The 72,089-nt window shown below is 43.0% G+C and overlaps 1 protein-coding gene and 1 pseudogene across 1 annotated transcript; one reads left to right on the top strand and one right to left on the bottom strand.

The window, feature by feature from the left end:
* Positions 1–29,417: 29,417 nt before the first annotated feature.
* LOC109775025 (uncharacterized) lies at positions 29,418–40,127 on the bottom strand (annotated as a pseudogene).
* Positions 40,128–69,129: 29,002 nt separating this feature from the next.
* On the top strand, positions 69,130–71,038 carry LOC109775015 (uncharacterized). The gene is made up of 5 exons (XM_045230530.2): positions 69,130–69,409; positions 69,511–69,649; positions 69,745–70,205; positions 70,514–70,583; positions 70,766–71,038. The coding sequence occupies exons 1-3, from the start codon at positions 69,181–69,183 to the stop codon at positions 70,121–70,123; spliced, it is 747 nt and encodes a 248-aa protein (XP_045086465.1). The 5' UTR covers positions 69,130–69,180; the 3' UTR covers positions 70,124–70,205; positions 70,514–70,583; positions 70,766–71,038.
* Positions 71,039–72,089: the final 1,051 nt, after the last annotated feature.

Below are 72,089 nucleotides of genomic sequence, written 5' to 3'. Positions count from 1 at the left end.
ACTCAGGCCTATGAGAATGCCAAACTGTTTAAAGAAAAGGTTAAAAGATGGCATGACAAAAGGATAAAAAAGCGTGAGTTTAATGTAGGTGATTATGTTTTCCTATACAACTCGCGTTTAAGATTTTTTGCAGGAAAACTCCTCTCTAAATGGGAAGGTCCTACGTTATCGAGGAGGTCTATCGTTCCGGTGCCATAAAATCAACAACTTCGAAGGCACAAATCCGAAGGTGGTGAACTGTCAAAGAATCAAACATTATATCTCAGGTAATCCCATAAATGTTGAAACTAACGTTATTCAAACCGTAACCCTGGAGGAATACATGAGGGACACTTTCCAGAATGTTTTAGACTCCAAAAAGAAATAGGTATGTGGTACAGTATGTAAACCGACTCCAAAACAGTTCTGATAGCAATTTTTCTCCGTTTTGGAATATTTAAGAAAATAGGAAAATAAGAAGCTGTCGGGGAAGGACACGAGGCATCCACGAGGGTGGAGGGCGCGCCCTACCCCCTGGGCGCGCCCCCTGCCTCGTGGGCACCTCGTGTGCCCTCCGGACTCCGTTTTCTTGCACGATACGTCTTTAGGTCGGTAAAAATTCATTATATAATCTCCCGAAGGTTTTGACCACCGTACCACGCAAATATCCTCTATTTTTGTTTCGAGCTGTTTTCTGACAGATCGAGATCACCATGATGTCTCGAAGCGCCCCCAAGGACAAGTTCTTCGAGAAGGTCATCAACCCTTACCTCGCGGAGGTGCTGCAACACCCTCAAACCATCGAGATGCCTGAGGGGTTGCTGCACATCCGCGATGTTGAGGGACCAAGGAGGACCAGAAGCGTGGAGACAAGACACGAAGCAATGGAGCAACAAGTTTTCAAGTGCCAGGAGATGGTGGAACGTGGACTCGATGCCAACCACATAATGATCACGGAGTTCACCAACAACCACAAGCTAGATGCCAAGAACATTGGGGAGACCATCTTCAAGCTTCACGAGAAAATCGAGCATCTCCAAGCCCAAATCTATGACCTGCAAAACCAAAACTGTGAGTATGAATATAGATTCAAGAGGATGAGTTTGGCTGCAGATTTGAGGATCCCGGAGACTAGATCATCCTTCTATGATGGTGAGCCTAGGCCTTGGAAGATGGACAACAAGCCTACATCACCAACAACTCCATCATCACCACCTCCGAAGAAAGAGTCATAATCACTTGGGTATGGGCACTCCCCTTGGCAACTGCCAAGCTTGGGGGAGGTGCCCCGGTATCGTATCACCATCACACTCCTATCTTTACCGTTTTTCTTAGTTCGATCCTTTTGGTAATATCTTGATCTAGTAGAATAAATTTTTAGTATGATCTAGTTTTTAGTTTTGCTTTATGATCCTTCTATGTAATCGAGTCCGTGAGCTATATATAATAAAGATTAGTTTTGAGTCAAGGGCTTGATTATCTTGGTATGATCTTGAGGGAATAATAGTAAAAGGAAATAATTAAAGAATTAAAGAGATCATATTGATCTTATGGAGAGTAATGACTTCACATATAAAAGAGTGTGATGAATAAAAGTTGTTGAGAGTTGACAAACATAGTTTTGGTCATCGTTGCAACTAATAGGAAGTAATAAAGAAAGAGAGGTTCTCATATATAAATATACTATCTTGGACATCTTTTATGATTGTGAGCACTCATTAAAATATGACATGCTAAAAAGTTGATGTTGGACAAGGAAGACAACGTAATGGGTTATGTTTTCTTATATCCAAAATAAAGTATATTGTCATGGATCATCCAACATGTTGAGCTTGCCTTTCCCCCTCATGCTAGCCAAATTCTTTGCACCAAGTAGAGATACTACTTGTGCTTCCGAATATCCTTAAACCCAGTTTTGCTATGAGTGTCCACCTTACCTACCTATGGATTGAGTAAGTTCCTTCAAGTAAGTGGTGATTGTTGCATGCAATAAAATTGCTCTCTAGATATGTCTGATTTATTAGTGTGGAGAAAATAAGCTTTATACGATCTTGTGATATGGAAGAAATAAAAGCGACGGACTGCATAATAAAGGTCCTTATCACAAGTGGCAATATAAAGTGACGTTCTTTCGCATCAAGATTTTGTGCATCCAACCATAAAAGCACATGACAACCTCTGCTTCCCTCTGCGAAGGGCCTATCTTTTATTTTTATCTTATGCCTTATGCAAGAGTCATGGTGATCTTCACCTTTCCTTTTTACACTTTATCTTTTGGCAAGCACATTGTGTTGGAAAGATCCTTATATATATATATATATATATATATATATATATATATATATATATATATATATATATATATATATATATATCCAATTGGATGTAAGTTATCATAAACTATTATTGTTGACATTACCCTTGAGGTAGAAGGTTGGGAGGCAACACTATAAGCCCCTATCTTTCTCTGTGTCCGATTAAAACTCCATACCCATAAGTATTGCGTGAGTGTTAGCAATTGTGAAAAACTAAATGATAGTTGAGTATGTGGACTTGCTGAAAAGCTCTTATATTGACTCTTTCCGATGTTATGATAAATTGCAATTGCTTCAATGACCGAGATCATAGTTTGTTAGTTTTCAGTGAAGTTTCTAATTCATACTTGACATTGTGAATAAATTGTTACTTTAGCATAAGAAATCATATGACAATATATATATATATATATATATATATATATATATATATATATATATGTTGCTATTATAAGAATGATCATGATGCCCTCATGTCTGTATTTTATTTTATCGACACCTCTATCTCTAAACATGTGGACATATTTTTCGTTATCGGCTTCCGCTTGAGGACAAGCAAGGTCTAAGCTTGGGGGAGTTGATACGTTCATTTTGCATCATGTTTTTGTATCGATATTTATTGCATTGTGGGCTGTTATTACACATTATGTCACAATACTTATGCATATTCTCTCTTATTTTACAAGGTTTACACGAAGAGGGAGAATGCCGGCAGCTGGAATTCTGGGCTGGAAAAGGAGCAAATATTAGAGACCTATTCTGCACAACTCCAAAAGTCCTGAAACTCCACGAAAGTCAGTTTTGGAAATTATAAAAAATATTGGGCGATGAAAGCACCAGAGGGGGGGGGGCACCCACCATCCATGAGGGTGGGGGCATGCCCTACCCCCCTCGGCGCGCCCCCTGCCTCGTGGGCCCCCTGGCAGGCCTCCGGTGCCCATCTTTTGCTATATGAAGTCTTTCGCCCTGGAAAAAATCAGAATGAAGCTTTCGGGAAGAAGCGCCGCCGTCTCAAGGCGGAACCTGGCGAAACCAATCTAGGGCTCCGGCGGAGCTGTTCTGCCAGGCAAACATCCCTCCCGGAGGGGGAAATCATCACCATCATCATCACCATCGATCCTCTCAGCCGGAGGGGGTCAATCTCCATCAAGATCTTCACCAGCACCATCTCATCTCAAACCCTAGTTCATCTCTTGTATCCAATCTTTGTCTCAAAGCCTTAGATTGGTATCTATGGGTTGCTAGTAGTGTTGATTACTCCTTGTAGTTGATGCTAGTTGGTTTATTTGGTGGAATATCATATGTTCAGATCCTTTATGCATATTAATACCCCTCTGATTATGAACATGAATATGATTTGTGAGTAGTTACGTTTGTTCCTGAGGACATGGGAGAAGTCTTGCTATAAGTAGTCATGTGAATTTGGTATTTGTTCGATATTTTGATGAGATGTATGTTGTATTTCCTCTAGTGGTGTTAGGTGAACGTCGACTACATGACACTTCACCATTATTTGGGCCTAGGGGAAGGCATTGGGAAATAATAAGTAGATGATGGGTTGCTAGAGTGACTGAAGCTTAAACCCTAGTTTATGCGTTCCTTCGTAAGGGGCTGATTTGGATCCATATGTTTCATGCTATGGTTAGGTTTACCTTAATACTTCTTTTGTAGTTGCGGATGCTTGCAAGAGAGGTTAATCATAAGTGGGATGCTTGTCCAAGGAAGGGCAGTACCCAAGCACCGGTCCACCCACATATCAAATTATCAAAATAACGAACGTGAATCATATGAATGTGATGAAAACTAGCTTGACGATAATTCCCATGTGTCCTCGGGAGCGCTTTCCTTTATATAAGAGTTTGTCCAGGCTTGTCCTTTGCTACACAAAGGATTGGGCCACCTTGCTGCACCTTGTTTACTTTAGTTACTTGTTACCCGTTATAAATTACCTTATGACAAAACTATCTGTTACCGATAATTTCAGTGCTTGCAGAGAATACCTTACTGAAAACCGCTTGTCATTTCCTTCTGCTCCTCGTTGGGTTTGACACTCTGACTTATCAAAAGGACTACGATAGATCCCCTATACTTGTGGGTCATCAGTCTTGAGCACGGCTCGGGTAGTCTTGTGACTTTGCTTCCTCTTCTGTCCCGCCAAGCGCGGCTGCGGGTGCGTGGTTGCGACTGCCCGCGCACAAGTAAAGGGGTGCAAAAAGGACCCCTACTTTTGTACACCGACACCCAAGCTTGAGCTTTTGTGTCTCCTTAATTCCTTTTATACCATGGTTTCCCTAAATCTTAAAAACTTGATCCACACAAAACTCAACAAGAACTCGTGAGATAAGTTAGTATAAACCAATGCAAAACCTCATCATTCTCTACTGTAGCAAACCACTAAAATTATTATTCAACATTGCATACTAAATGCCTCTGCATATTTAATACTCCTATCCTCGAATAGAGTCATTAAACAAGAAAACATATGCAAACAATGCAAACATAACATCAATCTGCCAAAACAGTACATTCTGTAAAGAATGCAAGAGTATCAATACTTCTTTAACTCCAAAAATTATGAAAATTTACCACACTGTAGAGAATTTATCGGAGCTTATTTTGCAAAATGTTTCAACATTTTAGCACATTTTGACTTTTCTAGGGAATTTTTGCAACAGCGATAAGCTTTCTGTTTTGAAACAGCAACATGTAGACTTGCAAAATAAGCATGGTAAAGGCTATCCTTGACATTTTTATTGAAAAGAAAGATGCAAAACATTATTCTAAATAACAGCAAGCAAATCCTAACAAAATAAAATGACGCTCCAAGCAAAACACATATCATGTGATGAATAAAAATATAGCTCCAAGTGAGGTTACCAATAATGTTATAGACGAAAGAGGGGATGCCTTCCGGGGCATCCCCAAGCTTAGTTGGAAGGCATCCCCAAGCTTAGTTGCTTGGATATTCGTTGAATATTACCTTGGGGTGCCTTGGGCATTCCCAAGCTTAGGGTCTTGTCACTCCTTATTCTCCTCATATCGATATCTCACCCAAAACTTGAAAACATCAATCACACAAAACATAACGGAACTTCGTGAGATAGGTTAGTATGATGAAGAGCAAACCATTTCACTTTGGTACTGTCAAAGACAAGATTCATAATTGTTTTCACACAATGCCTACTTTAGCATATCATTTCCACAATTTATATTGAGCAATATAAGCCATAGAAACTAAGAAACAAGCAAACTATGCATTGAAAACAGAATCTGTCAAAAACAGAACAGTCTGTAGTAATATGTACTCCAACCATATTTCTTCTACTCCAAAAATTCTGAAAAATTAGGACAACGTAGAGAATTTGTATATCTATCACTTGTAAAAAACTTTCTGTTTTTGCACAGAATGAAGTCAACTATCGTCCACACTATCCCAAAGGCTTTACTTGGCACTTTATTGAAACAAAATTTATAAAACATGGTTACTACAGTAGCATAATCATGTGAACACACAAAAACATTAGGTAAAAGTGTTGGGTTGTCTCCCAACAAGCACTTTTCTTTAAAGCCTTTTTAGCTAGGCATGATGATTTCAATGATGCTCGCATAAAAGATAAGAATTGAAACATAAAGAGAGCATAATGAAACACATGGCAAGCACATTTAAGCCTAACCCGCTTCCTATGCATAGGGATTTTGTGAGCAAACAATTCATGGGACCAAGAATCAACTAGCATAGGAAGGCAAAACAAGTGCAACTTCAAAACTTTCAACATAAAGAAAGGAAACTTGATATTATTGCAATATGTAAGAGCATATGTTCCTCTCTCATAATAATTTTCAGTAGCATCATGAATGAAGTCAACAATATAGCTATCACATAAACCATTCTTTTCATGACACGAAAGCATAGAAACTTATTACTCTCCACATAAGCAAATTTCTTCTCATCAATAGTAGTGGGAGCAAACTCAACAAAATAACTATCATGAGAGTGAAAATTAAAATCATGATGACAAGTTTATGGTTATCATTATTCTTTATAGCATACATGTCATCACCATAATCATCATAGATAGCAACTTTGTTATCATAGTCAATTGAAGTCTCATCCAAAATGGTGGATTCATCACTAAATAAAGTCATGACCTCTCCAAATCCACTTTGATCATTATAATCATCATAAATATGAGGCATGCAATCATCTATTTATATATAAAAAGTGCTTTATGGGCTAACTAGAAAAAAGATAATTAGTCTACAAATTCTCAGAAAAATTAGAAACATCCGTCCCTTTATTTAATAGATAAAACATTTATAGCCATTAGATTAGTATTAAGTGAAATTACCACCGATGCCATTACAGTGGAATAACGTGGCCCTTCTTTATAGCTTGGAGCCCTAGAAGGCTAGACGTGCAATTAATCTGATGGCCATGCTACATGCATGCAAAGCATCAATGCATGATGCAATGAATCTGGTTCCTCACGTCCTGTTCCAATCTGGAGTGCTCGGTGCGGAGGGAAGATGGAGCACGTCATGTTCCGATCTGGAGTGCTACGTGCGCACAGAAGATGGAGCACACACCCATGGATCACGTCCTGTTCCGATCTAGAGTGCACCGTGGGGAGGAAGATAGAGCAGGCACCAATATAATGGATATGATCGTGGCAGGGCAGCGGCATTGACGACGACGGCAAGGACAAAAAGGCATTGGTTTGGGAGATCTCCTTCGGCTGTATAACTTCATGTGCACTACTTTGCTTCGTTCGTTCCCCATCAGGGCATGCCAAATTAAACTAACTCCAAACTGTAAGTCTGTTTGATCCTTGCATGTTTTGACGTTTTCAGTACATTGACCTTCGTTTGTACATCTGACTGATCCGTTCTCGCTATAGACATGTCCAACGATTTCGGCTCTCAGACATGAACGTGAAGAGAATACGAGAGATTTCCCTATCATTACCATGCAGGGAAAATAGACTCCACTGTGACAAGGTTTTCATGTGGGCACGTGATTTCTTTAGCTTGCTTTGTTTATTCGGCTTCCATTTTCTGTACCAAAAAGAAAATAAGACAAAACCTTTTGTCTTAGTACGTGCTGCTTAATTAGGCTGAGGATGGATGGATTGTCGATAGCCGATGGATCTGCGCTAAGTAGTTATATCAAATTTCAGTAAGCAACTATTTTGCATGGTATAGTACTGATAAGATGGCATTAGTTTGAAAAGGTTTTAGAACGCAAATTAAATTGTTCTCCATCAGGATGTCTCCCCAAAAATGAGCTAATGGCCTTCCAGTAAGTTATTCGTGATTGATATGTACGACTGTTTTTGTATACATCTATATATTCGTAGTGTTGTCATGGATAACATCATTCGACGAGTTCAAAGTGGGACGAGATATTTGTTCATCGTTGTGTTCCATTATTACCACATTTTTTTGTTACGTCACAGGTGGTTTGGCAGTGATATCAATCAAGGCTTTTTGGCACCGTTTCAGGTCAGAAAAAAGAGAGAAGTGGCTCATAAACAAAGTGTGCTCAACATCCGGCTTTAAGAGATTGGATGCAGGTGAGGAAATGAAATATTAAGATCACTGAATGGTGAATCCAGGACGAAAGGGTTATTCAACTTTTTTATACAATGAGAAGAAAATTTTCATGCAGTTCCAAATTACATGATGCTTAAGAGATAAACACAGTCTAAGATGGAGGTGTGATCTTTATCTTTTTTAAATGGTAGTATAAATAAATTAATGTTGAATTATTTTCACACGGAAAATCTGCTGGAACTATTTTGACATGGTCATCTTAGTAACCTCTTTGAATAATAATAATTAAAGTTTAAAAATGATTGAATGTCTGCAACAACTTAGTTTGTTTTGGAAGAGTAGAACTAACACCATAAGTTGTATTCAGTTTGATCCTTGCAGGTCTTACGTTTTCAGTATATGGACCTTTGTTTGTACATCTAAATGATCCGTCGTCCCAATAGACATGTTCAATGATTTCGGCTCTCGCAGATGAGCATGAAGAGAAGACGTGAGATTTCCCTATTATTACCATGCAGGGAAAAGAGCTTCCATTGTGACAAGGTTTTCAAGTGGGCACGTGATTTCTTTAGCTTTCTTTGTTTCTTCGGCTTCCATTTTTTGTGCCACAAAGAAAATAAGGCAAAAGATATTGCCTTGGTACGTGCTGCTTAATTAGTCGGAGGATGGATGGATTTATTGATGGCCGGTGGATCAGCACTAAGTAGTTATATTGAATTTAAAAAGGAAACTATTGTGCACGGTACAATACTGATAGCATGGCGTTAGTTCGGCAAGGTTTAAGAACGCAAATAAAATTTATCTCCATCAGGATGCCTCCCCAAAAATAAGCTAATTGCCTTCGAGTCAATTATTCATGATTGATATTTAGACTGTTTCTGCATACATCTATATATTCGCAGTGTTGGCATGGATAACATCATTCGACAAGTTCATAGTGGGACAGGATCTTAGTCCATCGTTATGTTCCATTATTACCACTTTATTTTGTTACCTCACAGGTGGTTTGGCAGTGATATTAAGCGAGTCTTTTTGGCACCGTTTCAGGTCAGAAAAAGAGAGAAGTGGCTCATAAACAATGTGTGCTCAATGTCTGGCTTCAAGAGATTGGATGCAGGTAAGCAAATGAAAGATGAAGATCACTTAATGGCGAATCCAGGACAAAAGGTTCTTCAACTTCTTTTACACACCCGTCAATAAGAAGAAACTTCTCATGCAGTTACAAATTACATGATGCTTAAGAGATAAACAGAGTCTAAGATGGAGGTGTTTTTTTATCATTTTTAAATGGTAGTGTAAATTAATTAATGTTGTATTATTTTGACATAGAAAATCAGCTGGTACTGTTTTGACATGGTCAATCTTAGTAACCTCTTTGAATAATAATAATTAAACTTTAAAACGAGTGAATTTCTCGAGCAACTTAATATGTTTTCGAACAATAGAAGTAACACTGTAAGTTGTATTCAGTTTAGTGAAAATTGTGAATGGATAATCACTTCGAATATCCCGAGGAAAAAATTAATTCTGAAAGAAAGTAAACTGACATGTGTTATTTCAGTTTGCATTTTCTATCTAATGTGCCTTCTACCACGTCCATTTTTCTATAATACTCCAATATCTTCTTCTTTTGATGGTATGTTTCATTTGGTACATTTTTGTTGTCTCTTCTAATGGTACCATTTACGTGTATATGGCACATATAAATTATTTCCATAAAAGATAAAAAGGCATTCGTCATGACATTTCTGGTAGTAGGCCACTGCTCAAAGGTTTGGACACTGTTCCGTCCTTAGCGATGAGCAGTCACCCATATTTACTTCTACCCCTAGAAGGGCATGTGGTCGAGGTCTGCTCTTAAAAACACATATCTAGGTTGATAATTTACATTTTAATGCAGTTTTTTTCTGCAACGGGTTGTCTATGTAGATATCTTAATTGTGAAAGATCTTATATTTGTGTGTTACAACTCATCAGGTGTCTCCAATTCCAGCCGAATATATGTCTCTACGTAAATGTAATATATGGATCAAATAGCATATACTATGCATATATGATCAATGGTAATATATGTTCTATTTCTTGAGTTGAATATGATGTATAATGGAACATGGCCGAAAATGGGAACATTGTTACACGCTTAAGCATATATGATCATCATTGTTATTCTTATCAATATATATAGGACATTAATATGCTAATACCAAGAAACAAACCATCCCTATTAACTTAAACTTACAACTTTAAGCATCCCAATTTTTGACATATTAGAAATCATGCAACTAATGTTAACCATCATATAACATGAGAAATGTTGCTAAATATCCAAAAAAAAGTAACTCTTGCTCAGATACATTATTTTTTTCGTTCATATCTACTGTATAAATTTTATTAAACATGAGTATCTATTTACAATGTTAAAAAAATTCAAGTTGTGCATGTCCTACTACAACAAAACGTACTATATCAATGGTGATAACTATCCAACTTTTTTTCCTTTCTAAGATCAATTCACTCATATTTGTTGTAAGAATTATTGAAACTTTAGTAAGAAATATTTATACTTGAGAGTAACTCAATTTTCAATGTTAAATCAATAAAGATCTTATATTTTTAATAGCTCAATATAAATTATAGATGTGCCAATGTTAATATAATGCCAGTAATAACATTTATGTTTCAAAATGAGAATATGGTGTCTGAAAAAGTGAATTTGTTCAGAATTTTAGAGAAAAAACTTATTTGCTTCTACTATCGATGTATAAATAGAAGTTGGGATTGGTCAAAAGAAACCAACTTGACTAGATTTTTGTTCAAAAATATTTCATCATTCCACAGAATATGTAAGTGTGAGCAATAATTCATACAATTGTCAATTTAGTATCTTCGATATTTTCATATAAGATATCTTGTATTTTCGAACAAAGTGATTAAATGACAGGCATGCATATGATATGTAAGATAAAAATATTCAATGGCCTAACTGTCAGTGCAGATGAAGTATTTTATCACACAAATCTAATATTGTGTACTCATGTAATTTAAAACACAAACTAACACCTCACGAGATCTGCACTTAGTTATGTGTACTAATATATTGCCACACACAACTCCAAATGCAATCCACATTATTACCTATGAAAACATAAAAAAAATTATTGTTTAAACATTTTTGCATGATAAAAATGATGTCCCCGCATTAAATGCAGCCTATGAGATTTTATATTCACATTTCAGTCTCAATTTTACTTTACACAAAACAAATAGTATGTTCTCAATATAAACTTTGTAAAGTCCTAGCCCGCGCATCGAGCAGGCCAATTTGCTAGTTATAACAAATTTGCACATCAAATCTTGGAGGACTAAAAATATCATCTTCATCAAACATAGCATCCCCAAGCTTATGGCTTTGCATATCATTAGCATCATGGATATTCAAAGAATTCATACTAACAACATTGGAATCATGCTCATCATTTATATCAAACATTCTATTGAATTCTTCTTCTATCAATTGAGCACAATTTTCATTTCCATCATTTTCACGAAATACATTATAAATATGAATAATATGATGCAACCTCAATTCCATTTTTTTTTGTAGTTTTCTTTGTATAAACCAAACTAGTGATAAACAAGAAACTAAAATATTCAATTGAAAGATCTAAGATATACCTTCATGCACTCACCTCCTCGGCAACGGCGCCAGAAAAGAGCTTAGTTGACGGGGTGTGAGTGCCGCTTACCTAGCTTCTCCGGCAACGGCGCCAAAAAAGAGCTTGATGTCTACTATGCAACTTTATTCTTTTAGACACGTATTGGGCCTCCAAGCGCAAAGTTTTGTAGGACAGTAGCAATTTTCCCTCAAGTGGATGACCTAAGGTTTATCAATCCGTCGGAGGCGTAGGATAAAGATAGTCTCTCTCAAACAACCCTGCAACCAAATATTAAAAAGTCTCTTGTGTACCCAACACACCAAATACAATGGTAATTTGTATAGGTGCACTAATTCGGCGAAGAGATGGTGATACAAGTGTAATATGGATAGTAGATATTGATTTTTGTAGTAGGAACAATAAAAAACAGCAAGGTAGCAATTGATAAAACGGAGCACAAACAGTATTGCAATGCTTGAAAATGAAGCCTAGGGTCCGTAATTTCACTAGTGCAATCTCCCAACAATGCTAATACAATTGGATCACATAACCATCCATCAACGTGCGATGAAGAATCACTCCAAAGTTCTAGCGGAGAACATAAGAAGAAATCGTTTGAAGGGTACAAAACCACCTCGAAGCTATTCTTTCCGATCGATCTATCAAGAGTTCGTACTAAAATAGCACCAAAAAATTTCAGATCATAATACTCAATCCAACACAAAGAACCTCAAAGAGTGCCCCAAGTTTTCTACCGGAGAAACAAAGACAAGAACATCAACTCCTATGCGTAGATTACCCCAATGTCACCTCAGGAATCCGCGAGTTGAATGCCAAAACATATATCAAGTGAATCAAAATAATACCCCATTGTCACCACGGGTATTCATATGTAAGACATATATCAAGTGCTCTCAAATCCATAAAAGTATTCAATCCGATAAAACGAAATCTCAAAGGGAAAACTCAATTCATCACAACAAGATAGAGAGGGGAAAACACCATATGATCTGACTATATTATCAAAGCCCGCGATTCATCAAGATCGTGAAACCTCAAGAACACGAGAGAGAGAGAGGGATTAAACACATAGCTATCGGTACAAACCGTTAGCCCTGAGGGTGGACTACTCCCTCCTCATCATAGTGGCCGTTGGGATGATGAAGATGGCCACCGGTGATGATTCCCCCCTCCGACAGGGTGCCGAAATGGGGTCAAGATTGGTTTCTCGTGCATACGGAGCCTTGCGGCGGCGGAATTTCTGATCTAGGGTTAACCCTGAGGGTTTTTGGAATATTTGATAATTTATAGGGCAAAGACGGGGTGCGGGACGCCACCAAGGTGGGCACAACCCACCTGGCGCACCTGGGCCCCCAGGCGCGCCCTGGTGGGTTGTGCCCCCTCGGGGCAGCCCCAGGTGCTTCTCTGGCCCACTGGATGTCTTTTGGTCCATAAAAATCCACAAAAACATCCGCGGTGTTTGGACTCCGTTTGATATTGATTTCCTACGATGTAAAAACAAGAAAAAAAACAGCAACTGGCACTGGGCACTGGGTCAATAGGTTAGTCACAAAAAATGATATAAAGTTGCTATAAAATAATTGTAAAACATCCAAGAATGATTATATAATAGAATGAATACTTTATAAATTATAGATACGTTGGAGATGTATCAAGAGCCCACGGGCCGGCATGCAGGTCTCTATAGTCTTTGATCTCGGCAAGAAACTCAATTTTCTCACGATCCAACTGCAGACCATAGACCCCAGTTAGCCACTAAACTTCACCCACCATTGGTTTTCACCAAGGTCGTGAGGGTGTTCTCCATCCTATGCACATTTGACAAGAATACCACAGTATGAATCCCAGACAAATAGTATGCCCCCACGTATTCCCATGGCTGGGAGATAAAGAAACATGTCAAGTCTATTGCCAAAGCACTCACGCACGAGTTGATCTGTTACAACCTCCACCTTGGTCTCTTGGAGACAAACAATGCTCTCACTCACCAAAGATAAGAGCTGGAAGACGGCACTTCGTCTAGCTGGGGCATTTAGACCTCTCACATTCCACACAACAAGTGCCACCAAGAATGGCATGCTACAAACCAACACACTGTCCCTCCAAGCCAGTAATCGAGCTAGGCTCGGGCTCCCATCCATACAGTGCATGTACAACCGCGATTTGTGTGGAGGAGAGAGGCTTGGAGAACATAAGCCTGAAGAGCCTCATCATCGATCTACTCTCCTAATGCGCCAAACCCAGCCTGGAAACAAGCACACGCTCATGTATTGGAATTCCCTCCTCCCCACGCTTGCACCGAGCTACGTGAGCATTGCGTCTAGGCGTGAACCCCATCGGGACGACGTTCCTCTTCTTGCAAGTGCAATTGTAAGGCCGCGGTAACACCGATGTGGTTTTTTTGTGCATGGAAAACCAAAAAAGCACCGTGCATGAATCCCCCACACCACGACTAGCACTGGAGGGGCCACCAGACAGTGGGACAGCAAAAGTTTGCAGTGGGAATCCACATGCATGAGGAGTAGATGGGCAGGACTCATTTGCATGAGAAAGCACGTCCGACGCGCGCTCGTCCTCTTCCGCGCAGCCACTCATGTGACCTTGGGCATCCTGGCCCACCATGACCTCGATGCGCGGGTTGTCATTTCCTCCCTCAGTCATCAACTCAGCTCGACATCCCATCCTCAACTCCGTTTGTTGCAAGCATACACGGTTGTTGTGACCACACATCATAGGATAAACTGCAATGAGAAAAATACAATACAAGTTTATTTTGCTAAGGAAATTTGAATATTTGTAGAGAAAATATTTTGGATATCTCGTCCTTCGTTTTCAGAAAAATCTTGAGACTACATATGTGTTCTTTGAAATGGTCTTGAAACTACATTTGCGACGAGTCGATGACCGTGACATGTATAAACTTTCAAAAAAATACACCAGCTACAGAAAAGTTCATAGGTACGCCGTCGTTGCTCACACTAGCCAGCTCATGCATGTTAGCATGTTATATAGGAACGTAAACCATTCAATTTCCCAAAGAAGATGATATCTCTTGAACTTGACTCTCTTTTGAAAAACACATTATGCATGTGCTCATACACATGCATATATATACTCACCCTATGAACACATACACACTCATCTTATCCTTTTGACCATCTTTGAATCATCTTGTTTTGTAGGCCAGCTACCTCTGATTCAGAGTCGGGATAAACCTAGCATGAGGAAACCAGCCGCCGCAACCAAAAAACCGCATCCTTTGGCTGCTTCTCTCCTCCCCACTGCCAGCAGCAGCCTCCTACCGGGCAGCCGATGGCAGCGGGGTCTCTAGGTCGTGTCCCATTCCTCTCTTGCCATCGCTCCCTTCCCATCAAGACTTCCGAGTCTCAGAACTTGGTGATGGTGGCTGCAGCGCACATCCCTGGAGCTGACCGTGCAATGTTGTAGTACACCTGCTGCTAGCCGATGTCACATAACATATGGAACTCATGCTTCGCCTTGCTTTCGTGCCCCATCTCCAGGAACTGAAGGTATGACATTGCAACACTTCCCTTGCTGGCCAGCAGCATATGACAGTTGCATGGTAAATGGACTACGGTTGTCCCGCCTTAGGCTATAGGTTGTTGCTCATTGCTTGCCTCATGCTAATCCAAGTAAGCTTGGAAGCGCCTCGCTGTGGTGCGGTGGCCACTGAAAGTTGTTCGTGAGGGTTCCTCCCTTCAGATCTGATGGTTGACTTCAGTGTTGAGATGCAAAAGATGAACAACGGCTGGACATGGAGGGATGGGTGTGCGGTGGCGGGGATCACATCTCATGCACTTGCTGGTTGTGGAAAAATGGTGGTGACAACACATGACTGGCAACAATGGTGGTGCTACTCGAGCTCCAGGGTGAAATCCTAGGTCTGACCCAAGGTGATTATATCTGGTAATGGAGATGTTTTTACATCCTTACCTTATTGAAGGCGTTGCTCAGATTGGTTCTTTAGGGTAAAAAATTAGATTCTGGCCTTGGGTGGTTGGATCTAGTGGCGGTGGCACTTGAACTTTGCTCCCTTCCTGAAGGGGTTGTTGTTGAAAAAACCCGTCTTCTATATGGTGTCATGAGATGGTTGGTGTGGATATGGCCATTGTTGTAGTTTGTTAATCGTGGATCTGATCACTTTGGTGTTTTTTTCATTTTCCTTTTCTCGCCCCTATGCATAATTTTGGCCTTATACGACATTGCTATTTGCTGCTGTATTTTTTATATGTGTGCGTGATACGTCCAATTTGCATCATGTTTTTCTACTGTTATTTATAGTGTTTTTAATCAATATAACACTTTGTGGAGCAATTCTAATGTCTTTCCTCTCTTAATTTGCAAGATTTACATGAAGAGGGAGACTGCCGACAACTGGAATTCTGGACCTGAAAAAGCTATGTCAGAGATACCTATTTTGCACATCTCCAAATGAGCTGAAATTTCACGGAGAATTATTTTGGAATAAATTAAAATACTGTAAGAAAGAAATACCAGAGGGGGCACCCAGGTGCCCACGAGGCATGAGGGCGCCCCCTGGTGGCTCGTGGGGCCCCTGGACAGCCTCCGGTGTCCATCTTCTGGTATATAAGCCCATTTGCCCTAGAAAAAAAAATAAGGAGATGACTTTTGGGACGGAGCACCGCCGTCTCAAGGCGGGACTTGGGCAGGAGCACTTTTGCTCTCTGACCGAGCGATTCCGCCGGGGATACTTCACTCCGGGAGGGCAAGATCGAAGCCATCGTCATCATCAACAACCCTCTCATCGTGGGAGGATCAATCTTCATCAACATATTCACCAGCACCTTCTCATCTCAAACCCTAGTTCATCTCTTGTATCTTTGTATAAAAACCTTGGATTGGTACCTGTAGGTTGCTAGTAGTGTTGTTTACATCTTGTAGTTGATGCTAGTTGGTTTATTTGGTGGAAGATTATATGTTCAGATCCATTATAATATTCAATACCCCTCTGATCTCGGACATGAATATGATTTCTGAGTAGTTACTTTTGTTCTTGAGGGCATGGGAGAAGTCTTGTCATAACTAATCGTGTGAATTTGGTATTTGTTCGATTTTTTGATGATATGTATGTTGTTGTTTCCTTTAGTGGTGTTATGTGAACATCGAGTACATGACACTTCACCATCTTTGGGCCTAAGGGAATATGGATTGTGGAGTAGTTATTAGAGTGATAGAAGCTTAAACCCTAGTTTATGCCCTATTCCGTAAGGGGCTGATTTGGATCCATATGTTCCATGCTATGGTTAGATTTATCTTAATTCTTCTTTCATAGTTGCGGATGCTTGCGAGAGGGTATAAGTGGGAGGCTTTTTAATTAAAGTAAGAACAACACCGAAGCACCGGTCCACCCACATATCAAATTATCAAAGTAGCAAACGCGAATCAAACAAACATGATGAAAGTGACTAGCCATGTGTCATCAAGAACGCTTTGCTTATTATAAGAGATTGTTTTGGCCTGCCCTTTTCTACAAAAAGGATTGGGCTACCTTGCTGCAGTTTTTGTTACCGTTACTACTTATTGCTCGTTACAACTTATCTTGCTATCAAACTACTCGTTACCGATAATTTCAGTGCTTGCAGAAAATACCTTGCTGAAAACCGCTTATCATTTCCTTCTGCTCCTCGTTGGGTTCGACACTCTTACTTATCAAAAGGACTACAATGGATCCCCTATACTTGTGAGTCATCAGTGCGTTGTTGTAGGTTGTGTGCATCCCAGCTATGCAGAGACCGAGTGTGTATTCACTATGTTTGAATCCTCTTAATGATTCATTTTGAGCTAATAAAATCTGGTCTTTGTTGAAAAATGAGTAGCTCTAAGTGACTAAGCCAACAACTCTGAGATTGAAAAAAATATCACCACATGCATCTCAAATATTCCGTTTATATGAGACACATATATATCAAAACTGGGTTTGATCTCTGTTGAAACTAGATGATACCCCACACGCTGTTGCAAAAATCGCTTACAATGTATTTCAATGAGATTTAGTTATACAAACATGAATATTTAAACAAATAACTTAATACTTCCTCCCCTCCGTTCCGAAATAATGTCAGACTGAAACCACGACACCTATTTTGGAACGGAGGTAGTAACTAAGACTGAAATACATCTATTCTAAAATATTTATTGAGTAGAGGTAGCATAATGTAATTAAAAATATTGAATTTTTTTGCATGTGTGGTTGCATGTGAGGTAGGCCTTGTCCTATACATGTTGAGGTAACATAGTTGCATGCTAACATAAATATGTTAGTGGGGATCTACTTAGTTATAGTAGATGAGGGTACAATCACCCTTCTAACTATTCATCTATGATTGATTATCGCTCCTGATCCCCACTTGTACTTTGCAATTGAAAACATATCAGATCTAGATTTTTACACGCAGATGTGTTGGACTATTGAAAAATAAAGATACCTATACCTAATAATAAAGGAAGGTGTGTTTCTCCTTTTTTTGGTCCATTCACCTATATTAATATTTTTGTCACATTTTTTGTGTATGTCTCTTTGCTAGAGTAAGACACATTTTTCCAGATCATTTTTGTTTCTAATAAATTATTACTCTTGTATAATTATAGTTGACTGAATTCCCATTTCATAGGAGCGAATGGGTGAAAAGCTCTCGACCTTATCCTATTAGTTTAAACTTGAGACAATTAAAACATATTAAAGAGTGATGAGTACATGGATGCTGATTGTTTTAATATGGTTGTGCGGATAATAGCATGCCACGACGTCCAGCTTGCTAGAGACGTCCCAGTACACTATATGGATCTACGATTCTGTGTAAGTTATTATAATCACATATTACGTTTTGCCTCGTTCTACTAATGGTTTATTATATTATGTCTATATCCCACTATGCACGAGTCCCATGTCATTGTGACGGTACGGACATTGCTATGTTGGCACAACTATTTGATAGCTAGTCTGATAGTAATGAGTATCATATCTCAGAATGTGATAAGGTAAGATTTGAATTCAAAATCATTGTTTATTTGGTCTTAATGAATGATAATCATCGATGTATTTCTAAATGTATGCATCATCGCAGATTTTATTGCCTTGTGATATTCTTGCACTACAGGAATCAGCTACTTTGCCGTCTGCCACGGCGGACGGCAAAGGCAAGGATGGCGGACGGCAAAGGCCTTTGCCGTCTGCCGCGGACGGCAAAAGGCTCCGGCAAAGTAGGCTACGGTAAAGAGCTTCTTTGCCGTCTGCTTTCTGAAGCGGACGACAAAGGGGCCTTTGCCATCAGCAGCTGACAGCAAAGAAAGCCGACGGCAATAAATGTGATGTTAGTCTGTTAGGCGGCTAACGGCAACCTTTGCCGTCCGCCGCTGACGGCAAAGAGCATCCGGCCTTTGCCGTCCGCCGAATGACGTCAGCTGGACGTCACTTTGGGATAAGCCTTTGCCGTCTGCCACTCTAGGCAAAGCCTTTGCCGTCCGCCGCTGCGTGGCTTCTTTGCCGTCCGCGGCAGACGGCAAAGGCGCATTTGCCATCAGCGGCTGACGGCAAAGGTGCCTCTTTTTTCTGTTTTTTTAAATCCAGCAATTTTCACAGCAAATATATGACATATATATATTTCACAGGGCTATTTAACAGCAAACATATGACATATCTAGCAAATAAGTTTCATCGTGCATGCATATATAGTTCCATCCATTCATACATAGCAAGTTGCACATACACATTGTTCCATCCATACATATTACAATGCAAAGTTTCATCAAGATAGCAAGTTCCATCATAGCAAGCTAGAAGAATACTAGAGGAGAATGAAAGAAAAAACAAGCACTCCATCATAGCAAGCTAGCTTCCGTGAAGTGAATGAAATCTGCAAAAAGGCAAATAAGAAAGTTAGAAAAAGGTGACTAGAAGAAGAAGTATATGCCATTTATGAGCTAACTTAGGTGAAATGGATCATTTATGAGCTAACTTAGTTGAAATGGATCGTTTATGAGCTAACCTAGGCGAAATAGATCGTTTATGAGCTAACTTAGGTATAATGCATCATTTTAGAGCTAACCTAGGTAAGATGGGTCATTTTGGAGCTAACCTAGGTGAAATGGATCGTTTTTTAGCTAAGTTAGGTGAAATGGATCGTTTATGAGCTAACCTAGATGAAATAGATCATTTATGAGCTAACTTAGGTAAAATGCATCATTTTAGAGCTAACCTAGGTGTGATGGGTCATTTTGGAGCTAAACTAGGTAAAATGGATCGTTTATGAGCTAACCTAGGTGAAATGGATCGTTTATGAGCTAATCTAGGTAAAATGGGTCATTTTAGAGCTAACTTGGGTAAAATGCATCATTTTGGAGCTAACCTAGGTAAGATGGGTCATTTTGGAGCTAACCTAGGTAAAATGGGTCATTTTAGAGCTAACATAGGTAAAATGGATCATTTTGGAGTTAGTCTAGGTAAAATGGGTCATTTTAGAGCTAACTTGGGTAAAATGGATCATTTATGAACTAACTAAGGTATAATGGGTCATTTTAGAGCTAACTTGTAAAATGGATTGTTTATGAGCTAACTAAGCTAATTATGCCATTTTTGACATAAGTAAGCTAAGTACATGTCATTATTGAGCAAACCTAGTTAACTAAGCATACTAGAGCTAACTTCGGTCATTTTGGAGGAAACAAAGCTAAGTATAGATCGTTTTAGAGCTAACTTAGGTAAAATGGATGTTTTTGGAGGTCAGTAAGCTTATTAAGTCATTTTGGAGGAAAAGAAGCTAACTCTAGGTCATTGTGGTAAGCATATTGGAGGAAATAAGGCTAAGTCTAGGTCTTTATACATTTGTTAAGCAAAACACTAGAAGAAACTTACCAGCACCCACCATCTTTCAACACCTGCCATGACAAAGAGTAAACAAAATTAGTACAACATAAAAAAAATACCGACATGAATAATAATATGTATATCACTTAAGTGTATCATCATCAAGTACAACATAAAAAAATTGAATACCCGACACTACTAATAATCTCGATCACTATCATCAATAAATGCATAATCATCATCATCACTATAATCAATGACGGGCTCATAGGGTTCAGTGGCATCAACATGTGGAAGGCCACCTTGACGTAATCGGTCAAGCATTGACAGGTCATCCGCAGTAGTAACCTCTTCTTGTTCCTCCTCTGGGTTGATGTCGGATTCACTGTCGCTGTCTACTTCAATGTTTTGGGGTGAAGTATAGCGGTTCTTGAAATGCTTTTTGGAAAGACGTGTCTCTTGGAAGAATTCTCCTTCATACGTGTCTGGGTTAATGTGAGGTTCATAATCCTCTTCCTTTGGGGGAGATAGTCTAGCACGTGGCGGCACTTCATAAACAACATCCCAACCTTTCAGATTTGGATTAGTTTGGCAGGCCCACGGTAGATAGAATACTTGGGTCGCCTGTTGAGCCATAATATAGACATCAGGAACATCTAAATGGGTGCTTTGTTTGATTTCAACTAGCCCTATATGTTCATGAGTCCTTCTAGTCTCCTTCGGCTGAAACCAATAACATTTGAAGAGTACGACATTCGGTGGGTTGTCACCATACAATAGAAGTTCATAAATAGCTTCAACTCTCCCATAATACTCGGTACCTCCTTCGCCGATAGCAGATACACAACAATTTGTAGACTTTCGGTCGGGCATAGATAGCTCTTTGCCATAGGTACAAAAGCGATACTCGTTGATGTCGTATTTGTCAAATGAACGGACCTTATAGTCAAAACCATTAGCGACTTGTCTCAATTCAGCGTCCATAGACTCTGAATTAGCATACAAGTTTAATACGAAAGGATTGTTGCATTAGGCAGAAATTAGCGAATGAAATGAAATGGTCTAATAGATATTACCGTTTGTTTGAACCAAGAGATGAAACCGGGATAGCCGCCTCCTTGCTTTGCGAGAAGCTCATACTCTTCGACGGAATCCTTTTGGATCACCGCTCCATACGAGAATATGGCGACGTATTGACTGTATGAAATATCCAGGAATAAGAGCAGTTCAAAGAAAATAGAAGCTGCGAAACAATGTACCGAGAACTTACTCGATGTACGGCCGCACTTCTGTCAGGTTGTTGAAGATATACAACGTAATGGTCCGCCATTCTTCATTATCCAAAGATACTGGTTTCGAACCACTGGCTGATGCAAGATTCCCTTTGAATAGGCTGAGGTTGGATCCACCCTTTTGAGGTTCGTCAGCATTGTACCGAGGCTTCGAATTATGCAAATGACGATTTTTGGCTTCGTAGTGTGCTGTCATGAAGGTTGCCGCCTCCTCGGTGATGAATGCCTCAGCCATCGATGCTTCAATTCTACGTTTATTTTTACATTTTTGTCGAAGCGTCTTCTGCATCCTCTCAGTTGGGTAGCACCAACGATTTTGCACGCCCCCCCCAATCTTGCCTCAGTTGGGAGATGCAAAATCAAATGCTGCATTGGATTAAAGAAGCCCGGTGGAAATATCTTCTCTAACTTGCAGATCAACTCCGGCGCCAACTCTTCCATTTCTTCTAGCACGCCAGGCGATAGTTCTTTCGCACAAAGAACACGGAAGAAATAGCTGAGTTCTGCCAGTACTAGCCATTCATCCTCAGGGATGAAGCCACGCAACATCACCGGCATTACCCGCTCAATCCATATGTGCCAATCATGACTCTTGAGACCAAATATCTTCAATTTATCAAGACTCGCTCCCCTCTTTAGATTCGCTGCATACCCATCGGGGAACATCAACTACATTTTCACCCACAAGATAATTTCCCTCATAGCTGGCCTTCCATGATTGAACCATGCCTTTGGCTTCGTCCAGTTCTGCTTTCCTTTCGGTTCTTTCATGTTTTGTAACGGCCTATCACATAGCGCCTCCAGATCGACTCTAGCCTTAGTATTATCCTTTGACTTCCCATCTATTCCGAACAATGTACCAAAAAGTGCCTCGGCGATATTCTTCTCAGTGTGCATCACGTCGATGTTGTGTGGGCAAAGGAGGTCTTTGAAGTAAGGCAGATCCCATAAGCATGTCTTGTGAGTCCAGGCGTGCTTAGAATTATACCCCTCGAAGTACCCTGGACGCTCTGGATCTGGCTCGAGAGCGTTTAACTGATCCAGGGTCTGTTGTCCTGTCAACGCAGGTGGTGCAGAGTTTTTGACAACTCTACCCCTGATGAAGTTCTTCTTGTCTTTCCTGAACTTATGGCGAGGATCCAGGAACTGTCTATGCATGTCGAAGCAAGAAAACTTGCGACCGGCCTGAAGCCAACGAAACTCAAGAGCTCCCTTGCATGTGGGGCACGGGAACCTTCCATGCACACACCAGCCAACGAATAGCGCATACGCCGGCAAGTCATGCGTCGATTACATGTACCAGACACGCGTGTCTTGAACCCAATATCCCAGGCTTCTTACAATTCGTCCTTAAGCGGCTGCATGTACACATTCATATTTTTCCCCAGATAGTTGGGCCCTCGAATTATCAACGTTAGGAAAATGTTCTTTCTTTACATAATCTGTCCGGGGGGAGATTGAGTGGAAAGACAAATACAGGCCAACAACTGTATTGGGTTGTCGTCAGACCAAACACACTGAACCCATCCGTGCTGACGCCGACTCGAGGATGCATCGGATCTGCCGCTTTGTCATCATGTAATTCATCAAACTTCTTCCACGCAACACCATCCGATGTGTGTACCATCATCAGATTCCCATCTGCATCTAGTTCAGTTCTTTTGCCCGTTTTGTGCCATGTCATCTGTCTGGCCGTCTCTTCAACCATGAAAAGACGTTGTAGTCTTGGTACGATTGGCATATACCGAAGAACACTAACGGGGATGTTGGTCTGCGTCTTCTCACCCATACCGTTGTCTACCACAACATACCTGGAAGACTTGCAAATGGGACAATAGTTCAAGTCCACATATTCAAGCCTAAATAAGGCACATCCTTTCTCACATGCATGTATCTTCTCATAGGGCATCTTCAGGGCACTGAGGATTTTGTCCGACTGGTACAGGTTTGCAGGCATTACATGGCCTTTGGGTAGAAAGCGTCCAAATACTGTCATAATTGCGTCGTAGCATTCTCTGCCCAAGTTGAACTGAGCCTTCAGAGCCATTACTTGTGAGATGGCATCCAACTGACAAAGCTCAGTGTGCTTGTGGAGCGGACGTTTGAAGACTCCAACATTTCATTGAAGGCCTTTGCAGATTCCTCCATCTCCTTGTCCGAATCCCGAGGATCATCCAAGTCTTGCACCATGTTTTCCATCCCGGTACCATGCTCGTCGGTGCAACGACGAACCACCTCAGCTCGGTCACGTTGGGCAGACTCACCATGAAATGTCCACACCGTATAATTGGGCGTAAAACCACTCTTCTGCAGGTGTTTGCCCATTTCAGCCTCTGTCCTCTTTTCCCAATTGTCGCACCGGGAACAGGGGCACCAGGTTTTCCTCTGGCCATTTGCAAATGCGGCTTGCACAAACGCCTTGGTTTTTGTGAACCATTCAGTGCTCCATTTGTTCTGACCAGTGTGACCGGTGTACATCCACCCACGATCACTCATCTTGACTTTCAGAGCTACTGGACACACAACAAATATATATATATGTATATATATATATATATAATTCACCATGTATATATTCATCAGTTGATCTAGTTTGTCAATTTTATTACGTCCATGCAACCTACACTCTAATAGGTAATGATAGGTCCTAATCCCACCAGAGCATGTGTAGATTGGGTTCCTTTTCCCATGCTATGCTCCGGATCCAACACAAAATTTCGGCAGCACCTCCCCGCTGTTCTCCTGATACACGTCTCTGCAATAAACAGAGAGGATGTGTACCCGGAGAACAATAGGGGAGACACTGACGAAATTTATGCGTCAGATCCGGAACAAAGCATATGGGAAAACGAACCCAATCTACACATACTCGGGCTGTCCATGGATAGCGTTGGACAATTCAAAAGAATCACGGTTATAAATATGCAAATGCATGCATATTTATAGATGTAACCCTTTCAAATGGGAGACGCATAGTGGTTACGCATACTGATGATTGACACCTATAGCTAGCAAGTTTCATCGGCACGAAGACCGGAACAGAGCACATGAAGGGGGGAGGAGGAGATGTCATTTGTGCTCACCAACGAACGCAGGCGCGGAGCTCGTCGAACGCACGGGGAGGTCGTCAAACACCACACCCTCGCAGCGACGAAACAACTGCACATTTGAATCCACCCGATAAACACAAATATGTATGATGTTTTGCATAACAAAATCGAAAAATATACGACCTAACTCATAATTCACAAATATATGACCCCGCCGGCCTCTGGAAGGCCAAAGAGCACCTTCTACATATTCTTCTTTTCTTCTTCTTCTTCTTCTTCTTCTTCTTCTTCTTCTTCTTCTTCTTCTTCTTCTTCTTCTCCTACACTTTCTTCTTCTTCTTCTCCCCTCCTCTTCTTCTCCTACACTTTCTTCTTCTTCTTCTCCCCTCCACTTCTTCTCCTACACTTTCTTCTTCTTCTACTTCTCCCCTCCTCCTCTCCTTCTTCTTCTTCTTCTTCTTCTTCTTCTTCCCCTTCTACATATTCTTCTTTTCTTCTTCTTTTTTCATCTTTTTTCTACTTCTTTTAATTATATGACTAATTATCTAAAACCCATGCACTAAATCTAACACTAACACATATATATCTAGCACTAAACCTAACACTAACAATTAAACAGCAAAAAAAGAAAAAAAGAAAAATAACTCACCAGACCCGACGGGGGCCGGGGCTTCGCAACGGAAGGGTGGCGGTGGCGACGGGGGCCGCAGGGCTCCGGCCGGGGTGGTGGAGCTCATCATGGGGGAGGGGCGGTGGAGCTCATCGGGGGGAGGGGCGGTGAGCGGCGGCCCCGAGCCGGCAGGGAGGCGGGGGCGATGGGGCCGCGGTGGCGGGTGGCGGGGGCGGCGGCGATGCCGGGGCGCCGGGGCGGCGGGGTGGTGGGGCGACGACACGGGGTGGGGGCGGCGGCGGGTGGCGGGGGGCAGCGGCAGGTGGTGGGGGCAGCGGCTGGCGGCGGGGGCGGCGGCGTGGTGGCTCGGGTCGAGGAGAGAGGAGAGAAACAGAAAGATGGATCCAGGGCGGGGTGGGTCTCGCCGTTAGTTAGGTTAGTTCTTTGCCGTCCGCCAAACCTTTGCCGTCAGCTTTTTTTCTCTTTGTCGTCCGCTAGCTGACGGCAAAGAGGGGGGCCGTTAAGTTTTTTTAATCAGCTCATTAGTGGGGACCACCACTCTCTTTGCCGTCTGCTAGCTGACGGCAAAGATTCTTTGCCGTCCGCTAGTTGACGGCAAAGAGTAGGCTGATGGCAAAGACCGTTCTTTGCCATCAGCCAGTTCATTGCCGTCCGTTTTTTGTAAGCGGACGGCAAAGACCTTCTTTGCCGTCAGCCAGCGGACGACAAAGACTTGACTGACGGCAAATTAGCTAATTCCAGTAGTGTTGGGCTTTTTTATTGTTTGTCTTGGACCAACATAAAAAAGTTGTCTCTATTTTGGATCCGCTTTCAATACCTACTTTCGAAAAGCATATACTTGAAACTATGGTCAATGATCTAAACCTTACACTCCAAGTTGCAAACCCTGCCTTCAAGGGCGACATCTTGATATGGGGATGCAAAGTTCCCGCTGTTCCCACAAAATCATACAGGTAAGAATCTTGTCAATACATCACAATCTTAATTGATTCATTCAACTCGCATGTAACATTTCATACATGCAGTCCCCTCTCTGGTAGAGGATCAAATAATGCACCTCCTACTCGTGAATGATCGTCATTCGCCAAATGAGCAGACGAGTTTCATCGTTTAATTAGGAAATGCTGATTACAAGAACCATATGTGAGATCTAAACAGTGAAAAAAACATTGCAAAGAAATGCGCCTGTGCGAGGAATCGAACCATCCACCATAGACAAGTCAGCGCTCGCCGTTCACCACACAATCTGACGACCTTGGATGTTTAATTATGATACGCAATCTATAAAAACTAGGAGCCATTGCTAGATCTAAAACATTGTCTAGAATTTTGAAATGCGATTTTTTTTGTTTGTTTCTTTCTTGGTTTATCTTTCCTCTTTCTATTTTTATTTTTTCTAAATGAAATTTTAAAAATTGCTGCAATTTTGATAAAATGTTTGAAATTTAAAAATTCATTCAGATTTGCAAACATTTTTTTCCTTTTTCAATAGTCAGTTTACAATGTGAAAAATAATTCGCATTTAAAAAAAATGTTAGGGAATTCCAAATTTCTTCAGATATCCAACAAATGTTTGAAATTTCCAACAAAAAGTTTCCAGAAGTTCCTTCTAATTTTCAACAACAAACACCATTTTCCAGTAATTGTGCGCATTTTAAATACAAATTGTTTTTGAAAAACCCAATCAATTTTCAAATGTGAACATTTATTCAAATTACTAACAAAAATTGAACAGCTGCACAATTTTAGAAAGAACACTAACCTTTTTTGAAAAACATAAAAAAATATATAAATTATAATATTTTATAAGTTTATGAACAAAGTTTAAGGAATCCGAAAATTCTTGAAAAACACAGATATTTTTTAAACCCTTTTCTCAAAATGAAAACTTTTTTGGATTTATGAACAAAATTTGGAAAACCCAAACAAATCTTGAAAAACACAAACATTTTTCTAAAACCTGATTTTCCTAAAATTATGAATATAATTTGGTTCTACCCATTGCTCATGCTCGAATGTTTTGCGTGAGCGTCTGGCCCATAATTTTATGCAAACAGCATCAAACACGATTTTAAGGAGAGAAGGGCCACATCCCAGTTGCTCGCCTGTGCTTCAAGCTTTGCCCAAAAAAGCTTGGCACCAAGTCACAAGAACGGGCTTTTGCTTGGGCTGAGTCCATCCATCTCCAGTAGCATTTTGTTTTTCAAAAATTATTTTCATTTTCAAATGTTGCTTCCATATTTCCTTAAAACCCATTTTACGAAAAATGTGTGCATTTAAAAAATTGTTCACAGTTAAAAAAAATCGGTTTTTAACTTTTTCTAGAAATGTTTAAATAGGAACATTTGTTGACATTCTAAATAATTTATAAAAAACAGGAAAATTTTACTAAAAACCTGAAAGATTTTTGAAAATGCAAATATTTTTTGAATTTATGAATAAAATTAAAAAACCCGAACTCTTCTTAAAAACACTTTAGAAAACAAAAAATTATTGGAATACATGTACAATTTCTTAAAAACTTTTTTTAATGGGAATATCTTTTGAATTTATGAACAAAATTGGAAAAAACCAAAGAATTATTAAGAAACAAGAACATTTTTTTAAGAAACCACATGTTTGGGTAGGCCCTATGCCGTTAGCGCTAGAAATAGGCCGGCCCATTTTACCACAACTAGCCAGCTGTTTTCCTGGTTCTTTGCTTCCCTGAACCGGTTCTTTGTTTATTTTTTTCTTGGTTTCGCTGTTTGTTTTCTTTTTTTTCTGTTCTATTTCTTTTTCTTCTTTCTTTTTTTTTCGTTTTATGTTTCATTTTTTCTTCTTTTCCTTTTTTCCTTTTTAAGGTTATTTATCTTTTTAAAGCTAGGTTCATGTTCAAAAATTGTTCTTATATTTCAAAAAATCATCTTGCTTTTAATAATCATTCAAATTTCAAAAAAATGTGTGTCTTTTCATATATTGTTCATAAATTCGAAAAATGTTATGGAACTTCAAATAAATGTTCTTGTTTTTCAAAAATTGTTCTGAATGCTTTTGTTTAGAAGTTTCACACCTTTTAAAAGGTGTTCGGCCGTTTCAAAAAAAATGTTCCCATTTTCCTAAATTTCAAATAATGTGCACTTTTTCGTTTTTTTTGACGAGTTTTAAATTTTGTTTGAATTTTTTTAAATAATTCTTGTTTTCAAATTTTTTCGGAAGTTTTGAAATATCTTTGCGTTTCCATTTTTTGGAATTTCAAAAACTATTCCTTATTTTTGAAAATATTTCAGTTTTAAGTTTTGATCGCGAATTCGGAAATAGTTTTCATTTCACAGATCACTTTGATTTTTTTTCAAAAAAAAATGCTTTTGAAATTCCAGAAATAATTCAGATCTGTGGTACGGGTTCTTTATGTTTGGCGCTGCTATTAAGCTAGTAACGACCGCTAGATCAGCCGGTAGTACCACATCATGTATAGCATGAGGGTGTGGTTTTGAATTCCCGGGAAGGTTGCTTTTTGTTTGAGGTACATCGCGCTGTCGTTCGCCATATTGATGGGTCGGCCCAGTTTCAGACCCGCATGTGCGAAATAGTGACTATTTGCTGCACAGAGCGGCACATACACTAATGTAGAAAAGCCTAGCTATGGCGTGCCAAAAACAACCTTCCTGACGTAAAAGCTCCACACCACCAATATGGCGCCATTGTTAAAAAATAATGATGGCGCTGGAGGTTACGCCAATATTATTATACATGTTGTTGGCGTGCGATGTTTGCAACGCCACCACTATATTCACTCACCTAGCGGCGTTCAATGTAATTTAAACACCATGAACGTTTCATGCACAAAAAAATGGTTTTCCACACCATGTAATATTTAGCATTTTACATTAAAACTTAGTACATACTATATAACATCACACGGTAGAACAGTGCCAGATAATAGAACATTACGAGTTAATATTTAAGTGGCTGCTAGCTAGATCTCACAAACATTACCAGTTAATAAAAACATTACGAGCTAAAACAGTACTAGTATATAGTGCTAATACATAAGCAGTTAATTTAGTATCTACTGCCCCGCCATGACATAGTTCTAAATAAGGTTGATGATCATCATCATCCTCAAGCCATGGCGCCGGGTATTTCTGATGATGACTAAGATGGCCTGTCCAACCTGGAGATTTTTTCCAGCAAGGAAGTTGTCCCATCCCGTGGCGCTGAACACAGTGCGACCGCCCGTGTCCACTGCGTAAGCACAATTCGTGATGGAGCCCCTTGCGGTAAGGCGTAGTCCAGCAATGCCTGCTTCATCCGGCTCCATGCCACAGCTCTCACTTAGCCTATTAGGTAATTTCTGAAGAAAAAACAAATATGATAAATGAGCATGTCACATTACTACACACTAAGAGCATATCGTCACGTTCTACACTAAGCATATCACATTACTACACACTAAGCATATCCTCAAATTCTACACTAAGCATATATGCATCACAACACATTAGTACACTAAGCATATCACATTACTACGCACTAAGCATATCACAACATTAGTACACTAATTAAGCATATCACATTACTACGCACTAAGCATATCAAAACTATTATGATAACACCCCTTAAGACCTTATTCTGCTAACACCCGACGCCCACCCCCGAAGCTACAAACTAACCACCGAACCGCGGCGATAAAAAATACCCCGCCCACCTTATCCTGTTCGGCACCAACTACCCTCTCTTCCCGTGCCCCTTCCCCACTCCCCACGACCTCCACCTCCCCTCCACCCTCTCCCCGATCCCCACCACTGTCTCCCCCGACTCCCACCCACCCTACGCCGCTGCCTCTCACCGCGTCGCCCACCGCCCGGCCAACACCTTCCACCGTGCCGCCCATCGCACCGCCCACAGCGCTAGCCACCGGACGGTCGCCACCTCCCACCGCACCGCCCGCCCACCACCACGCAGTGCGCCGCGCGGCCAAATCTACCACGGCCGCCCCTCCCAAAACCACTGCGCACCGCCTCTTCCCAGGTCGCCGCCGCGCCGCCCATCCCCAGGTCGCCGCCACGCACCTGCCCGCGAGCACCATGGGCGTCGACCACTGATATGTCTCCAACGTATCTATAATTTTTGAGTGTTCCATGTTGTTATATTATCAATCTTGAATGTTTTATAATCATTTTATATCTTTTTTGGTACTAACCTATTGACATAGTGCCAAGTGCTAGTTGCTGTTTTCTACATGTTTTTTACATCGCAGGAAATCAATATCAGACGGAGTCCAAATGCCACGAAACTCCATGATGATTTTTTATGGGACAGAAGGAACACAACGGGCCCTGGCTGCGCCTGGGGGTGCCCCGAAGGGGGCACAACCCACCAGGGCGCGCCAGGAGGCTCAGGCGCGCCCTGGTGGGTTGTGCCCACCTCGGGTGCCCCCGGACCGCCTCTTTGCTCTATAAATACCCCAATATTCCAGAAACCCTAAAAACATCGACGAAATATTCATCCAGCCGCCACAGACTCCAGAACCACCAGATCCAATCTAGACACCATCTCGGATGGGGTTCACCAACTCCATTGGTGCCTCTCTGATGATGCGTGAGTAGTTCTTTGTAGACCTTCGGGTCCGTAGTTAGTAGCTAGATGGTTTTCTCTCTCTCGCCGAATTCTGAATACAATGGTCTCTTGGAGATCCATATGATGTAACTCTTTTGCGGTGTGTTTGTTCGGATCTGATGAACTTCGAGTTTATGATCAGTTATACATTTTTGTATCCATGAAATTTATTTGAGTTTCTTTGATATCTTATATGCATGATTACTTATAGCCTCATATTTCTTCTCTGATATTTAGGTTTTGTTTGGACAACTTGATCTATTTATCTTGCAATGGGAAGTGGTGCTTTGTAGTGGGTTCGATCTTACGGTGCTTGATCCCAGTGATAGAAAGGGAACCGACACGTATGTATCGTTGCTACTAAGGATAAAACGATGGGGTCTATCTCTACATAGATAGATCTTGTCTACATCATGTCATCGTTCTTATTGCATTACTCCGTTTCTCCATGAACTTAATACACTAGATGCATGCTGGATTGCGGTTGATGTGTGGAGTAATAGTAGTAGAAGCAGGCAGGAGTTGGTCTACTAATCTTGGACGTGATGCCTATATAATTATCATTGACTGGATATCGTCATGATTATTTGAAGTTCTATCAATTGCCCAACAGTAATTTCTTTACCCAGCGTTTGCTATTTTTTTTTTCTCGAGAGAAGCCACTAGTGAAACCTACGGCCCCCGGGTCTTCTTTCTCATATATTTGCCTTTGCGATCTATTTTTTCCTTGCATTTATTTTCAGATCTATTAAACCAAAAATACAAAAATACCTTGCTGCATTTTATTTCTATTTATTTTATTTGGCGTTCGATCTATCAATCTACTATAATTTATCTCACTTCCGTTTGCCTATCTTGAGGTGCCGTACCTCGGAAGGGATTGATAACCCCTTTAACACGTCGGGTTGCGAGGATTTGTTATCTTTGTGCAGGGGCTGTTTATGTTGTGTTGCTTGGTTCTCCTACTCGTTCTATAACCTTGGTTTCATATCTGAGGGAAATACCTACCGCCACTGTGCTGCATCATCCCTTCCTCTTTGGGGAAATACTGATGTAGCTTCAAGCGACATCAAAAGGAATTTTTGACCCCGTTGCTGGGAGGATCTTCAATATATACCAGGTTCTTAATCACAAATCTCATCTCCTTGCAATTTACATTATTTGCCATTTGCCTCTCGTTTTGCTGTCCCCCACTTCACAAAAATTTGCCGTTTTATTCGCCTCTCTTTTTTGTTCGTCGTTTTCTTGCCAGATCTATTTTTGTGTGCAACCTTGTTTGTCGTTACTATGCATAGTTCTCCCCCTATTGCTTGCACTCCCGAGAACGAGGTTCTCAACTTTAAACAAAGGGGAGGAGAAAGTTTAAAAGATGTTTGGTATAGAATTTGCAATGCTCATAATAGATCTATTTGTAAGCAATCTACCGTTGTTCTTCTTCGCTGTTTTTATGTTGGCATCACCACTTGGTATAGACTCGTCCTTGATACGATTACCACTGGAAATTTCTTGATGTGTCCCTCTCTTGATGCTTTTAGTGCTATGGGAAATTTAGTGGGATCACCACCTCTCATGATTAATGAAACCACTTTGACTCTTGAGCATGTTATGGAAAGACTAGATGCTATTGAAAAGAAAATACTCACTGAAGATCATACGGAAATTCTAGATAAAAAGATGCATAATTTTGCCACTAATATTGGGTCAAAAGCGGGAGATATTTTTAAGTTGTTAAAAGAGAAGGGTACCATAATCCATGAAAGAATAGAAGAAAGTCTATCTCGGATTGATAAATTGGAATAAATCTTTAGTAATCTAAGAACGGCTTTTATTTCCGCTAAAACTATCAAGAAAACTCCCGTAAAGAGTGGTAGAGCCACCAGGAACAAGGGTGCAACTTCTAGTGATAGCAATAAAGGAGATCTTAAGATGATTAGTATTCACCCGGATTTTGTTGAAGTGATAAGAGATCCTTTTTGCAAGAATGAAATCTTTAAATTTACTCCTAGAAGTATTGCTATTGAAGGTCTTTATGCTAAATCTTTGAAGGGTTCTAAGTGTTTGATTGAAGAGTTGGACAAGGATGACAAAACTTAGATCCTTTCTTTATGCCTAGCTAAGGGCGTAAAACTATAGCGCTCGTTGGGAGGCAACCCAACGAATAAATTTTATTTTTGCTTTTTTGCTTTCTGTTCTTGAGTGTTTGCACAATTATGCTACTGTTATGATTGTGTTTTGTGTGTTTTAATTAGTGTTTGTGCCAAGTAGAACCGATAGGATCTTCTTGGGTGATAATTGTCTGATCTTGCTGAAAAAGAAACTTTGCGCTCACGAAAATAATTGTTAAAAATAATCAGAATGTGATAAAATGCCAATTCGTTTTGCAGAAGATTAATATACAAATTACCAAGTCGTCCTAGTTTTTCAGAATTTTTTTGGAGTTACGTAAGTATTCGAACTAATCCTATAGACTGTTCTGTTTTGACAGATTCTGTTTTCTTTATGTTGTGTGCTTATTTTGATGGCTCTGTTTTTTTATGAGTTTTTGCCATAGAAAAGTTGGAATACAGTAGATATAATAAAAAAAATGAATTGGTTTGATATAGCACTTATAATAGTGATTTATTTTTCTTATACTAACGGATCTCACGAAGGTTTTGTTGAGTTTTGTGTGATTGAAGTTTTCAAGTTTTGGGTTATCTTACGATGGATGAAGGAAGGATAGAAGAGCCTAAGCTTGGGGATGCCCCAGCATCCCAAGCTATTATCCAAAAATAAGCAACCAACTAAGCCTGGGGATGCCCCCGAGTGGCATCCCCGCTTTCTTCCAATGACTATCGGTATTTTACTCAAAACTATTTTTTTATTCGTCACATGATATGTGTTTTGCTTGGAGCGTCTTGTATGATATGAGTCTTTGTTTGTTTTATTTTGTGTTTTAAGTCATCAATCCTTGCTGGACACACCTATTTGAGAGAGCCAAAATTATGTCATGACTTGTTAGAATTGCTCTCTATGCTTCACTTAAATCTTTTATGAGCTATGGACTTGCTCTAGTGCTTCACTTATATCTTTTTGAGCACGGTGTGCTTCGTATTTTTTGAAGAAATGCTCTCTTGTTTCACTTAGGTTTATTTGAGAGTTAGTGAAATTTTCAAGAAATTCTCTCTTGCTTCAGTTAAATTATTTTGAGAGAAAGAAAGAAAAATTATGCTCTTGATCTTCACTTATATTTGTTTGAGATTATGAAAATCAACACATGAAAATTAGTCCCAAAGTGATAGATATCCAAGAAGGATATGATAAAAACTTTCATGAAGATCACTGGACAAAATAAACTTGTTTCTTAGTAATAGTTTTGAGATATGATGATGTGATATGTGAGTTATGTTGATGAGTAATTATGCTTTAGTAAGAATATTGGTGTTAAGGTTTGTAATTCCCTATGAATGTACGAAAGTCAATAGTCATGCAATGAAATTACATCCTACTTATGGTGCATTATTCGGTGTTAATTATGCTTAATGCTTGCTTATGAGATTATTCGTTTCTTGGTTGGTCGCTTCTCAATCTTTTTGCTAGCCTTCATTTTGCACCAAGTATGATCTCTACTTGTACATCCAAATCCTTTAAACTAGTTTTGCAACATGAGTCCACTATATCTACCTATATGTGGTATTCTTTTGCCGTTCTAAGAAAATTTGCATGTGCCATCTCTAATTTTCAAAATAAACTTCTCTTTTGTGTGTTTGTTTCGCTCGCGGAGTGGTGAGGGGTAGCTAATATTTTCCATGCTGGATGTGTTATTCTCACGATGAGTGTTTATTCACTTGTCATTGCACGAGAGTAAGGCAAAGGTTTTAGGGATGCTCAGTCCCGAAATGCAAAAATGAATTTACTTTATGTTGTCAAATAATAAATTCCTTGGAAACTGTTGGTATGGAGGGCACCCGTGGATACGGTTAGCCATGGAAAGTGAAAGTATGGTGGAAAAAGGAATAAACTTTATTTTCTGTTTGGAAACCGGCTATGGCATATCTACCATGGAAAGTGTTGGGAACTAAGTCGTTTTCGTTGGTGGGATGGATACACCTCTCAAAATGTTTTTATCTCTAATTTTTTCGGTTTGAGCTCTGGCACCTCTACAAATCCCTACTTCCCTCTGCGAAGGGCCTATCTTTACTTTATGCAATTTTTGATTTTGAATTTGAGTCTCCATCTTCTCTTACAAAAGCACCAACTAGGAGGCAATATGATCGTACTTAAGTATTGGGTGTAGTTAATATTCGAGTGTGTTTCATGAATGGATCAATGGTTGAGCATGATGGGCTAGTTATAACTTATTTTAGCGTTGATATTTTGAAAGGCATGGTTGCTTGTTGATATGCTTGAATATCTAAATTATTATGTCAAAACTAGACTATTGATTTGAATCACATAAAAGTCCAGTTGTCCATGCTATAAAGAAACGAATATGATATGACATGTTAGGCAGCATTCCACATCAAAAATTCTGTTTTTATCACTTACCTACTCGAGGACCAGTAGGAGTTAAGCTTGGGGATGCTGATACGTCTCCAACATATCTATAATTTTTTATTGTTCCATGCTATTATATTATCAATATTGGATGTTTTATAATCATTTTATAGTCATCTTATACAATTTTTTGGTACTAACCTATTGACATAGTGCCAAGTGCCAGTTGTTGTTTTCTGCATGTTTTTTACATCACAGGAAATCAATATCAGACGGAGTCCAAATGCCACGAAACTCCATGATGATTCTTTATGGGCTAGAAGGAACACAACAGGCCCTGGCTGCGCCTGGGGGCTGCCCCGAGGGGGGCACAACCCACCAGGGCGCGCCAGGAGGCCCAGTCGCGCCCTGGTGGGTTGTGCCCACCTCGGGTGCCCCCGGACCGCCTCTTTGCTCTATAAATACCCCAATATTCCATAAACCCTAAAAGCATCGATGAAATATTCATCCAGCTTCCGCAGAGTCCGGAACCACCAGATCCAATCTAGACACCATCTCGGATGGGGTTCACCACCTCCATTGGTGCCTCTCCGATGATGTGTGAGTAGTTCTTTGTAGACCTTCGGGTCCGTAGTTAGTAGCTAGATGGTTTCTCTCTCTCGCTGAATTCTCAATACAATGGTCTCTTGGAGATCCATATGATGTAACTCTTTTGCAGTGTGTTTGTTGGGATCTGATGAACTTTCAGTTTATGATCTGTTATATCTTTTTATGTCCATGAAAGTTATTTGAGTTTCTTTGATCTCTTATATGCATGATTACTTATAGCCTCGTATTTCTTCTCCGATATTTGGGTTTTGTTTGGCCAACTTGATCTATTTATCTTGCAATGGGAAGAGGTGCTTTGTAGTGGGTTCGATCTTACGATGCTTGATCCCAGTGACAGAAAAGGGAACCGGCACGTATGTATCGTTGCTACTAAGGATAAAACGATGGGGTCTATCTCTACATAGATAGATCTTGTCTACATCATGTCATCGCTCTTATTACATTACTCCGTTTCTCCATGAACTTAATACACTAGATGCATGCTGGATAGCGGTCGATGTGTGGAGTAATAGTAGTAGATGCAGGCAGGAGTCGGCCTACTAATCTTGGACGTGATGCCTATATAATGATCACTGCCTGGATATCGTCATGATTATTTGAAGTTCTATCAATTGGCCAATAGTAATTTGTTTACCCACCGTTTGCTATTTTCTCTCGAAGAAGCCACTAGTGAAACCTACGACCCCCGGGTCTTCTTTCTTATACATTTGCCTTTGCGATCTACTTTTTCCTTGCATTTATTTTCAGATCTATTAAACCAAAAATACAAAAATACCTTGCTGCGTTATATTTATATTTATTTTATTTGGTGTTCGATCTATCAATCTACTACAATTTATCTCATATCCGTTTGCCTATCTTGAGGCGCCGTACCCCGGAAGGGATTGACAACCCCTTTAACACGTCGGGTTGCGAGGATTTGTTATCGGTGTGCAGGGGTTGTTTACGTTGTGTTGCTTGGTTCTCCTACTGGTTCGATAACCTTGGTTTCATATCTGAGGGAAATACCTACCGCCGCTGTGCTGCATCATCACTTCCTCTTGACCGACGTTGCTTCAAGAGACATCAACCACATCTGCCCTCCGCCACCTCGTGACCTCCTTGTGCGCTGCGGTGGCCGGATCCACAACCCCCCAGCCCTGGAGACCTCCTGCTGCGCCGCCGCGGCCGGATCCAGTTGTCCTCCTGCTGGTACCCCCCATCCCGACCCAGCACCGCCCATCCCTCCAGCACCTTGGGTCTACGCCGTTTTCGCCGCTGAGGGCGCCACCACCCCTCCCCCGAGTTGAGGTCACCGTGGCCCTCTCCTCCCCGGATCCGGCAAGCCCCCCGTGGCTCTCTCCTCCCCAGCTCCTTTCTAGATCGCCTTATGGCCCCTCGTGGTTTCTGGCGAGTGTGGTGCAGTGCGGGGCGCGCATGCGTGCAGTCCGGGGCGCGTGCCATGCAGCTCGCCGGTTCCACAACTTGCGGCTCACCGGCTGCAGTCCGGGGGCGCGTGACGTGCAGCTCGCCGGTTCCACAACTTGCGGTTCGCCAGCTGTAGTCCGAGGGCGCGTGTCGTGCAGGTCGCCAGTTCACAACTTGCGGTTCACCGGTTGCATCGCCACCCCACCACCAGATCCACCCGGGGGAAGGAAGCCCCTCTGCCGCTCTCTGTCTCCACCGGATGCAGATATTCTCCACATCTAGACTGGCAACAATGGAACTGATGGCATCTTGCTTCCAGAAAGAGGTAATAATACAAGTTCTTTGGACCGTGTAGTGTTGTCACCTGAGAAAGGGATGGGAGTTTGGACTGAAGATAACACGATTGGTACTTTGCTTAGTCTCACAATGATGCGGCACCCAAGCCCATATAGAAGTTACGTGCATACACTGCTAGACTACTAGCCACTTGGACCTGTGGAGTTTCTCAAAAAAATGAACTTGACTTGTGGAGCCATGGGCTGGGCGTGCGAATGCGTTGGACAACTACTTCGTGGCCAAACCACTATCTTTCTCTTTAGACTAAGCACACTCTTCTTTGATAAATATTGTATTCCTTCTTTGAAAGTTGATGATATTGTATTGTCGTGAGCACTTACTACAGTTCATTCCAAACTGCTCGGTCTGTGCTACTCAATGAAGGCCCTGAATTGAAGTTTGCCGAGGTATGGCGTGCGGTTCCGTAATGCAGCATTGCAGTTTGTGACTTGGCGGAGACAATCGCACACCAGCAACTGTTTTGTTCAATTTGCAGCTCACTACTCCCATCCGGGAGGCTCACTGCAAGTTTGTTCTATTTTGAGGGGAGAATGCAGTCCCCTCTCATTGTTGTCTTTTTGTTTTGTTTCTACTAGGGGAGAATGGGAGAATCTCATGGATGCACTGTGGGATTTACTTTATTTTGTTATGTTTCCTACAGAATGCGAGGAACAAAAAAAACATTGAACGCAGTTCGCTCGCCTTGTCCTTCCATCATTGTGCGTGTTTGTTCAGTTCATCTAGGTGGTTCACTTTGTAAAAAAAGAGAGAAATTCCCATGAGAGGTTCACTTCTTTGTCTAATGCACTTTGTGAGACTAAGGAGATGTGGGCGTGTGCAATTTGTGTAGCAGCTCCTTATCCCTCTGCATGAGGTACAATTTGTTTTCGTGTGTCTCAAAATTCAGTCGAACTATATCAATGCTTGCAATGTGTTTGGTCCTCAGGTGTGGTTCACTTTTAAGAGTGATGCTGTTCACTTGCGCCTAACAAGAAAAGTGCGAAAAATTTAGCGAAACAACAAGATAGTAATGTCGTTCACTTCAATATATGCCGCGATTCACTTGCCCTCGTCTCTTTGGTCCACTCTCGTTCATAAAAAAATTGAAAGAAAGACAACAAAAAACTTGTTCGGGAAAATTTATGACAGACAAAAAATAAATCAAGAAGTTCACTTGATTGTCTGATGCAGTGCGATTTTCGACCGAAGCAGTGCGGTTTTCTGTCGGATGAAGTTTACTCGTCGATTTTGGTGCTGTGAAAAACAGAGTATCCGTATTTCGCTAATTTTAAAATTGCTCTTAAACTGTAAGGAATTAGAGAGAGTGTTCTAAATGAAAAAGTTGTGTCTCGTCGATATATCTTTCCCACGGCGTATCATTTGAATCATTTCGACAAGCGGTTTGTAAAAATTTCACCAAAAATGACCGCTGCCACTCGTCGTCGACCGCACCATTTTCAAAATTAACTTCAAATCGTAAGGAATCTTAAAACCATTTCTACATATGAAAGTTGCGCCTCGTCCATAGCTTTCCAACGATGTATTGCACTCCTCATTTCGGCAAACGATTCAAAAACTAGAGCGAATATTAAAAAGATGCGCCTCGATGATATCTTTCCAACGGCGTATCATTTGCATTATTCCCATGAGCGGTTTAGAAAAAATCGTGAAAATACGCTCGCTGCCACTCGTCGTCCGCCGCATCATTTTTGAAACTGCTCTTAAACCGCGAGGAATATCGAAAAATGTTCAACATGGTGAAGTTGCGCCTAATCCATAGCTTCCCAACGGTATATTATATGCCTCGTTCCGATAAACGGATAAAAAGTAGAGCGAAAACAGTACCGAAAAAACACTGCGTGCAGTTTTTTCCGACACGAAGTTCACTAATCTGTATATATATATATATATATATATATGAGCATCAAATTTCAACACTAAGCACATCAAATTTCTACACTAATTAATAAGTAACATACCATGACATGGCGGTTAACATTTGTCCTTGTCAGGCGGGTCATGAATGGCATCCGACGTAGTCATCACGTGGAGGAAGTATGTACCAAAGGTTGCCCGATTCGTCCTCTCTTAGCCTGATTCCTTTGCCATAGAGGGCTTCATCAAGTGGGTCATCATCTTCGTCCTCCAAATTGATGTAGATAACAGCCAGCCTTGGAGGTTCTCTTCTGAAGGAGAAGCTGATAAGTTCACCCACAGTGAGATGCATGTGGGAGATGAAACGATTCCATTCATCTCCTCCAATCTGGGATATTTTTCGTCCCTTGTGGACCTCGGTAGTGTAGGGCTGATAACCCACAAGTATAGGGGATCGCAACAGTTTTCGAGGGTAGAGTATTCAACCCAAATTTATTGATTCAACACAAGGGGAGCCAAAGAATATTCTCAAGTATTCACAGTTGAGTTGTTAATTCAACCACACCTGGATAACAATATCTGCAGCAAAGTATTTAGTAGCAAAGTAGTATGGAAGTAACGATAACGGTAGCAAAAGTAATATTTTTGGCTTTTGTAGTAATTGTAACAATAGCAACGGAAAAGTAAATAAGCGAAGAACAATATGTGAAAAGCTCGTAGGCATTGGATCGGTGATGGAGAATTATACCGGATGCGGTTCATCATGTAACAGTCATAACATAGGGTGACACAGAACTAACTCCAATTCATCAATGTAATGTAGGCATGTATTCCGAATATAGTTACGTGCTTATGGAAAAGAACTCGCATGACATCTTTTGTCCTACCCTCCCGTGGCAACGGGGTCCTAATGGAAACTAAGGGATATTAAGGCCTCCTTTTAATAGAGTACCGGACCAAAGCATTAACACATAGTGAATACATGAACTCCTCAAACTATGTTCATCACCGGGAGTGGCCCCGATTATTGTCACTTCGGGGTTGCCGGATCATAACACATAGTAGGTGACTATAGACTTGCAAGATAGGATCAAGAACTCACATATATTCATGAAAACATAATAGGTTCAGATCTGAAATCATGGCACTCGGGCCCTAGTGACAAGCATTAAGCATAGCAAAGTCATAGCAGCATCAATCTCAGAACATAGTGGATACTAGGGATCAAACCCTAACAAAACTAACTCGATTACATGATAAATCTCATCCAACCCATCACCGTCCAGAAAGCCTACGATGGAATTACTCACGCACGACGGTGAGCATCATGAAATTGGTGATGGAGGATGGTTGATGATGATGACGGCGATGGATTCTCCTCTCCGAAGCCCCGAACGGACTCCAGATCAGCCCTCCCGAGAGGTTTTAGGGCTTGGCGGTGGCTCCGTATCGTAAAACGTGATGAATCCTTCTCTCTGATTTTTTTCTCCCCGAACACGAATATATGGAGTTGGAGTTGAGGTCGGTGGAGCAACAGGGGGCCCATGAGGTAGGGGGCGCGCCCCCACCCTCGTGGACAGGTGGAGGCCCCCCTGACGTGGATTCTTCTTCCAGTATTTTTAATATTTTCCAAAAATAAGTTCCATCGAGTTTCAGGTCATTCCGAGAACTTTTGTTTGTGCACATAAATAACACCATGGCAATTCTGCTGAAAACAACGTCAGTCCAGGTTAGTTCCATTCAAATCATGCAAGTTAGAGTCCAAAACAAGGGCAAAAGTGTTTGGAAAAGTAGATACGACGGAGACGTATCAACTCCCCCAAGCTTAAACCTTTGCTTGTCCTCAAGCAATTCAGTTGATAAACTGAAAGTGATAAAGAAAAACTTTTACAAACTCTGTTTGCTCCTCTTGTTGTAAATATGTAAAGCCGGCATTCAAGTTTTCAGCAAAGATTATAACTAACCATATTCACAATAACATTTAGGTCTCATGTTTACTCATGTCAATGGCATAATCAACTAGCGAGCAATAATAATAAATCTCGGATGACAACGCTTTCTGAAAACAATCATGATATAATATAACAAGATGGTATCTCGCTAGCCCTTTCTGAGACCGCAAAACATAAATGCAGAGCACCTTTAAAGATCAAGGACTGACTAGACATTGTAATTCATGGTAAAAGAGATCCAGTCATAGGCATACCCAATATAAATTAATAGTAATGGATGCAAATGAAAGCAGCGCTCTCCAGCTAGTGCTTTTAATAAGAGGGTGATGACTCAAAATAAAAGTAAATAGATAGACCCTTCGCAGAGGGAAGCAGGGATTTGTAGAGGTGCGAGAGCTCGATTTTAAAGCAGAGATAAATAATATTTTGAGCGGCATACTTTCATTGTCAACATAACAACCAAGAGATGGCGATATCTTCCATGCTACACACATTATAGGCGGTTCCCAAATAGAATGGTAAAGTTTATACTCCCCCTCCACCAACAAGCATCAATCCATGGCTTGCTCGAAACAACGAGTGCCTCCAACTAACAACAGTCCCAGGGGGAGTTTTGTTTGCAATTATTTTGATTTAGTTTGCATAAAGCATGGGACTGGGCATCCCGGTGACCAGCCATTTTCTCGTGAGTGAGGAGCGGAGTCCACTCCTCTTGAGAATAACCCGCCTAACATGGAAGATAGGGACAACCCTAGTTGATACATGAGCTATTCAAGCATACAAAACAGAATTTCATTTGAAGGTTTAGAGTTTGGCACATACAAATTTACTTGGAACGGCAGGTAGATACTGCATATAGGAAGGTATAGTGGACTCATATGGCATAACTTTGGGGTTTAAGGGATTGGATGCACAAGCAGTATTCCCGCTTAGTACAAGTGAAGGCTAGCAAAAGACTGGGAACCGACCAACTAGAGAGCGATAACAGTCATGAACATGCATTAAAATTAATATACATTAAATGCAAGCATGAGTAGGATATAATCCACCATGAACATAAATATCGTGAAGGCTATGTTGATTTGTTTCAACTACATGTGTGAACATGTGCCAAGTTGAGTCACTTAAATAATTCAAAGGAGGATACCACCCCACTATACCACATCACAACCATTTTAATAGCATGTTGGCACGCAAGGTAGACCATTATAAACTCCTAGCTAATTAAGCATGGCACGAGCAACTATGATCTCTAATTGTCATTGCAAACATGTTTATTCATAATAGGCTGAATCAGGAACGATGAACTAATCATATTTACAAAAACAAGAGAGGTCGAGTTCATACCAGCTTCTCTCATCTCAATCAGTCCATCATATATCGTCATAATTGCCTTTCACTTGCACGACCAAATGATGTGAATAATAATAATAGTGCACGTGCATTGGACTAAGCTGGAATCTACAGGCATTCAATAAACAGGAGAAGACAAGGCAATATGGGCTCTTGGTTAAATCAACAATAATGCATATAGGAGCCACTTCAACAATTTCATTATGGTCTTCTCCTATCGACCCCCAAAGAAATAAAACTATTTACACGGGAAAGCTCCCAACAAGCAAAACAAGAACAGAAAATCTTTTTGGGTTTTCTTTTAATTATTACTACAGCAAGAAAAGTGAACTAACTAAAAGCTACAACTATTTGTTTTTGGTTTTTCTTAACGTTTATTAAACACACAAAAAAAGCATAAAAAGAAAATAAACTAGCATGGATATTAGAGTGAAAAACTATGAGCACCAACATCTAGCAATGAGTGTGTGAACATGAATGTAATGTCGGTGAGAAATACGTACTCCCCCAAGCTTAGGCTTTTGGCCTAAGTTGGTTTATTGCCACGGATGGCCTGGCGGATATCCATAGTTATAGCCGGGGTCGTACTGAGATGCAGCGGCTATTGCATCGTGGGCTGCAGCTTGGAGGCGAGCTGCCCTCGTCCTCCTTTCCTACTCATTTGCCTCCTCTCTGGTTATAAAATGTCTTCCCTTTTCCTGAAAGTCAAAGAGAGCAGGAGCAGGGAGGACAATATTGACAGCGTGACGCTAGTCAAAGATTAGTCGATACTGCAGAGGTGGTTCATTCCTCTCGACAAACTGATGGTGAACCATATCATTAAAGTCTAGATAAGTAGGAGGCAATTCAATATCATCATCACGTATGGTTACACCAAGAAAATCAGCTAAGCGGGTTGCATAAATTCCACCAAAGAAATCTCCATTAAATCTATTGTGATGCAACCTACGCGCAACAATGGCTCCCAAATTATAAGATTTGTCTCCTAACATAGCACTCCTAAGAATACTGAGGTCAGGGACACACATATGACATGCTTCATCTTTACCATTTATGCACCTACCTATAAAGAGAGCAAAATAATGTATAGCAGGAAAATGAATGCTCCCTATGGTAGCTTGTGCTATATCTCTAGATTCCCCCACAGTTATACTAGCAAGAAAATCTCTAAATTCAGATTTGCGAGGTTCACTAGCACTACCCCATTGTGGAAGTTTGCAAGCAGTGGCAAAATCCTCTAAGTCCATCGTATAAGATTTTTCATAAAGATCAAACAGGACAGTTTGAGAATTGCGTGAAGATGAAAATTCAAACCTCCTCACAAAGGAACTAGTGAGATAGTGGTACTGGCGGCACTTTTGCTCCTCGAAGCTCACAAGATCAGTGTTACGCAAATATGCGTTAAATTCTTCCTTGATTCCCGCTCGATCCATAAAGTCCTCTAAAGGCCATTCACAAGGCCGCACTGGAGCGTTCCTTCGTGGCTCATCGTCAGCATCACGCATTGCAAGCCTGGGTCCTTGCTTCCTTGAAGAACCACCTTGGTACATTTTCCTAAGCATATTTCTTCCTCTGAAAAAATTTCTGAATTTTTTTAGTAACTTCAAATAAAAGTGAACCAAACACAACAAAATTGGTAGAAACTACTCCCACAAGTGCCTAGAGACTATATCATGAATTAGAACTACTTGGAACCATATAAATTTGACATGCAAGCTCAAGAACATGGTCACCTAGGCAGCACAAATTTGCAATGAATAAAGCACTAGAACAAAAACTAATTGGACCAATGGAGGAGTCACATACCAAGGAACAATCTCCCAAAGCAGTTTTATGAGAGGTGCTTTGAACAAGGAGATCGAAAATCGCAGCAAAATGAGCTAGAACTCGTGCTTGAGCTGGATGGTGAATTTTTTGGGAGGAAGAAGAAGTGTGTGGGTGCAGGAATAAGTGGAGGAGAGCCACCATGGGCCCACGAGGCAGGGGGCGCCCCCTTTAGGGGTGGGCGCGCCCTGGACCCTCATGGCTAGGTGCTTGCTCCCCCTGCTGTGTTCTCAGTGCCAGATATTCTCAAATATTCCAGAAAAAATCATATTAAATTGGCAGGGCATTTGGTGAACTTTTATTTTCGGGGTATTTTTATATTGCACGGATAATTCAGAAAACAGACAGGAAAATACTATTTTTGCTTCATTTCAACTAAATAACAGAAGGTAAAAGGAGGGTACAGAAGGTTGTGCCTTCTAGTTTCATCCATCTCATGCTCATCAAACGGAATCCACTAACAAGGTTGATCAAGTCTTGTTAACAAACTCATTCCGAATAACATGGAACCGGAGAAATTTCGAATAACACTATGTTACCTCAACGGGGATATGCACATCCCTAATAATAAGAATATCATATTTCTTCTTGATAGTAGGAAGAGGAAATTCAAAACGTCCAAAAATAATCGATGGAATTTTTCTAATAGAATTGATACTGTAGACTTGAGGTTGTTTCCTCGAAAAGTGTACCATATGCTCATTACCATTAACATTAAAAGTGACATTGCCTTTGTTGCAATCAATAACAGCCCCTGCAGTATTCAAGAAAGGTCTTCCAAGAATAATAGACATACTATCGTCCTCGAGAATATCAAGAATAACAAAGTCCGTTAAAATAATAATGTTTGCAACTACAACAGGCACATCCTCACAAATACCAACAGGTATAGCAGTTGATTTATCAGCCATTTGCAAAGATATTTCAGTAGGTGTCAACTTATTCAAGTCAAGTCTACGATATAAAGAGAGAGGCATAACACTAACACCGGCTCCAAGGTCACATAAAGCAGTTTTAACATAGTTTCTTTTAATGGAGCATGGTATAGTTGGTACTCCTGGATCTCCTAGTTTCTTAGGTATTCCACCCTTAAAAGTGTAATTAGCAAGCATGGTGGAAATTTCAGCTTCCGGTATCTTTCTTTTATTAGTGACAATTTCTTTCATATACTTAGCATAAGGATTCATTTGGAGCATATCAGTTAATCGCATACGCAAAAAGATAGGTCTAATCGTTTCAGCAAAGCGCTCAAAATCCTCATCATCCTTTTTCTTGGATGGTTTGGGAGGAAAAGGCATGGGTTTCTAAACCCAAGGTTCTCTTTCCTTACCGTGCTTCCGAGCCACAAAGTCTCTCTTATCATAATGTTGATTCTTTGATTGTGGGTTATCAAGATCAACAGCAGGTTCAATTTCTACATCATTATCATTACTAGGTTGAGCATCATCATGAAAATTATCATTAACATTTTCATTAGGTTCATGTTCATTACCAGATTGTGTTTCAGCATCAAAAATAGAAATATCATTTGGATTCTCAGGTGGTTCAGCAATAGGTTCACTAGAAGCATGCAAAGTCCTATCATTTTTCTTTTTCTTCTTTTTAGAAGGTCTAGGTGCATCTAAATTACTTCTCTGATAATCTTGCTTAATTCTCTTAGGATGGCCTTCAGGATACAGAGGTTCCTGAGTCATTTTACCAGTTCTAGTAGCCACTCTAACAGAAAAGTCATTGTTCTTACTATTCAATTCATTGAGCAAATCATTCTAAGCTTTAAGTACTTGTTCTACTTGAGTGGTAACCATAGAAGCATGTTTACTAATGAGTTTAAGTTCACCTTTAACTCTGGACATATAATCACCCAAGTATTCAAGCATATCAGAATTATATTTCAATTGTCTACCAATATAAGCATTGAAGTTTTCTTGTTTAACAATAAAATTGTCAAACTCATCTAAGCATTGTCTAGCAGACTTATAACGAGGAATATCACCTTCATCAAATCTGTAGAGAGAATTTACCTTTACTACCTGTGTCGGGTTATGAACACCATGATTTTCTTCAATAGGTGATGGATTAAGATCATATGTTTCTTCAACAGGCAGTAAATTAAGACCATGTATTTCTTCAATAGGAGGTAAATTCTTAACATCTTCAGCTTTAATACCTTTTTCTTTCATAGATTTCTTTGCCTCTTGCATATCTTCAGGACTGAGAAATAGAACACCCCTCTTCTTAGGAATTGGTTTAGGAATAGGCTTAGGAGTTGGCTCAGGAAGTGTCCAATTATTTTCATTTGTCAACATATTATTCAATAGAATCTCAGCTTCATCCGGTGTTCTTTCCCTGAAAACAGAGCCAACACAACTATCCAGGTAATCTCTGGAAGCATCGGTTAGTCCATTATAAAAGATATCAAGTATTTCATTTTTCTTAAGAGGATGATCAGGCAAAGCATTAATTAATTGGAGAAGCCTCCCCCAAGCTTGTGGGAGACTCTCTTCTTCAATTTGCACAAAATTATATATACCCCTTAAAGCAGCTTGTTTCTTATGAGCAGGGAAATATTTAGCAGAGAAGTAATAAATCATATCCTGGGGACTACGCACACAACCAAGATCAAGAGAATTAAACCATATCTTAGCATCACCCTTTAATGAGAACGGAAATATTTTAAGGATGTAAAAGTAGCGAGTTATCTCATCATTAGTGAACAGGGTGGCTATATCATTTAATTTTGTAAGATGTGCCACAACAGTTTCAGATTCATAGCCATAAAAAGGATCAGATTCAACCAAAGTAATTATATCAGGATCAACAGAGAATTCATAATCCCTATCAGTAACCTAGATAGGTGAAGTAGCAAAATCAGGGTCAGGTTTCATTCTAGCATTAAGAGATTGGTGCTTCCATTTAGCTAATAACTTCTTAAGATCATATCTATCATTGCAAGCTAAAATAGCTCTAGCAGCTTCTTCATCCATAACATAACCCTCAGGAACAACAGGTAATTCATATTTATTAGGGGGAGAGTCTTCATCATCACTATCATCAATATTATCAGTTTCAATACTTTCATTCTCTCTAGCCCTAGCAAGTTGTTCATCAAGAAATTCACCAAGTGGCACAGTAGTATCAAGCATAGAAGTAGTTTCATCATAAGTATCATCCATAGCAGAAGTGGCATCATCAATAACATGCGACATATTAGAATTAATAGCAGAAGCAGGTTTAGGTGTCGCAAGCTTACTCAAAACAGAAGCTGAATCAAGTGCAGAGCTAGATGGCAGTTCCTTACCTCCCCTCGTAGTTGAGGGATAAATTTTTGTTTTCTCGTCTTTCAAGTTCCTCATAATGACCAGCAGATATAAATCCCAAGTGACTCAAAGAATAGAGCTATGCTCCCCGGCAACGGCGCCAGAAAATGGTCTTGATAACCCACAAGTATAGGGGATCGCAATAGTTTTCGAGGGTAGAGTATTCAACCCAAATTTATTGATTCGACACAAGGGGAGCCAAAGAATATTCTCAAGTATTCGCAGTTGAGTTGTCAATTCAACCACACCTGGATAACTTAATATCTGCAGCAAAGTATTTAGTAGCAAAGTAGTATGGAAGTAATGATAACGGTAGCAAAAGTAATATTTTTGGGTTTTGTAGTAATTGTAACAATAGCAACGGAAAAGTAAATAAGAGAAGAACAATATGTGAAAAGCTCGTAGGCATTGGATCGGTGATGGAGAACTATGCCGGATGCGGTTCATCATGTAACAGTCATAACATAGGGTGACACAGAACTAGCTCCAATTCATCAATGTAATGTAGAAATGTATTCCGAATATAGTCATACGTGCTTATGGAAAAGAACTTGCATGACATCTTTTGTCCTACCCTCCCGTGGCAGCGGGGTCCTTATGGAAACTAAGGGATATTAAGGCCTCCTTTTAATAGAGTACCGGACCAAAGCATTAACACATAGTGAATACATGAACTCCTCAAACTATGGTCATCACCGGGAGTGGTCCCGATTATTGTCACTTCGGGGTTGCCGGATCATAACACATAGTAGGTGACTATAGACTTGCAATATAGGATCAAGAACTCACATATATTCATGAAAACATAATAGGTTCAGATCTGAAATCATGGCACTCGGGCCCTAGTGACAAGCATTAAGCATAGCAAAGTCATAGCAACATCAATCTCAGAACATAGTGGATCCTAGGGATCAAACCCTAACAAAACTAACTCGATTACATGATAAATCTCATCCAACCCATCACCGTCCAGCAAGCCTACGACGGAATTACTCACGCACGGTGGTGAGCATCATGAAATTGGTGATGGAGGATGGTTGATGATGACGACGGCGATAGATTCCCCTCTCCGGAGCCCCGAACGGACTCCAGATCAGCCCTCCCGAGAGGTTTTAGGGCTTGGCGGCGGCTCCGTATCGTAAAACGCGATGAATCCTTCTCTCTGATTTTTTTCTCCCCGAACACGAATATATGGAGTTGGAGTTGAGGTCGGTGGAGCAACAGGGGGCCCACGAGGCAGGGGGCGCGCCCAGGGGGGCAGGCGCGCCCCCATCCTCGTGGACAGGTGGAGGCCCCCTGACGTGGATTCTTCTTCCAGTATTTTTAATATTTTCCAAAAATAAGTTCCGTGGAGTTTCAGGTCATTCCGAGAACTTTTGTTTCTGCACATAAATAACATCATGGCAATTCTGCTGAAAACAACGTCAGTCCGGGTTAGTTCCATTCAAATCATGCAAGTTAGAGTCCAAAACAAGGGCAAAAGTGTTTGGAAAAGTAGATACGACGGAGACGTATCAAGGCCCCCCTGGAGATCACATTGTCTTCTGTAATTAGCTCATTGAACTCCAATCTCACATTGCAAGGGAGGATCTATGTAAAAAAACCAAAAAACAAACACATTGCATTATGGGAAATAGTAAGAAAAACAAAAGAACAAACTATTAGAAGGTTCATGTAATTCTTTACCGCTTCAAGGACAAAGCATGGCTGGAAGTAGATGTGAAACAGCGTGCCACTTGCAAGGTCGGTTGCGCACCTTGACTTGCACATTGGACATGGTGACTGCTGCGCCATTCTACATAAAATATAATTGAAACTAATTAAGTATATAAACACTTTGTACACTAGTAAATCAATTTATACCAAACATACCACTACATAAACTAAGTATATAAATCTACACCAGTAATTGGATACACAAATAAACAAAATCCACAGAGGGAGACACACAAGTAATCGGATTATAATCAACTACATGAATTTATACCAAACATACCACTACATAAACTAAGTATATAATTCTACACTAGTAATTGCACACACAAATAAACAAAATCCACGGAGGGAGACACACAAGTAATCGGATTATAATCAAAATGCATTATAAATATCGGATTCTACACAATAGCAATCGGATTAAAGCAATCCCCTAATCAACTACATGAATCCCAATGGATCCCGGCCATGTGGCGTGTCCGCAAATGGAGGACGTGGGAGAGTGGAGAGGAAGGAGATGCGATGGGAGGAGTAGTGGATCTAACCTTGGTGGTGGCGACAGGGCGAAAACGGGGCGTCGACGGGGTGGCGGCGGCTTTGGTCCAGGGGAGGGGTGTGAAATGACAGAGAGCGGTGACTTAGGTCTTTTACTAAGTTGACTCAGATAGATTATCACTGGCGTTAGAAAAAAGGGCAACGCCGTAGCTAATAACAGGCGAAATAAAAAAAAGACTAAGATTAATGAAAGACTTGACAAAATAAAAGACTCAAAATTTGAGCTGGTAGTAAAGAAATAAAATTCCTAAATTGATAAAAAAGTAAAATTAATTATGACAAAAACATAATATTTTTTTTATAATTTGGTGACTAGTATAATAATTAAATACTTGAAACACTTGATCAAATGGGAAAAGTGTTTCTGGAATGCAAAGCAGACGGACCTCAGCGCTAACAAATTAACTATGGCGTGCAAAGAAATCCGACGCCACCAGTGTGATCCAAATGGTGAGTGCATATGGTCCAACATATTTGTGGCGTATCCAAAAAAGCAACGCCAGCACTAAGCACGTAAAGCTGACGTGCTGATTTGGCCTACGCCAGCACTATTTGAAAAAATAGTGCTGGCGTTGACAGGAAATGGCGCGCCACCAATGATAGTTGTGGCTAGCCATTTTTTCACTAGTGATAGGAGGTCTCAGTTGTCTAAAAAAAAGGGGGGTCTCAGGCCCACCACACCCTCCCCCCCCCCCGATTTCATTTTACTCATTAGCGATTAGCGGGCCAATAGGAAAAAGCGAGTATTTCGCTAATATCGCCCGCCTCACCACATGAAGCCCAACAAAATCACCAAGCCCATCTTTAGTATGCCTGCAACAGTAGCCCAGCAAAAGGGACAAGTGGCATCTTTTTCCCCTACGGCGCCGCCTAGGGTTTTCTAGTCCTCTGGTGATCTCCATCACCATGAGTTTTGTTTTTTTCGGTGAAAGCCAATCCCCCTCCTTCCTTCCTTTCTTCTCGCGTTGATCAAGGGGGGAACTAGCCTTGGTTAAAGGTAGGAAAATGAGTGTTTAAATGGAGTTTGATTGGCAGAGATCGGAATGCATGGCGAGTAATGAGGAAAGGATGGTGAAAGGGCTGACTATGAAAGGGGCTAGTGATCTTCTGGACCGTGTGACACTACAGGAGGATGAATTGGACTATCTGGTGTGGGAAGATGAGATCGATACCCTGGAGATCGGGCCCAAGTGGCTAGCTCTGGGGCACCTCTTGACAACGAAACCTTTTAGTCAAAGTGATCTCATCGAGAACATGTGGGCGGCCTGGAATCTGGCGTAGTCCATAGTATGGGGGAGGATAAACCCTAACCTATTCTCCATCTAGTTTAATTGTTTGGGTGATTGGAACATGGAAATGCACAAAGGACTGTGTGATTTTAAGGGGTATGCCCTTATTCTAGCAGAGTATGATGGTTTCTCCAAACCTGAAAAGGTCAAGCTGCATAGATTAGAGACATGGGTGCATATCCATAAGCTTCCTGACGGTGTCCTAATGAACCAGACCTTCATCGGAAACCTAGCAAGCCGCATAGGTGAGGTCCAAGAGGTTCAAGTAACATTGCCGAATGGCTTTGCTAGTGAGTTCATCAGAGTGAGGGTGAAACTTGACATTGGTAAGAAGCTGACAAGAGTAGTCCGATTCACTAAAGCTGGAGAAACTAAAAACTATAGTGTGAAGTTTGAAAAGCTCCCTACATTTTCCTATGAATGTCGAATGATGGGACATTGGTATGAGGAGTGCGGAACAAGTGAGCATGACATTACAACATTTGAGTGGGGACCCTTTCTCCTATCATCAAGGGGCAGCTGCAGATTCATAGCAAAATGGCATTGATGAAACACATGGGGCAAATTTCTTAGGAGGACGAGGTCGTGGACGGGGGAAGAGGAAATTTATTTGGAGGCCTGGGCCAAGCAATTCAGAGGTGTAGAGAGAGGCCATGAAACCCGGCATGATAGTGGAGAGGGAGAGCTACATAAAAATATGGCACCTGGGAGAGGAACCCTTATGGAATATGGTCGCTCAAAGAGCTAGAGATTTAATGCTAAGAGTGAGGTTGGTGGCAGCACTTTTGCCGTGATGTAAATAAAGGAAAACCAGAAGGATGATCCTCTTGTCTTAGGGAAGAGGACGGCGGAGGACTCAAGTTGAGTGAATGAAACAGCGGCATAACATGTTGATATGAATTCGGCAATTGTACGAGTGGGTAATACCTCGGTTATTGCACATCTATTTGAAGGAGGAGATGGTGGGATCATGGTAGGAGGCTGAAAGGCTGTGACGGAGTTGCGGTGAGCAGTGCGAGTATGAATGGATCAGTGGCCTCCCTCGAGGAGGACTGCCGGGAACAATGAGTCTCATGAGCTGGAATTGTCATGGGGCGGGTAACCTTGCGATAATTTGAGAGCTTCATGAAATCATGAAGCGTTTTGTCCCGTTGATTTTTTGTATTTTGTAAACTCAAATTGATAGTTCTAGAGTTGAAAAAATTTCAGCTTCTTTAGGTGTCAATAAAAGTTTTGTTATAGTAGTTTCGGTAGGAGTGCAGGTTTAGGAGTTTTTTGGCATGATTCAATAAAAGTTCAAATAATTGGGTACTCTAACTATCACATAGACACGGATGTTGAAGGTTTGGGAAATCAGCTGTTCAAAGTGACTTTTGTTTATGGAGAAGCACAGGTACCAGAGAGGTACAAAACATGGGACACCTGTTAGAGGAATTTCCATCTCGAGCTCGTTGCCATGGTTGGCGATGGGTAATTTCAACGAGATCTTGCATGCTCAGGAGCACGATGGTGTGGGAAACAGGAGTCAAGCACAGATGAACGGGTTTCAGGATGCGCTGGACATGTGTGGTCTTTTTGACATTGGCTACAAGGGTACTCCGAGGACATTTTTGAAAAGAAAGCAGATGGTGGAACTTTTACCAGGGTTCGCCTAGACACAAGGGTGGCATCATGACTGCTTGTATCTGCGTTGGTAATTCCCCAAAGAGGAAGGGATGATGCAACACACCAAAGGTAAGTAATTTCCCTCAGTTATGAAACCAAGGTTATCAATCCAGTAGGAGAACCAAGCAACACTATGTAAACAACACCTGCACACAAACAACAAAAACTTGCAACCCAATGCGTAAGAGGGGTTGTCAATCCCTCTTCCATATTGAGATAGATTAAATTGTATGAGATTTGATAAATAGATCTAGCAAAAACATACAATAAAATAAATAAAGAAAAAGTGCAGCAAAGTATTTTTGGTTTTAATATGATAGGAAATAGACCTGGGCGGCGTAGATTACACTAGAGGCTTCTCTTGAGAAAATAGCATACGTTGGGTAGACAAATTACTGTTGGATAATTGACAGAAAAGCAAATAGTTATGAAGATATCCAAGGAAATGATCATATATATAGGCATCACGTCCAAGATTAGTAGACCGACTCCTGCCTACATCTACTACTATTACTCCACACATCGACCAGTATCCACCATGCATCTAGTGTATTAAGTTCATTGAGAAACGAAGTAATACAATAAGAACGATGACATGATGTAGACAAGATAAACTCATGTATGAATAAAACCCATCTTGTTACCCATAGTAAATATCAACAATACATGCATGTCATGTCCCTTTCTGTCACTCAGACTGAGCACCGCAAGATTGAACCCATCACAAAGCACCTCTTCCATAGCAAGGAAAATCAATCTAGTTGGCCAAACCAAACCAAAGTTTCAGAGAAGAAATACGAGGCTATAAATATCATGCATCAAAGAGTTCAGCAAAGACTCAAATAATATTCATGGACAGATCTGATCATAAACTCACAATTCATCGAATCCCAACAAACACACCGCAGAAAGTCATTACATCAAATAGATCTCCAAGAACATCGAGAAGAACATTGTATTCAAGATCAAAAAGAGAGAAGAAGCCATCTAGCTACTACCTATGGACCCATAGGTCTGTGGTGAAATAGTCATGCATCATCGGAGGGATAAGGGTGATGATGAACAACCCCTCCGTGATCGTTGCCCCCTCCAGCAGAGTGCCGGAAAAGGCCTCTAGATTGGATCTCGTGGTTCTGGAACTTGCGGCGGCCCGAAAAGTGTTTCGTCGACTCCCCTAAGGTTTTGGGGATTTTTGAGTATTTATAGAGGCGAAGGTCGGTGGAGAAGCTTCTCGTGGGCTGCACTACCTACCAGGGCACGCCTGGGCCTTCTGGCGCGCCCTGGTGCCCAGTGGGCTCCATAGGCCTCCTATCGTGCACTTCTTTGGTTCCCTGGGTGTCTTCTGTCCTGAAAAAATATCTCCAAAAAGTTTTGTGGCATTTGGACTTTGTTTGGTATTGATATTCTGCAAAGTAAAAAACAAGCACAAAATAACTGGCACTAGGCATTATGTCAGTAGGTTAGTCCCAAGAAATGATATAAAGTTGCTAGTAAATGAGTATGAAACATCCAAGATTGATACTTTAATAGCATGGAACAATCAAAAAATTATAGATATGTTGGAGACGTATCATTATCCCCAAGCTTAATTTCTGCTCGTCCTCGAGTAGATAAATGATAAAACAGAATTTTGATGTGGAATGCTACTCATCATATTCATCAGATATCCTTTTCTTTTGTAGCATGGACATTTGGACTTTAGATGATTCGAAGCAATAGTCTATAATTTGACATGAAAACCTCGATACTCAAGCATATCAACAAGCAACCATGTCTTTCAAAATATCAACAAGAAAGCTATCCCTGGCCAACTATGCTCAATCATTGATCCATTCATGAAACAACTCAAATATTAGCTACATCCAATGCACAAGTATGATAATAGTGTTCCCTAGTTGGTGCTTTATAAGAGAAGATGGAGACTCAATAAAAATAAAAATTGCATAGAAGTAAATAGATAGGCCCTTCACAGAGGGAAACAGAAATTTGTAGAGGTGTCAGCTCTCATAGCTTAAACTGAGACATAAAACTTTTTTGAGAGGCATGCTTTTCTTGTCAACGAAAACGAATGAGAATGCCCAATATCTTCCATGCTAAAAAATAATAAGCGGTTCCCAAACATAAAATAATATTTATTCCTTTTCCACCATTCTTTCACAATCCATGGCTAGCCATATCCACGGGTGTCTTCCATACCAGCACTTCCCAAGGAATTATTATGAACGACATAATTTTTTTATTTCGGGACTCAGCATCCCTATTACCTGCCACACTCTCGTGTAATGACAAGTGAATAAACACTCATGTTGAGAATAACATACCTAGTATGGAAAATATTGGCCATCCCCTGCCGCTTCATGAGCGGTATAGGCACACAATCTCTCCAACAAATTTAAGTGAAGCACGGGAGCATAAATTTTTCTTCAAAATTTTCATCTCTCAAAATAATATAAGTGAAGCATGAGAGGATATTTCTTCAAAAAAAAAAATTCTTACTCTCAAAATAATCTAAGTGAAGCCTGAGAGCATATTTCTTTAAAATTTACTAACTCTCAAAATGATCTAAGTGAAGCATGAGAGCATTTCTTCAAAAATTAAACCACCACCGTGCTAAAAAAGATATAAGCAAAGTACTAGAGCAATTCCATAGCTCAAAAAATTTAAGTGAAGCACATAGAGCAATTCTAACAAATCATAGCATCATTATGGCTTTCTCAAATAGGTGTGCCCAGCAAGGATGATTGCGACAAACTAAAAATAAAAACAAGCAAAGACTCATATAATACAAGATTACAAGATGCTCCAAGCAAAACTCATGATATGTGATGAATAAAAGTATAGCTCCAAGTAAAATACCGGTGGTCGTCAAAAGAAAGAGGGGATGCCTTCTGGGGCACCCCCCAGCTTAGTTGCTTGGTTCTCTTTGAATAATGACTTGGAGTGCCATGGGACATCCCCAATCTTAGGCTATTTTCACTCTTTATTCCTTTATTCATCATGATCCCACCCAAAACTTGAAAACTTCAATCACATAAAACTTAACAAAACCTTCGTGAGATCCGTTTGTATAGCAAAGCAAATCACCACTCTGAGTACTATTGCAAACCCATTCATATTTTATTTTTGCATTATATCTACTTTATTCTAACTTTACCATAGCTTATACCCCCCGATACAATCCATAGATTCATCAAAATAAGCACACAATGCAACGAAAACAGAATATGTCGAAAACAGAACAATCTGTAGTAATCTGGAATTTAACCATACTTATGTGACTCAAAAAATTCTTAAAAATTAGGAAAATGTTGGAAATTTTTATATCAATCATGTGAAGAAAATTCAAAATTTTGTCACGCTCCAGTAAATTTGAAAAATTCTTCTACCGGACGCAAAAGTTTTTGTTTTCCAATAGGAGCAAATCAACTATCTCCGAAACCATCCTAAAGGCTTTACTTGGCACAAACACTAAATAAAACATGAAAAACACATTCATTACAGAAGTATAATTGTGTATTTATTAAATAACATAAATAAAAACAAAAGACTCAAAGATAACTATTTTGTTGCCTCCCAACAAGCGCTATCGTTTTACGCCCCTAGCTAGGCATAATTCATAGATTTAAGTATTGCCATCTTTAGTTTCCCATTCCTCAATTATGCAACCATAATTTCTAGGAGTTCTAGCACATATATTTTCAAAAATCAAACTCCTAGGAGCAAAATCAAGAGACGTATTCTTATAAATTGGTTCTTTTATCAAATCTATGAAATTGGGGTGAACTCTAATCATCTTAAGATCTTCATGGTTGCTACTAGAAGTGGCACCCTTGGTCTTAGAATAATATGTAGACTTGGTATTCTTACTAGAAGTAGTCTTTTCAATATTTTTAGTGGAAGAAAAAGCAGAAATCAAGTTACTAAAAAATTCTTCCAACGTATCAATTCGAGAGGGGCTCTCTTCTACCCTTTCGTTGATTACGGGTCTTTTTTGTTTTAGTATTTTAAGAGTGTCTCCTAGCTTTGACCCAATTCGATTGGCATGATCATGGATATTTTTATGAAAATTTTCAATATGATCTATGGTGAGCATTTTCATTTCAATAGCATCTAATCGTTGCATAACATGCTCAAGAGTTAAAATTGTTTCATTGATAATGATAGGTGGAGATCCCACTAAACTTCCCATAGTATTAAAAGCATCCATAGAGGGAGACATCAAGAAATTACCTCCGGTAATAGTGTCAAGCACAAATTATACCAAGCAGTAATACCCACATAAAAATTGCGAAGAAGGGTAGTGGTGGATTGCTTGCGAATAGATCTATGATGAGTGTTGCAAATCCTATACCAAGCATCTTTTAAATTCTCTCCTCCCCTTTGCTTAAAATTGAGAACTTCATTCTCAGGAGTGCACATAGCAAGGGGAGAAGTATCCATAGCGATAAAGTGGGAAAGCAAACAAAGAGGCAACCAAGAAAACGGGAAACGAAAAATATTTTTGTATTTTTGCAAAATGTTTTAGAAGTGGGGGAGTTGAAAACGAGAGGCAAATGGAAAATAAAGTAATTGAAAGGAGATGAGAGTTTGTGCATAGGAACCTGATAGATGTTGATGATGTCTCCCCGGCAACGGCACCAAAAATGCTTTCCGATTGCTTGTATCTGCGTTGGTAATTCCCCGAAGAGGAAGGGATGATGCAGCACAACAAAGGTAAGTATTTCCCTCAGTTATGAAACCATGGTTATCAATCCTGTAGGAGAATGCTACTTCTGGAGCTTGCGTTGGTTTTTCCCTTGAAGAGGAAAGGGTGATGCAACAAAGTAGAGATAAGTATTTCCCTCAGTTAAGAACCAAGGTATCAATCCAGTAGGAGAAGAACGTGCAAATCACCAATACCTGCACGAACAATCAAACACTTGCACCCAACGAGATAAAGGGGTTGTCAATCCCTTCACAGTCACTTGCAAAGGTGAGATCTGATAGAGATATGTCGGTGTACAAAAAGAGGGGTGCGTTTTTGTACCCCTATACCTGTGCACGGGCAGTGGGAGCCGCGCCCACGGTCACGCCAAGCAGAGCAGGGAGGTGAGCCAGGGTAAGACCGAAGCCCAAGATAATCCGAGCAACGCCAAGGCCAAGACCACAAAGAACAGAGGGATGAAGAAGATTCCCCCTGCAAGGCCCTTGCCCGGGGCAGCCTCAGCAGCCTCGGCAAGACCCTTGCCGGGGTAGCTCGCCCCACACCAACAGAGCGAGCCACCCTTGAGCCCACGGTCCCCAACGCCGTCATGCATGTGGGGCCAGGGCTCGGGAAGGCACCTCTGTGGTGGCATGTAGATCATTGTGAAGACATGTTTGAGATCAGATGAGGATTAGAACACGGCGATCCTCGGCAAGGCTACCAGACCCACGGCAAGGCCCTTGCCGGGGACAACAGCACGCCACGGCAAGACCCTTGCCGGGCAATCCGGCAAGGCCCTCACCAAGGACGCCAGCAGGGCCACCGCCAGGCCCACGCCAACCAAGCTTCCACCGTTGTTCACATGCAGCTGCCAGCCCAACCAGCTGGGCGGGCACCTGCGTGGCAGCATGCAGCTCCCAGGCCAACTCATCAAGCGCCTGCGTGGCAGCATGCAGATCTTCGTTGAGGCTCCACCACCGCGCCACCTCAGCTGCCTGCCTGCCTTCATGGCGACGCATGCGTCGCTGGCCAGGGCGCGTGTCGAAGCGAGGAGGAGCGGCAACGGACGGGACGGGCCTCGCCCCCGTCCCCAATAAAGCAAGGGGCCACCTAAGCTACGCATTAAATGCGTCTTGTCCTGTATTACAAGCGATAAGCTCAGAGCACTGTACGCCTTTCCACCTCCTGTGTGCCACTGTGGCAGCCCCTTCCAACTATAAAAGGAGGCCCATGGCATACTGGAGAAGGATTTGGCTCTTTCGAACCACACACTGACCACAGCTAGTTCGAGAGCTCAAGAACTCTCAGAAATACATCCACCAAAGCAGGACTAGGGTTTTACGCATCCTCGCGGCCCGAACCTGGGTAAACGATCCTTGTGCTGTCTACTAGCCCTGCTCTCCTGGCAACCCTGCGCCCCGGCAACCGTAGTAGGGATTCTTGTGAGCCCATAGGTGTCGTTCCACACCGACATCCTTGGCACGCTAGGTAGGGGGTGCAATTGTGAGGATCTGGTCTAGTAGTTAGCCTAGCAGTTCTTCATCGCTTTCGGTTTCTGAGAAGAAGGCGGCTAGAGGAACGACGCCGGCTCGGCAACAGAAAAGCTAAGTCATTCAGAGCCTTGGGTTATTTCCTTTTACATTTAAGGTTATTGTCCTCGAGGATCTTGCCTATGTATGGGAAACCTGCACGCAAAGGGGCCCCCCGCAATTGGCAACGCCCTTGTTCTGTTTCGAGTCCGCTCAACAGCTCAAAGCGGCTGCGTCGAGAGTGGCGGGGTAGCCTTCCACACCTGGCAACGCTCCTGACTCTGACTCGAGTCAAACTCGACAGTTCGGGCGGCCACGCTAAGGGCGGTAAGGTGGTTTGCCCGGCAGCAAGCACACCCGGCAGGCCAATGGGGATCCGTCCCCAAGACGCCGCCCTGGGTTTACGCGCCGGCAAAGCCTACCTAGTTATGTAGGGCGGACATACAAGGAAAAATCGAACAGGAAAATAACATGCATGATACCAAAAGTGTTGTAGAGTTATATTACATCAAATTGTTGTTGCGGTTCTAACTAGAGATAGCAATTGTCTTGGTTGTGAACCTGCAGCGGCGATGAAGAATGGGATGCCTAATCCCGGCGCTGGCGCTCCACCCTCTGAATTCCGCCGACTCGGCTGATGATGGGCTTGATGCGCTCCATCAGCGGCGCGAGGTCAGTACCCTCCGGCAAGCTCTCTAGCGCGGCGTCGAAGTCGAGGTCGGGGTACCAGTGCGCCACCTTGGTGAGAACCTTGGTCATGGCACCCTGGCAAAACCTCCGGGACTCGTCGGCCAGTGAGGCCGCCCGGTTGGCGTGGAGCCGCTCCAGAGCACCGACGACCTTCTCAAAGAACATGGTCACACTGCAATTGGCGCTCACGCTCCGCTCCGGGACATACCTCACGTCCGGCATCCCCATGATGGCCAGCTGCGCAGCGGCCTGGTTGGCGAGGGTGGCGAGGCGATCGAGCCAACGGCTCTCGCCCGCCACGTGATCCGCGAAGTTGAGGTCCTCGTTCGTCCACAACTGCTTCTCGGCCTCCAGCTCCTTGGCCAGGGTCCCCTCTCGGGCTTTGGCCTCCGACAACACCTTCTCAAGACCCTCCAGCTTCAGCTTGAGGTCTTTGATGGAGTTGTTGGCCTCGGAGAGCTCCCCGGCCTTGCTGACGACCGCGCCCTGCGCCTCTATCAGGGCACTGTTAAGCATGTCCCTCTCATGGGACAGCTTCAGGGCCTGCTCCTTCAGCCTGTCACGCTCCGCCTCCAACTCCTCCACCTTGCCGGCGTGAACCTGGGCCTGGGCATTGAGTGCCTCTGCTCCAGCTCACTGGTCAGCTGCAAGACAAGCTTCTCCACCTCTGCATCCTTGCCGCGAAGCATGGCGGCAAGCTTCTCCTCGCGTGCAGTGAGGTCCTCCTCCTGGGAGTGCAGCGCGGCATTGTGTTGGGTCCAGGCGGCGAGGATGAGTTGCCGAGCTTTCTCGACGTCGTCTCCTGAGCTTTCTCGACGTCGGCGAGCTTCATGGTGAGCTCCACATCGCGCTTGGCCAGCTCACCCTGGGCAGCCTTGAGCTCCTTGTGGGCCTCACGGAACCAGTCCTGCGTCTCGGCGACGCGCTTCTTGAGGTCCGCCTCCGCCCTCTCCACCACCACCGTCCTGGACTTAGCCTTGTCCAGGCGGGCGCGGTGGAGCGCCTGGAGCTTCCGGAAGCTGGCGCCCATGGCATGGAGGAGCCGCTCTTCCTGCAAACCATCGCTGCTAACGATCGGCTCGTCGACGACTTCAAGCCCGGCAGCGGCAAGCACTTCGTCGTCGAACACCTATCCCTCCACGGGTGTCCTGATGCTCGACGCACCTGGAAGGTGGACGAACAAGTCGTCGCTCACCCTCAGGTACTTGCCGGAGCCAGAAGCAGCAGAAGAGGAAGGCTGGTCATCAGCCACTTCCTCCTCCTCCCCAGCAGCGGCCCCGCCGGCCTCTCCGACAGGCCCCTTGCCGGCCTCCATAGAGGCAGCCTTGCCGGCCTCCCCGGCAGGCCCCTTGGCGGCGTCCTCGGCAGCGTCCTTGGCGGCCTCCTCGGTGGCGATCTTCTCGGCGTCCGCCTCGGCGGCCTTGCCGACGTCCTCCATGACAGCGTCCACGTCCTCTGGGTTCACCGAGGAGGAATCTAGACGCCGAAGAAGGGGGTGAGGCAAGGACAGGACCAAGAACTAGAGAGAAGAAGAAGCAGGGACGAACGGCGAACGACTTACCTGCGCCAATACCCGGCTGGGAAACGGAAGTCCCCTCCCCGCCAACATTTGGCGTCGAGGCAAAGCCACCGGCGCCCAAGTTCTCCTCCTCCTCCTCCATGTGCGTGGGCTCGGCATCCGGCGCCCTTGCCGGGGACCCCTCGGGGCGGCGTGGTCGATGGAGGCGGCGTGTTGGGAGTAGCCCTCTGTGGCTCCTCCTACTGCTGCTCTCCTCCTGCATACCTGGCAAGGTCAGCACCAAAGTATCGTGCCCCTGACCCATGTCGACGGGAGAAGAGTGATGAACTTAGGCTGGGGGCTCTGCCGGGGGCTGCTGTCCGGGCTGCTCAACACCACCAGTGGCGCCCCCGAAGTACCAACTGGGGGCTGGCCACCCACCGGGACCTTGGCCCTCTTCGCTCTCTGGGCTAGCGTCTCCGCGTCCCTCCAAAGATGAAAACAAGTCAAGATGAGCAACACAGATTGAGGAGGCAGAGATAACAAAAAAGGAACCAGATACTTACTCATCGTCCGCCTCCTACTCTGCTGTTTTCCTCTTCCTCCTCGGGCTGAGGGATCCATAATCGAAGGTAACCTCTGTATCAACATCCGCCGGAGGAGGAGAGGGAGGTGGTGTCTGGACACGCGTGGACGAAGAAGGGGCGGCAGTCTTCTTCTTCACCGTGGCCTTCGCCGGCTTCTTTGCCGCCGCGGCCCTCGTATGGCGCCCGGACCCCTCCAAGGTCAGTTGTGGCCGCGCAGCCCTGCCGGGCCAGACCGGCTCGCCGGAGCTGGCCCGCCGCAGTACTCGCCCTCTCCTCTTGGCTGGCGTCGGGCCTGTGGTCTCGGCTTCCTCCTTCGACGACTCGCCGGTCACATCTTCAACCAGAGGAGCCTCGGTGCCAGCGCTGCTGGCTCCCCCAGCGGCCGCCGCCCACCGGGCGAGCTCCTCCTCCTCCGCGGCCGTCGCGGCCTTGTCCTCCACACCACCGGCACTACCGGCCTCCCTGGCAAGCTGTGCCTCCCTCGCCCTGGTGGCGATGTAGTCCAGCTCCGCCTGGGTGGTGTCCTGGACAAGCAGCCGCTCGGCGTCGGCGTTGACGTACCCCTCATGCAGGGTGTCAAAGAACTGCTACACTTCGGCGTCCTCCGGCTCCTTCCAGCTCGGGTCGGGGCCATGCGCGTTGCAGTCCGGCATCATGGCAATGATCTCGGACCGATGCGAGTTGTTGCACAACGGGACCACCCCCGTCGGCAGCTTGAACAGAGGCCCCTTGAGGACCTTGCCGGCCTTGGTGGCGGCCCTCGCGACCTTGCCGGTACGCTCGACCTCGCCGTCGCTGCCCACGTCGAGCTGGAAGATCCGCTGGCAGAAATGGGCGTGTCCCATCACTGTGAAGTTGTGGTCGAGGCCGGGGCGGAGTCGCATGATGTCGGCGGGGTTCGTGAAGAGCCAGGCTGGCCTCCCCTTGTTGTGCAGTGGAGCGATCCGGCGACGGATGAAGTCCGCCCCGATCATCTCAAGGGTGAGCCCGGCTTGGGTAAGCCGGAGAATCCTGGTGGTGGCAACCGTGAGCTTTCCATCGTCGGCGTCCACGTCGCTCCAATCACTTCCGCGAACCGGCGGCACCCGGCGAACTCTGTAGAACACCGGCGGGTCCTTCTCTTCGATCCAGCACCACCGGCCCCGCCATTCTTCCCACCTCTCCTTCATGGCACCGTCCGGGTACGCTCCCTTGGATTTTGGGATCCAGGCGATGCACCCCGAGATGGCACCTCCCGTCTGGATCGGAGGGAAGAAGTAATGGCGGAAGAGCGCCGTGTTGGGGTGCACCCCAGCAAAGCCTTCACAGAGGTGCGCGAAAAGGGCCATGCATGCCACCGCATTTGGAGTAAAATCCAGGAGGCGGAAGCCGAAGGTGTGCATGATGTCGCTGAAGAAATCAGAGAAGGGAGGACAGAGCCCACAAGAAAAATAATCGACGAAGAAGGGGTACCGATTTGGGGCAGCCTCGGCGCAGTCGGCGGGGATGACGCACGTGGCTGGATGCCCCGAATTCTCCCCCCCATCTTCACTCCCCACAGGGGCCTGAAGGAGTCCCGAAGCTCGAACACGTCGACCGTCGAGGGGAAGAAGGCGGACTGCATCCGTTGCACCGCCAGCGCACTCTCCGGCGGCTCCGTGGCTCTGGCGTCCTTGGCCACTCCCTTGACCTTGGTGGATTTTGGCGCCATGGCGGCTGGGGGAGGAAGGCAGGACAGAGGGCGGCGGAAGTGCAACAACAGCGAGCAGGAACGAGGCTTGGAGAGGCTTCCAAGATCGGGGTTGAGCGAAGGGTAAAAGGAACAGTGCGCCCGCGGTTATCCCTTTTTATGGGGAAGGTGCGGGTCGCGCTGCCCATTTATTGCGATGTGACGCATGCGTGCAGGAACCACCCCACGCATGCCGCCCACGTCATGCACACCCCTCCACGTCGCGCCGCGCGCGCGGGTCGTGGGAAGCGCAACGCGGGAAAAAGTTTTACCGCGGTAAAAACCGCCCCGCTTGCCCGCGCACCGTTTTGGGCCTGGCCCAACAACGTGTCGCGCTTATGTGTGGCCCAGGCCCGGGGGCTCCTGTCGGTGTACAAAAAGAGGGGTGCGTTTTTGTACCCCTATACCCGTGCATGGGCAGTCAGAGCCGCGCCCATGGTCACGCCAAGCAGAGCAGGGAGGTGAGCCCGGGTAAGACCGAAGCCCAAGATAATCAGAGCAACACCAAGGCACAGACCACAAAGAACAGAAGATAATCAGAGCAACACCAAGGCACAGACCACAAAGAACAGAGGGATGAAGCAGATTCCCCCGGCAAGGCCCTTGCCGGGGGCAGCCTCAACAGCCCCGGCAAGACCCTTGCCGGGGCAGCTCGCCCCACACCAACAGAGCGAGCCACCCTTGAGCCCACGGTCCCCAACGCCATCATCCACGTGGGGCCAGGGCTCGGGAAGGCACCTCTGTGGTGGCATGCATATCTTTATGAAGACATGTTCGAGATTAGATGAGGATTAGAAGACGGCAATCCTCGGCAAGATCCTTGCCGAGGAAGGCCACCAGACCCCCGGCAAGGCCCTTGCCAGGGACGACAGCGCGCCACTACAAGACCCTTGCCGGGCCACCCGGCAAGGCCCTCACCAAGGACGCCAGCAGGGCCACCGCCAGGCCCGCGCCAACCAAGCTTCCACCCTTGTTCACATGCAGCTGCCAGCCCAACCAGCTGGGCGGGCACCTGCGTGGCAACATGCAGCTCCCATGCCAACTCATCAAGCGCCTGCGTGGCAGCATGCAGATCTTCATGGAGGTTCCACCACCGCGCCACCTCAGCTGCCTGCCTGCCTTCGTGGCGCCGCATGCGTTGCTGGCCAGGGCGCGTGTCGAAGTGAGGAGGAGCGGCAACGGACGGGACGGGCCTCGCCCCCGTCCCCAATAAAGCAAGGGGACACCTAAGCTACGCATTAAATGCGTCTTGTCCTGTAATATGAGCGATAAGCTCAGGGCACTGTACGCCTTTCCACCTCCTGTGTGCCACTGTGGCAGCCCCTTCCAACTATAAAAGGAGGCCCATGGCATACTTGAGAAGGATTTGGCTCTTTCGAACCACACACTGACCACAGCAAGTTCGAGAGCTCAAGAACTCTCAGAAATACACCGACCAAAGCAGGACTAGGGTTTTACGCATCCTCGCGGCCCGAACCTGGGTAAACGATCCTTGTGCTGTCTACTAGCCCTGCTCTCCTCGCAACCCTGCGCCCCGGCAACCGTAGTAGGGATTCTTGTGATCCCATAGGTGTCGTTCCACACCGACAAGATAGATAAATAGAACTAAACAAAAGATAAAATATTTTTGGGTTTTTTGGTTTATAGATCTGAAAATAAAAGATTGCAAAATAGTAGATCAGAAACTAATATGATGGAAAATAGACTCGGGGGCCATAGGTTTCACTAGAGGCTTCTCTCTTGAAGGCAAATAATACAGTGGGTCAACAAATTACTGTCGAGCAATTGATAGAAAAGCGCAAAGTTATGATGATATCCAAGGCAATGATTATGAAATATAGGCATCACGTCCATGTCAAGTAGACCGACTCCTAACTGCATCTACTACTATTACTCCACACATCGACCGCTATCCAGCATGCATCTAGAGTATTTAGTTCATAAAGAACGGAGTAACGCCTTAAGTAAGATGACATGATGTAGAGGAATAAACTCATGCAATATGATGTAAACCCCATCTTTTTATCCTTGATAGCAACAATTCAATACATGTCTCGCTACCCCTACTTTGTCACTGGGTGAAATCACACAAGATTAAACCCAAAGTTAAGCACCTCTCCCATTGCAAGAAAAACCAATCTAGTTGGCGAAACCAAACCGATAATTCGAAGAGAAATACAAAGATATCAAATCATGCATATAAGAATTCAGAGAATATTCAAATAATGTTCATAGATAAGCTGATCATAAATCCACAATTCATCGAATCTCGACAAACACACAGCAAAAGAAGATTAATCGAATAGATCTACAAGAACATCAAGGAGAACATGGTATTGAGAATCAAAGAGAGAGAAGAAGCCACCTAGGTACTAGCTATGGACCCGTAGGTCTGAGGTAAACTACTCACGCTTCATCAGAAGGGCAATAGAGTTGATGTAGATGCCCTCTGTGATCAAATCCCCCTCCGGCAGGATGCCTGAAAAGGCCCCAAGATGGGATCTCACGAGAACAGAAGGTTGCGGATGGAAAAGTGTTTTCGTGGATGCTTCTGTTGGTTTGGGAATATATGTGAATATATAGGAGGAAGATCTAGGTCAGGGGGTCACCGAGGGGCCCACAAGGTAGGGGCGCGCCCTACCCCCTGGGCGCGCCCTCCACCATTGTCGCCGCCACGTGGCTCTTCTGACTTGAACTCCAAGTCTCCTGGGTGTCTTCTGGTCCAAGAAAAATCATCGTGAAGTTTTATTCTGTTTGGACTCAGTTTGGTATTCCTTTTCTGCGAAGCTCAAAAACAAGGAAAAAACAGAAACTGGCACTGGGCTCTAGGTTAAAAGGTTAGTCCCAAAAATAATATAAAATAGCATATTAATGCATATAAAACATCCAAAACAGATAATATAATAGCACGGAACAATCAATAATTATAGATACGTTGGAGACGTATCAAGCATCCCCAAGCTTAATTTGTGCTCGTCCTTTATTAGGTAAATGATAAAAACAGAATTTTTGATGTGGAATGCTACCTAACATATTTATCCATGTAATTTTCTTTATTATGGCATGAATGGTCAGATCCATAAGTTCAAAACAAAAGTTTAATATTGACATAAAACAATAATACTTCAAGTATACTAATAAAGCAATCATGTCTTCTCAAAATAACGTGGCCAAAGAAAGCTATCCCTACAAAATCATATAGTCTGGCTATGCTCCAACTTCAGCACACAAAATATTCAAATCGTGCACAACCCTGAGGACAAGCCAAGCAATCGTTTCATACTTCTTATGTTCTCAAACCTTCTCAACTTTTAGGCAATACATGAGCATGAGCCATGGACAGAGCACTATAGCTGGAATAGAATATGGTGGTTGTGGAGAAGACAAAAAGGAGATAGTCTCACATCAACTAGGCATATCAACAGGCTATGGAGATGCCCATCAATAGATATCAATGTGAGTGAGTAGGGATTGCCATGCAACGGATGCACTAGAGCTATAAGTTTATGAAAGCTCAAAAAGAAACTAAGTGGGTGTGCATCCAACTTGCTTGCTCATGAAGACCTAGGGAAATTTGAGGAAGGCCATTGTTGGAATATACAAGCCAAGTTCTATAATGAAAAATTCCCACTAGTACATGAAAGTGATGACATAGGAGACCCTCTATCATGAAGATCATGGTGCTGGTTTGAAGCACAAGTGTGGAAAAAGGATAGTAACATTGCCCCTTCTCTCTTTTCTCTCATTTTTGGTTTGGCTTCTTTGGCCTCTTTTTTTGTTGGCTTCTTTGGCCTCTTCTATTTTTTCCTCACATGGGACAATGCTCTAATAATGAAGATCATCACACTTTTATTTACTTACAACTTAAGAATTACAACTCGATACTTAGAACAAAATATGACTCTATATGAATGCCTCCGGCGGTGTACCGGGATGTGCAATGAGTCAAGAGTGACTGATAACCCACAAGTATAGGGGATCACAACAGTTTTCGAGGGTAGAGTATTCAACCCAAATTTATAGATTCAACATAAGGGGAGCCAAAGAATATTTGAAGGTATTAGCAGCTGAGTTGTCAATTCAACCACACCTGTAGATTAATTATCTGCAGCAAGTAATCAGTAGCAAAGTAGTTTAATAGTTTTGATAATAGTAATAGTAGCAACGGTAACGGTAACGGTAACAGAGATAGCAGTAATTTTGTAGCAAGTATAACAGTGATGATAGCATTAGTAACTTAGCAGAAACAATATAAGATAAATTCTTAGGCATTGGATCGGTGACTTGTTGGATGATATTCATCATGTGACAGTTATAACCTAGGGCGATACGGCACTAGATCTAGTTCATCGATATAATGTAGGCATGTATTCCATAAATAGTCATACATGTTTTATTAAAAGAACTTGCATGACATCTTTTGTCCTACCCTCCCGTGGCAGCGGGGTCCATATTGGAAACTAAGGGATATTAAGGCCTCCTTTTAATAGAGAACCCGAACAAAGCATTAACACATAGTGAATACAAGAACTCAAACTACGGTCATCACCAAGAGTGGGCCCGGTTGTTGCCACTCCGGGGTTGTCGGATCATAACCGTAGTTGGCACTACTAGGAAAAGGGCTATAGATAATATGGACACTAATGGCGCACCACACAGGTGGTGCGCCACTACTATATACTAATGGCGCACCATGTGTTGGTGCGCCATTAGTGTCCAAATACTAATGGCGCACCACATCCACGGTGCGCCACTAGTAAATTTTTTTTGTTTTTTTCTAAATTACTAATGGCGCACCACTCCCACGGTGCACCGTGGGAGTGGTGCGCCATTACTAGTTCTACTAGTTCAACTAGTAATGGCGCACCACACCCACGGTGCGCCATTAATAATTTTGTTTCAATTTTTTTTTCAATTTTTTTTTGAAAAACTACTAATGGCGCACCGTGGGAGTGGTGCGCCATTACTAGTTGAACTAGTAATGGCGCACCACTCCCACGGTGCGCCATTAGTAATTTGGCCCATTCCACCGAATGCATCCCGTGGGCCCGAGGCGTCGGGTGTTAAGTTTTAGGGTTTCCTCCTTGTCCTGTCTTTGGCTCTCTGTCACCTCCCACTCCGGCGGCGACGCACCCTAGCCTAGCGCGGAAGAGCGAAGGATCCGACCATGGTGACGATCATCAACACCACGGAGGACGAGCCGATGCTGGCGGTGGTGCGCTCCACGGTGGAGCTCGCCTGGGCCGACGTGGGCGCCGAGGTCACCGACCCGGAGGTGGCCCGCCTCTGCGCCGAGGCGCAGCAGCACGTCCTCGCCGGCCGCTGGCTCGACATGGCTGCCCTCATGCTCGCCTCCGTCGACCTCCTCCTCCTCGCCACACGCCTCTCCGACAAAGGCACCTCCCCCCTCCCCCTCCCCTCTCCTTCCCCATCCCTATCAATTTCTTGTTCAATTCTGCCTTGCTTACCCCGCGTCGCTTGCCGTTAGCGGCCGCAGATCTCGAGTGCTCCCTCACCGTGATCTGCAACCTCGTCACCAAGGCCGGATCCGAGGACGAGGCGCTGGAGATCGCCAGGCTCATCTGCGCCAAGCTCACCCACCAGCCGGGTGAGAAGCCCACGCTGCGCATCAAAGTGTAAGCTACCGCAGCGACCCTCGCACTGTCCGTGCCTCCCTGTATCGGATTGTTATATAAGGTTCCTGATGATGCCAATGTGTGGACGTCTGCAGCCTGTTCAGCCTGTACAACCTACTGCCGAGCCTCTCCGGCAAGGCCTTGGTCTACAGGAAGGCGCTCGAGCTCGCCGCCGCCGGGAAGACCGCCGACTGCGTCGTGCCCACCTTCAAGAACATCGACGCCTTTGTCGCCTACTGGGGCATCGGCAAGCCGGAGCAGAGGGACCTGTTCCTTGCCGTCACCAGGATTCTTAAAGACCAGAAGGGGTGCGGCACGCATTGCCCTTTGCTTCCAAGTCCCTTGCATTTTTTAACCAACATGGCAAGATTGTATATTGATGCAACCCATTCTTGTTATAATGATCGTCAACATGACCAAGGAGTACTTCAAGTTTCTGAACAAGTACCTGGCTACATTCGATGGTTCGTCTGATGAGGCCGACGCAATTGGTGCAGCGAAGGAAGAAGCTGCTGCAGCAATCATTGAGTTTGTCAAGTCATCTGACCTCTATCAGGTACTTTTATCCTCCGGCTCACATCTCCGTCTTAGGTCTTGTGTTCGTGTGGAAAAATCTCTGAGAGCCATAATGCTTATGATTTTGATTCTCTGGGCGATGTATCGCTTTCTCCATACCAGAACATGATATAACATGCCATTCTCCAATCATATCACCAAATGTGAATTTAGTTTAGCAATCAAATATCACTATATTAGATACTCCTCTGTAAAGAAATATAAGATCGATCATAGATCACCAAAGTAAATTCTTAGTCTGGTATCCTTTCCTTTTTGGTTAATACTTAGTCTGGTATGTAATTTCAGCCGGCATACTGCGAGGGTCTTCAGGATGCCACAATGGCAGAGTCTACGTTCAAAGCTTGGAGTGTGGAGGGTAAGCCTCTACCTCGCCTTGAACTGCAGCAGCTAATTTTCAGCTGCAAACTAGTTCAGTAGGAACATGCATAGCTTTCCAATTTCTTGATGAATGTCAGATGCAACTCCTACATTGACCTTGAGAACTCATAGGTGCTTACCGAGCAACTAATACAGTTTCCTCTTAAAATTCTGCTACAGGGAAACATTGCAAATGCTATCAACACGATCCAAGCTAACAAGGTGACTGAAGATGGCGGGCAGGGGATGCAAGGATTGATGATCCGCTGATCGGAGGAAGTCCCTAAATTGAGATTATAGCCTGAGAGATTAGATGAGCAATCCTTTTGTATTAGGTATCTTGTAATCCGAAATACTTCTACCCCGTGACCATGCTTGGCTAGATCCTGGTTGCAATGGCATGCTAAGCAATCTCATGTTGCATGAATTTTGTAGACAAAAGCCATGCTTGAAGTCAGCAGTTACTTGTTACAGAATTGCGATTGTTCATACTGGATGCCTGTTTTATCATGATGATTGTTGTTTTCCAAGGTTTGGCTTTGGGGTTATTGAGAATTTGTGTCATGTTCTTTTTTATCTAGCAGCTGGTGTTTTACCTGGATGTCATGTGCTAAAATCTAAATGCTAGTTTAGGACCTGAAAAAATATTTGAAAAAAAATTGTTACTAATGGCGCACTTCTATGTGGTGCGCCATTACTAAGTCAGATAGTAATGGCGCACCGTGGCCTATACTAATGGTGCACTGCCTGGTGCGCCATTAGTATACCAGATACTAATGGCGCACCAGTGGTGCGCCATTAGTAAAAAATACTAGTGGCGTGGTACTAGTGGCGCACCAGTAGTGCGCCATTAGTAGGCAAAACTGGTGTGCCACTAGTAGGCCTTTTCCTAGTAGTGTGGTGACTATAACTTGCAAGATCGGATCTAAAACATGGATATAATGATGAATTCATAAACGGTTCAGATCTGAGTTCATGGCACCCGGGCCCAAAGTGATAAGCATTAAGCGTAGCAAATTCATAGCAACATCAATCTAAGAACATAGTGGATACTAGGGATTAGGTCCTAACAAAACTAACTCGACTCACCGACCAGCGAGCCTACGAAGGAATTACTCACTCCCGGTGGGGAGCATCATGGAATTGGCGATGGAGATGGGTTGTTTATGACGAAGAACAAAGATCCCCCTCTATGGAGCCCTAAATAGACTCCAGATCTGCCCTCCCAAGGAAGAATAGGGCTTGGCGGCGGCTCCATCTCGTGGATTGCGATAATTCTTTCTTCCTGATTTTTTCTCTGAAAATAGGAATTTATAGTGTCAGGGTTGAGGTCTGCGGGGCCACCAGGTGGGTACAACCCACCTGGGCGTGCCAGGAGAGGGGTGCGTGCCCTGGTGGGTTGTGCCCACCTAGGGGCCCCTCTCTGGTGGGTCTTGGCTCCAGTAATTCTATTTTATTCCATAAAAAATCCTCGCGAAGTTTCGTTCCATTCCGAGAACTTTTA

Source organism: Aegilops tauschii, chromosome 6 (assembly GCF_002575655.3).
Source record: "Aegilops tauschii subsp. strangulata cultivar AL8/78 chromosome 6, Aet v6.0, whole genome shotgun sequence".
Taxonomy (NCBI): Eukaryota; Viridiplantae; Streptophyta; class Magnoliopsida; order Poales; family Poaceae; genus Aegilops; species Aegilops tauschii.
Note: the sequence above shows the minus strand (reverse complement) of the source record. Positions and strands in the feature narration are given on the sequence as shown.

Coding starts and splice junctions, on each gene's coding strand:
- LOC109775015 (XM_045230530.2), top strand. CDS start 69,181: ATGGTGACGATCATCAACACCACGGAGGACGAGCCGATGCTGGCGGTG. Junction 69,410..69,510: donor CACACGCCTCTCCGACAAAG/GCACCTCCCCCC, acceptor TAGCGGCCGCAG/ATCTCGAGTGCTCCCTCACC. Junction 69,650..69,744: donor CCCACGCTGCGCATCAAAGT/GTAAGCTACCGC, acceptor GGACGTCTGCAG/CCTGTTCAGCCTGTACAACC.